Here is a 72089-nt window from a genome sequence, read left to right as displayed (position 1 = left end):
TGGCCAAGTCAAAGGGGGCTTTTCAAGTTATATTAATGTTCAGAGTGTCAACATCAGAGCACAGCTGGACCAGCCAGCCTGTAAAATGTATTTTAGAAAGCCATTAGTGCATGTTGCCTATGGGTAATGGCAGGCATGGAACAACCAATTGCACTGCAGTACTATGCCAAGGTATTCATTCCTGAGTAGCTGTAGCTACAGAAAGAATCTTATTGTCCGATTGTGATATCTGGTAATCATAGTACAAAGAGGGAAAAAAGGTCATTTAGGAATTTAATTGTATGTATGTGCTGTCTGCTCCTGCAAGAGGCATGACATCTTCAGATTCTGACAAAATGTTTATGGAAAACATAATCAATCACTGACCTCTGTTTGAGAATAGAGTTTTACCAAGTCTATCTGACAATTACAAGCTGGTCCATGTCCACAAATTATATGCTAAGATCTCTTCAAAACGTGTCCATCCAGATAGCCTCTGCCTTGTGAACCTTGGTGGCTTGCCCCACAAATCCCTCATTTAGCACCAAATGTCTTCACAGTACCTACATTTTCCTAGCAAATTTAAGTGTGGATCCAGTGAGCTAATATAAACACTGATCTGCATTATTTCTTCTGTTGCTTTTTTCCAGATACGTCCCTTCTGGGGAGCACATACATGATGTATTTGTCTCCACTGAAATTGACTCTTCACATGGATCTCCCTCTAATTGTCTAGGAGTATAAAGTTTGAAGACATTTGTCAGATCTATTAACAATGGCAATTACAGTGGTACGTTCCAGTAAATTTCAGTGGCATACTGTATGGCAAAGAATGCTGACTGGAGCTTAATCTATTCCATTGAACATACAGTACTGTGGGCTGTCACCAATTTTCCATAGTTAGGAAGAATTGTACTGTAGCATGATTTTGAATTGCCCGTCTTATAAATGAGCTATCCCACAACAGAATTGTGCTTTTTTATCAGATAGTAATCTTGTAAGTAGCCCCATTAGAACAGTAATTCTTAAAAAAAGCGAATGAGAACATTTTTATATTCCAAATTATGTAAGCAGCTGCTCATTTTTTCCAGTATGATAAGGTTTTGAGCCATTGATTGGATGTGACATTTACATTTTACAGATAATTCTTATACTCACATTATGTAGTTTGGGTTCAGAAGCAACCCATTGCAGTATGGGAAAGTGATATCTGAGTAAAACAATGTTCTCTTCTGCAAGATGATTTGCTTTCACTAAGGTCCAGTAAAAGGGAACACTGCCACTCAGAGGGGGTAAAATAAAAAGTCCTTGAGTTTTAAATTCCAGGACCAAAAATGACAAATGATTTCAATCAGCTATGGGCTCGCCATCGATACGTATTTTCCCAGACATTGCAACTCCATAACTGAAGCAGAAGAAAGACCTGAAGACAGAATGTCTTACCCGTATCTGCAATCCAGTTATCCAGACTACTGGTTCCAAAAAGTTCTCTGTTCAACTTTGCAAGTTGGCTGGTGATTTATTAAAAAAAAAGTTAAAAATATAGTTAGATAGAATAAGATTTAGTATTTGATAGCACAACTGATTGATTATAGTCAGCAATAATTTATTGTACATTTAAATATAATTAAAAGAGTACAATTTGCATGTTCATAACACAAAATAATGATAAATGCTTGAGGTGAAGGGTGTGAAAGACATGAGCTTATGTCTTTCTGAGTTTGAAGGGTTTGAGCTAGAGCTAGCATTAAAAGTTGAGAATTTTACCCAGATGTGATTATTATTCATTGTATGCTTGTCTCGAAATATCTCATGTATCTCATAACTACATACACCAATCACATACACCCATTTTTTTAAAAAAAAGAGTCAAACTAAATTTCAAGATATGGAATATGCTGCCTCCACGTCAATTCTTTTGACAAATCTGGTTTCAGTGCATATCTTTGGTGGAAACACAAATCAAATCCAGAAACAAAGCTCCAGTGGAGTCAGGGGATGTTGGGTGGATATTTTAGCCTTAAATTACCTGCAACTTGAGCAGAGGAACAAAGGAAACAGAAATAAAAGCTGCCAAAGCATAATATCCACAAGAATATTTTAATTGCAATCTGTGTCATTCACCTTTATAGTCTACAGGAAATATAACACAGTGTTTTCAAATACTCTGGCACTTACTTCAATGATGTGGGAGAGTGCCTTAGGTAAACTCAAGGGTTGGTGAATGGATCAGCATACTAAACACATTCAACTATTCTTTCTTGGTTTTAGGAATCTTGTTTTGGTTTGTTGGTTTGGAATATTTATTGTGGAAAAACTTTGAGATTAGTGGTTTCAAACAACCAAATCAACAAAAAACTGATGAATCTCTCTTGGTTGCCAGAGCAAGAACATTCTGTAAACTCTAAGTTTATCCATATTTCTATGTTTATTTAATATAAGATTATATTCTAACTTCCATGGCCTGACTCCATGAAAATCTATTCTAAAGCATCACACATATTTTTAAAAGCATATCAATTTCATGTGACAATCCACTGCTACTGAATATACACGGATTGGAATATAATTATAGTGGGGGGCTTTGAGACTGAGGAGTTTGAGACTTCAGCATGAGACCATATACAGTCATTTGCAAGATCTGCCACAGGGCCACTAAGCAAGGCTAGTATTGCCTCATCAGGTGGAAAAAGGTACTGCATCTGATGGGGTGGGAGGGTTAGGGAGAGGTGAGCCAAGGGGGTCCCTGGGCTCATCCAAGTCTCACACACCGTTTCATGTCAATTCTTAGGGTGCCACCCTTTTCCTGGGAAATGCCTTAGCTTTCACTTTAAAAAGTTGACATATCTAATAATTCAAATGATATAATTTGGCAGTGAACCGAAAATACATTGGAAAATGGAACAGAGCATCTGTTTTCAGTTAGAGAAAGTTAGAGTTTATCAGACCATACCCTGAATCAAATGTTTGAGATTTTGAACTTGTTTTTTCTTTAAACCTCTAGTTTAGTTATACGTAGCCAATGCACACTAAATCATGGTAATCTTCATGTCCTTTACCCTGTTGTTTGGCAAAATTTACTCAGTTCCCTTAGCTAGACTATATCCTTGTTGCCACAGAAGTTGGAGATGTAAATATTTATCTTCTATTTTAAAGATTCAAGATTGAAAATGTGGAAAACTTTTCCCCATTTGAAGAGTGATTAAAAAAATACTAGGCTATGTTATGTTAAAAGTTCACTGCAAATGATAGTACAATGTGATAAAAACAAACTTCCAGATACGTCTTTTGTTGAGATAATTGTTCAATACACCAACAATTGGCTTTATCTCAGTGGCCTTAGAAATAAAACTGTAAACAATTTTAATCTGTAATAAATAAAGAGTTTTGGAAAATAAAGAATAAAATTGTCAACAACTCTGAAACTAGAGACAAGATAAGACAGTCCATGGGGGGAAATGTAAACATCTCTCTCTTGTGTATGTAAAAAAAAAGTTCAGTTTGCTAAAAATAAAAGAAATGTAAATTAAAATTATACCAAGACACTAATTTTTACTGAGGAAATTATCAAAAAGTCCAAAAGTTTACTGATTATATGGCAAGGCTGAAGAAAAACAGGCACTCTTATATGTTGTTAGTGTGAATTGCAAAATAGTACAACTCTTACAAAGAAGTTGTAACACTTGAACTAAAAAAAATCTTATCCTAAAGATGCATTTGTAAAATTACAAAAATCATACACATGAGTTCAATATTTTCAGCACTTCTTGTAAGAGTATGATTTTATAAATAACATATTAATTGTCAGTTATTAGGGTACCAATTAAATACATTATGTAAAATCTCTAATAGTATACTAGGCAGCTGTAAAAATTTAAAGAGAAATATCAAAATGCACAAACATGGAGTGATCTCTGGAATTTAGTATTAAATGTGAAAACAAAGAGTTGTGAAACTTTTGTTTATAATACTAGTATTAAACAAGAAAATCTTCAGTCTTTATTTGAAATGTAAGGTGGCACAAAACATCATTTGAGGAAGGAACTGTTTTACTACCTTTTAAGATAGAAGGATTTATACATGATTTGTCTACTTAGGGTTTTGGTTGGTTGGAGGGTCAATGTGTGCAGTTTCATACAATTGAGGACAGAAAATTGGTGCATTTTTATGTGTCCAAATTAAGGTGAAAAGGCAGAAGTAATTCTGACATAAAGATGAGCATGTTATGCGGCTAGAAAGGATCAGGTTTTAGTTGGGTAAATAGAAAATGACCAGGAATGGAGAATTTTCCAGAGACCCTGACAATTCATAGGCATGCATTCATTTTTGTGCACTCAAATGTATCCTCATAAATACTTACAAAATCACAACCATACAGATATATCCACATATCACTTTTATTTATTGAAAAAAGAACAAAGGAATGAAAAGCAATAAATTAGAAAAAACATTACATGTAAAAACAAATGAATAAATTGTGTAATTATAATGTAAATGTATTTTAAATGAATCATTAAAATTAAAAATAAAATGAATGACCACAGAGAGAACATATTACAAGTGTCTTCAAAAGATTTATGATAATATTTTGACTGTGCATTCCTACTGGTATAAAATCTAAGTACTGAAAAACTACAATATTTGCCAGCAGACTGCTTTTTGTAATAATATTGCTTGTGTTTGTGCTTTATTTTTTATTCTGAGACTGTCGTAAATGTACTGTAAAATAAAACATATGAATAATTGTGTGAGTGTTATTGAGAAGAGATATTCCTCATTCTGTAGGGAAAGATACAAAATAAAAAGATATAAAATTGTGCAAAAACTCTGCCACATTGAATTCAAGTGGAAAGCATCAATGCTTGATACTTAATATAAATATTCCATTAATTATATTCTCCTTAATATAAACATTCCCTAGTAGCACTCATTGGAAATTGTTTAGAACTATGACCAAACCAGGAGCACTGAGCATTCTTAGCTCACAGGTTGAAGTTGTGCTGAAATTGAAGGTATTTATACCTGAAAGTAGCCAAGCCACCTTGGACAAATTACTGATTCTGGATGTAGGGTGGGATCCTGCATATGATGTCTTGATATTAAAGATGACAACATAGTTATAAAAGACCATGTGACTTTGATACTTGATTACTTTATCATATGTCAAGAAAATTAAGGAGTGGCCTAAGAAACCTCACATTATGCAATCTGCGACAATTTGAGCATCACAGTAATAATGACTGCAATTGAGCAAATACATATTAAATGTGTTTAAATCCATGAGTTCTTAATAAATCTCAAAATATTCTTATAGGTCATTCTCATCTTTGAAGAATGAAAGGAAACCTCAAAAAATGCTAGAAGAGAAACAATCATTCATCTTGCCTTTTATTCACTATCTTGGTACTTTAAGAGAAGAGTTAATTAATAGAAGTTTATTTTATAGAAATATCCTGCATAATGTAAGAAAATGAAAGATGGAATTAAACTATACACATTTTGAAACTCCTAATGAATGATTAGATCTAAGAAATGATTATCAATGTTCAATACAACAAAAAGAGTAATAGTGAGACATGTACCTTCTGATGAAAAAATACAGTATCCTCTATCCAACACAAAATTAAAATGGAATCTGTTTAAGCCTGGTGATTTTACTTCCAATTTGCTTTCCAGTATTAAAATGACATAGGGGCATGTGAAAAAGCATCACAAGGTTATAATGGGCAAAATTCAGACCATAAGTACTCTACATGATAAAGAATTTAGTGTCTTTAACAATATCAACATTTCAGGGGGAAAAAAAAAAAAAAAAAAGGTGAGAGCTGCACCTGAAGATTGAAAGAGATTTAAATGAAAACCAACACATTATTGTAATACATGGATCTTATCTGGGTCCCAATCAAAGCAAAAGGTAAAAACCAATCAATCACAAACCGGAATATATAGCACACATTGACTAGATACTCCATGAAATAAATAAATAATTAATTTTCATGTGATAATGGAACTCTGTGCTTTCAAAAAGCCCTTATCTTGGCCAGGCATGGTGGCTCATGCCTGTAATCCCAGAACTGTGGGAGGCCAAGGAGGGCAGATCACCTGAAATCAGAAGTTTGAAACCAGCCTGGTCATCATGGGGAGACCCCCGTCTCTACTAAAAATACAAAAATTAGCTGGGCGTGGTGGCACACGCCTGTAGTCCCAGCTACTCGGGAGGCTAAGGTGAGAATTGCTTGAATCTAGGAGGCAGAGGCTGCAGTGAGCCGAGATCGTGCCATGACACTGCAGCCTGGGAGACAAAGCAAGACTCCGTCTCAAAAACCAAAAAACAAAAACAAAACAAAACGAAACAAAAATATCCTTACCTTTCAGAAATGCATAATGCAATATTTATAGAAGAAATGCTATATCTCCTTGGTTGGGCTTGAAATAATACAGATGTAAGGGTGTGTAGATATACTGAAGCAACATTGGCCATGTAATGATGACTGTTAAAGTTGAGTGATGGCTCAGTCTCCCCTCTATTTTTGTATATGTTGAAATATTTCCATAACAATAATTTTAAAAATCCAAAAATAAATAAATTTGCTGTGTATATTATTTAATGAGGCACCTAAACTTGAAGACCTAATACAGAAAATAGAAGAAAATAACTACAAAATATCTCGTATGTGGACACAATTTTGGTGGCTGAATATTTACAATAGCTCATTAAATGACCACATGATACAGTCAGATGAGTTTCTTCTCTCTTCTTCCTTTACACAGACCAGCAACTCAAAGTTGCCTATTAAAGCTGAAGTTTTTTGTTTTTGTTGTTTGATTTTTGGGGGTTTCTTTGTGTTTTAAGAGTAAGCCAGTACCCATACATCGACTGTCATTCACACAGTGACTACTCCAGAATTTTCTATAAAACAGAGTTATGAGAAGCTTTCTGGTTAAAAGTATAAGTGAAAGCCTTGTGCATGCTAAGAGACCAATGATGAAATTGTATTTATTTAGCAAGTTTACTGTTTGAAAGGACTTATGAAAATGATGATGAAGTTCATAGGCTAGCTAAGATCTGTTCACTAACTCCATTTGCCATTCTTTGCACCAACCATTGCCCTTGCATCTATTTTAAACGACATTCACAAGACAAGGTTATTCTTGCATGGAAAAAGGAAATAAACACTGCTTTTTTTTTTCTTTCTCCACACTATTACTCAAATAAATATGCTTACTCTTAAGAGATGGGGTGCTGTGACTATCCTGTTTGTCTTACATACAACTTGTAGGTAATGGAATGCCAGTGAATTACCTCATTTTATTGTTTCTGGTTCATGGAAGGAGGGACAGAGCATTACCTAGAGCCAGATGGCCAATGTTCAGAACCTGGCTCTCTTTCTTACTTGCTGTAAGAAAGAAAATTTAATTACTTTCCTTTGGTTCTTCAGTTTCATTATCACAAAAATTAAAATAAAAATAGGATTTCTCATTTGAGGATTGCTGCAAGGACAACAATCCTCATTGTTTAATTAAATTAATAAAATTTAATTGCTTTTAATTTAGCAATTAAAAAGTTTTAACACATAAGAAGTATTTGATAACTGTTGTCATTTTCATCGTAAGTTGTTAGACGATAAGTTGTTAGAAGACTTTCAAGATTGTGATTATTTGAGATAAGGGAAAAATACATAGGACACTTGAAAACTCTCAGAGAAGAGCATAGCCTCACTGGGCTGAAGAAGTGTTGGACAGGGTGGCATGTGACTGCGTCTCTGCTCTTTCATGATATGATTATGCAATCCAGGCATTAATTAGATCTTGCCTCATTAAATCACAGATTTCTTTCTTTCTCTTTATATTACTACAAAACCAAGAGGGGGAAGGTGGACTATCGTGAACAATTAAAAATTGAACATTCTTATCTTTTAAGAATGAACACTTGGAAGTGTCATTTTATAACGTAGCAAAATAGTCATTGGATATTGCAAGATGCTGTGTCACCTAGAACACAGAATTGTTAAGATTTCTTAGAAAATGGAAAACGTCCATATATCTGTATATTAATTATAAATGAAATGCCTGGGAAAATTTATATCTAATTCTAAATGTGTTTTATTTGTAGTATAATGTGTCTAAATATCTGTCCATATCTCTGAATCTTAAATACTTAGGAAGAATATTTTATGATATCTCCCCGTTCTAATGTCCTAAATGTTAGTTTATAAATAGAACTGTAAGAGTCAATTAGAGTTGTTTCAATTAAAACATGGAAATCACTCTGCTGAACTCTACAGAGATCAGTATACATTGCCACAGGATATGTTATGTGTTTCTTATTATTTCAATATGAAATTACCTCAATTCCATGCTGTCGATTTGCTGACCATGGTTGTAATTAATCTTCTAATGATTAAAAAGAAAGACTTGTTTTGATGTCAAATAAATGAGGATAATAGCCTCTATGAATTTTGCAAAAACCAATTTATTAAATTGGTCCTTACCATCTTGGATAGCTTCCAGTAGTATAGATGAATGAAATCCAGCAATGGAGTATTTCCTTTGAAGATAAGATTTATACATGAAAAGGCTCTGGAAGGAATCCTAGCTTTTTTCCCACAGTGGCAGTAACTATAAAGTTAAATATTGTTTAAAATGGAATTGCAAAGAATGAGGCTAAGACTAAAAGAGATGAAGGACATATTTGATAATATTATTTTTAAACATAAGATAAGATATTTAACTCCCAGAAGTAACTTTAAAGAGAAATGTCTAACAGTTCTTAAAATTCACTTTTATAGAGTGTTGCCTTGTTACACATTCTATTGTAATGACTTTTTTATATTAGTATATAACAAAAGATTTAACATTATGTGATACTTTTCCATAAAGCACTAAAAAATACAAAAAGTGTGACAATAAAAGACAGTAATATTATGAAAGCAACCATTCATTACAACAATTATAAGCATGTTTCTGCAGAAATAGCTGTGATATTTTGTATAATTATTTATTAGTGACAAATGTGGGCCATAGAATAATTCCAAGCTCTCCACAATTGTGTTTTTGTTTCATTCTTCAGCCTCAACTCTCTCATGCCTTGTTCATACACTTCTACTTGAATAGTACCAGTTTCTTAAATCCTTTACAAGACACAGACTTTGTTCATGCTCATCTTTTCAGCTGAATGCACTCCTTTTTTCCTTACTCATGTATTGTATTGTCTATTGTGAAAACAACACAATTGACAAATTCCTTCCTTCCTTCCTTTCTTTCTTTCCCTTTCTTTCTTTCCCTTTCCCTCCCTCCCTTCCTTCCTTCCTTCCTTCCTTCCTTCCTTCCTTCCTTCCTTCCTTTCTTTTTCTCTTTCTTTCTTTCTTTTTTATTTTTTGAGACAAGGTCTCTCTCTGTTGCCCAGGCTGGAGTACAGTGGCACAATCATGGCTCACTGCAATCTCAACCTCCTGGGCTCAAGGGATCCTCCCAACTCAGCCTCCTGAGTAGCTGAGACTATAGGTGCATGCCAGCATGCCTGGCTAATTTATTATTTTTTGTAGAGATGGGGTCTAACTATGTTGCTCAGACTAACTTTAATTTTGAGATTCAACTCTAGAAAACATTGTATGCTACCAGATGATATACAATGTGAGGACAACATACAGGAAAGAATTGATCATGTTCTCCTTTAGGCTAGCACCATGCAACCACACAGATTTTATTTCAGCCTTTGTGAAACATTAACAAACTGATATTTAACAAATCTGCCTCCTCATTCTAAACCACCTTCCTTTCTTTCCATGTTGCCAGTATTGAGCCAACTGAATAATTGTCCAAGGTGTGCTACAGTTTAGGTAAAATTTTCTGTTAAACTATTGTATCCTTATTAATTGGCTATTTCTTTCAGGTCAACACACCTCAATTTGTTCAGGCTTATGTGATTTTGAAATAATTTAAGATATATCGGAACATTGCAAGCGAGAACTATTGATTTCCCCTGTGTCCACCTAATCTTGAGGATACATGTAACAGAAACTGTTGGAATATCATACCCTATAGAGCAGTGATCTTCAACAAAACTTCCTGCAGTGATGGAAAAGTGTATATCTGAGGTGCCCAATATGATAACCACTAGTTATATGTAGCTATAGAGCATTTGAAATAACAAATGTGACTGAGAAAGTAAATAGTTTTATTTAATTTTACTTAATTTAAATTTAAATAGCCATATAATGTATAATTAGTGGCTACCTATTAGCTCTACTCTGGAGTTAGGAGATAGTTAGAAATCAAGTATTTTCAATGCCACAACGGATGCTAGCTATGCATCTTTATACATTGCCATTTAATTAACTTCATAAACGAGTGTTTTTCCAGTCACATTGCTGTGCAATGGGAATTCAAAGATAATATGCATACACAGAATTCTAGACATTTTTACTTTCTAAGGAGCAGTTGTGATAATATTTACCTCAAAAGTCACACACATGTGAATAATAAACATTTACCCGTATCAGTTCACCCTGATCAAAATTAGATAGCTTTGCAGATGAATGAAAGAAGGGAACTGAGAAAAACACATTGGGCTTCACGAAGCAGAAAAACAAATATGAAAAATAAAGTAAAAACTTTGATAATAGAAGGAAAAGCTTCAAAATGAATTTAATAGGATCCAGTAGCAGAAAACAGATATGACTAGAATGATACACATTCTAAGAAATATTCTTTTAGATTTGCTCAAATTTATTTTAAAAATATTTCAGATTGTATAGATTTTGACATACTGATTTATTCAATTTTATTTCTTCTAGCCTATGCACCTGGTAAGAGTAAAAATTATGTCTTGCTTTTTCAGGGTGCCCTTTCACCTGGAATGCTGCTTGACCCATAGGAAGTCCTTAGGAAATATTAGATGAAAGCCGGGCTTAATCACTGTGTCCTGAGCACTGTAATATAAAAACATTAAATCCACATAAATAACATATTGATGAAACTATATGACTTACAATAAATATTGGCAGCATCATAGAAAGAGCAGATCATTAACATGGAGGCAACACCAATATAACTTTCATCAGCAGCAGGATATAACAGGAATAAAAGAAATATATTTCAAATGACAAAATATACTAGTAACCAATAGCAGCAGTTTGTTGCTATTGGAAAGCCAGAATTCAACAACCTGATTTTCTTTTTCTTTCTCAGGGGATAATCACTGTTTTCATGTGTGACTTTCCTCCAATGTGTATATATATACACATATATATATACACACACACACACAAATGAGTATGTCTGTCTGCATGTGTATGTGCTCATGCACAGTTCTATATGTTTTCATAAATTATTTTATTTTTTGTTTAGACAAGAAAGGAAGAGAAAACTCAGACGGTATTCCTGATGTAAAGAAAATGGTAAAAGGTGCTTAGGACTATCTCAATATTTCATTTTATTAAATATATTTTAAATAAGTAGGACTATATATAATCTATGAAGACTAAAGGAAAAGATATGGCTCCTTGTTATGTCATTAGCCACATATTTTTTCAATTGATTAGAATATTTTATAATTAAAAATGAAATAAAAATATATTTACTGTACAAAAACTAAATTTGTGGTGCTGTCATATATTTCTAAAACATAAAATGAATGTGGCATAAACTAGTTGTATATAGATTATTATCAATATACAACTTTTATTGCACAATAACCACTATTGAATCCCTAAGAAGACACAAGTTAATTTAAACAATTCTTTTTTGGTATGCTTTGTCACACAGAACACAAAATCTTAAAGATTTCTTTAAGGTGGATTCTTTTATAAAATGGAAAACTCCCATATATTTATGGATTAATGATTTATATATAATATGCCTGGGAAACTGTGAACATATTTCTAATAACTCCATATACAGTTTTCCACATATTTATTGTGACACTAGTTTTAAGTAAATGCCAATTTACGCTGTTTGAAAACCAACCATAAAGTGTTGAAAGTGTTATTTCTTTAGAAAATAACAATCCTTAGAAAATGTATTTAAACCTACTGTAGATATGTGTATCTATGTTACATTGAGTTTAGAAAGAGTAGCCATTAAATTAACATGTTTAATTTCTCATTAATTTACACTTGAGCAAAACATACCAAGTGTTTATTATAATTGTGTCCCCTGTTCATAAAATGTATACATTTTTATTTGATAGTTGCCTTTACCAGTTTTATAAATTTTCTTTTATTACCATTGTCAAAAGATGGCTTGTTGAATTTTTGCCCATGAAAGATTTTATTCCAGCATTGAGTCATATTAAAATATGAAAAAACTTGAGTTGGCAGGAAACACATGAAATCAGCAAAGTTAAGAGAACATAGTGGTATTGAGGGAATCTGGGAAAATACTGCTTATCTAGCATCAGAACCATTGCTGCCCAGAGGCAATTTTAATTAGGCCACAATTCATATAGCAGAAAGCAGTTTTGTAATTACCTTCAAATGACCAGATGATATAGAATTCTAAGGAGAGTTGGCTATTCCCAGTAATGAGCCAATTTGCAATTGACTGGAATTTTTATGTAAGGCATTTATTGGGCAAACAATATTTAAAAATATGTTACTTCAAATTCATATCCATGTAAATAGGTGAATTTTAGTAGCTTATTTCAGAAGATGTAGAATAAAAAGAATTTAAAAACAAAACCTACCAATTTTTAAAAACATTCTACTTAAAATTAACAGTACTATTTATAAAACTGATAAATATTTACAACCCTTAACTAAGTTTTAGATTGGACCATAAAAATTTTAATTAATTTAAGTATGAGAATTATATTAGTTAAAATCTGAAATATTTATTAATGATGAGTAAGGAAATAGAATTGTATTAGTCTGTTCTCATGCTGTTAATAAAGACAAATCTGAGGCTGAGTAATTTACAATGCAAAAGAGGTTTAAGGTACTCATAGTTCCACATGGCTTGGAAGGCCTCACAATCATGGCAGAAGGTAAAGGAGGAGAAAGACTTGTCTTACATGGAGGCAGGCAAGAGAGCATGCCCAGGGGAACTCCCTTTTATAAAACCATCAGATCTCGCGAAACTTATTCACTATCATGAGAACAGTATGGGAAAGACCCACTCCCATGATTTGATTACCTCCCACCAGGTCCCTCCCATGACACGTGGGAATTATGGGAGCTACAATTCAAGATGAGATTTGGGTGGGGACACAGTCAAACAATATCAGACATGCCTCATTTTCTGATTCAGCGTGCCTACAGAGAATTCTTCCTTATCAAATTGACTTAAAAATCATAACACTTTCTTAATCTTTATGTTTGCCTTTTTCAAAAGATAAGTGACTTTACTACATTAACATACTATCCCAAACCAGAGACATAGCTTCTCTAAACTATAGATAAATAAAATTACTATGACATAGGCAGAAAATATGATGGTGAGTTCTTGTAATTTATCTAAAAATATTTTCATTCCTCAAGATATAAGCATTATCAAGAGAGTAGAATTGATTGTCTGTGAATACAGAAAATGTTTGAAATATTATGGGAAATTAAGAATGTCTACATAAGTACATTTAACTTATAGTTGCAACTACTGTAGACTTTATAAAAATTAATCCTTACAGTTAACTGTTATGACCTTCACTTAACAGGTGAAGAAAAGATATAGAAAAATTGAATGATTTGCCAAGGTATACATAGATAGAAACATTGAAAACTAAATTTGACCCTAAGCGGTTTGCTTTCATAGCTGACATTCTTGACAACTGTGCCATGATTTCTATTTATACTTTGCTGCTTATATATATTTTATAATATATTTTGATTCAAGCAAATGTATAAGTATATTAAATATTCACATTGATATGTCAATACCTATAAGGAATTCAGAGAATCGCCATACCTCTCTTGTTCTGAGAATTTAAGTAAGTAGAAAACAGAACTAAAACATTGAAATATATACACATGTTTATGCTAATATATACTACTTTGGAACATGTGAGATATTTTAACGTGTATTTGAGCACACGTAACCATTACTAACTGATTATATATACGATGAATACATAATTATTGCAATATTTGAAATACAGAGAAAATACTGTTGGGAGGCAGTTATTTATGGATTTCTCTCATTTCTAACAGGTCTTATGATCAGACACTCTTTCTGCCATTGTTCTAGATTATCTGATGATTGGAGAGTCAATAGCATTAGGAAATAGATACATTGTCTCTCTAGAGAGGAAAGGACAGGTTTGTTTACAGCCTCAGTAAAATAAGATTATCTTTCTCCAGAAAATGGGCAGATATGATATCTGCCCTCTGTATATCATTTGGGTTTACTTCTAATAATATAAACCACTGCATAGGCAGACATCTATCTTGCTCACCTATGTGACCCCTTTCAGACCTGCGGGCAAGTGGAGCAGGCACACTTACATGGTTCATGCTACCTGTTTTACGATGTGTAATAAACTGCTTTGGCCTCCAACCCAAGAATCTTGTGTTTTGACAAAATCCATGAAATTTTGATAGGCTAACATTTTATCTTGCAAATAAAGTAAAATCTCAAACCCTTCACGGTTCTTTACAAATATGGCATTTAACAATAATTCAGGATCTAGACCTACCAACCAATCCAGAATCTTTAAAAAACCACTAATATATATTTTAACAGACCTGCGGGCAAGTGGAACAGGCACACATTTAACAAATGAAAGAGAAAAAGTAGAATAGATAGTTCAAAATTTTGTCTTAGAAAGAAATGCAAAATTGCAATTAGAGGTATTTAAAAATAATAACAATATACTTTACATAGTAAAAATTATGTAGATTAGACAAATTTGGATACACGAATTTGTTTATAAAGAAAGAAATGAATGAAAATAGTGGAATTAACTATTAATTCAAGAACTGAACAAAGGTAACTAACGAGCTCAAGGTAGACTATCAAATTACACCTCACAAACTAAAAGATTGTTTTTTAAGGCACACAATCCACTACTGAAAAATCTAATAAAGAAAATAAATGTCAGGAAAAAAGTCACATTCACAACATTAGAAATCAGAAGATGAATATAAAAATGGATAGAGCATCAATTCCAGTAAGTATGAGAGAAACAGTCACATATTCTGTGCTAATAAATTTGAAAATCTGGAAGGAACGGACACTTTCTCAGGAAAATGTGAATTAGAGATTACCATGTGAGAAAGAATAGCGCATCTGCATAACAAAACAAAACAAAAAAACGGCATTGAGACTATTAAGGGAATTTAATAGAAAATATCAAAAATATAATCTAAGATGTTTTAATGAGCTCATGAAAGTATGAGGTATTGATAGATTAATCTAAATTTGGCATTATGATTTATTAATAGGGTATACACAAAATGATTACATGCAAATGTGTAATTTCATCCTGAGATCAATATCAGTGATTGCTTTGTTAACTTTACTTCACTAGCTTGTTGTAATTGTTTTTCTATGTATTTGTTGTTTATTTGTTTATGGGCTGTTACTAATGTTGTGTGTGTAGAATACCTAAAAGAATTCTCCAAAACCAAGCAAAGATACCCAATCCCACTTACTCAAACATAAAGTTATCAATGCTAGATTTACATTGTCTTAATTCTTAATTCTTTTTGAAGAAAGCCATAGGGAAATTATCTGGAAAATAATAGACTGGGTAACTTATTTAGACTTCAGAAAGTTTCTTATAAGGTTAGAATAAAACCTATCTCCTTTTAAGCTTTTTATCCTTTTGATTTTTCTCATCTAACTTTATATAATCAGTCTCAAGGCCAACACTATCAAGATTCAGAATAAGTCAGTGTGAAAGATATTGATTTCTGGATTGTTTAAAATATCAATATTAAAATTAGACATTTTTACCAAATAATTTTTTCTTAGCAAGTATTTAATGAATGTTCTCTAGTATTTTTCTCTTATATATCTGTCACTATATCATGAACAAGTATCCATAGAAATACACAAATTTCAGTTCATAATTCTTTGAGTTTAGAAATAAATTATTATATATTTTATATTAATGATTATATCTTATTATATAATATAGCATGCTTGCCAGATATAAAGCTTAAAAATATATGCTATTTAAATAACACCTCCAAAATGGAGCATTAAATCATATCAAATCCTTATTTTGGGAAGTTAGATCTGGTTTGGAAAACATACATTATTTGAAGAAAAAAACCTGAGAACTCTATGAAGAAAGAAGTTGAAATAAGAATATTTTTGTAGACTGAGCTTTTTGCATTATTGAAAGTAATTTCATTGTTGCTCACTCTATATTTGCCTCTTGCTCCAAAATAATACTTCTCTGAGGAAATATTTACAAGTCAGCGTAAAGTATTTTATTCTTTAGAACAAATGTACCAACTTACCTAAGTCCATTTCAGACATTGAAAACAAAATTAACTGCATTTATCATAGGCCAACCCGCAATCGGGAAGCTGGATCCAAATATCTGTTACTTACATAATGCATCAGTCCAGAAACCAACAATTTTGCTTGCAGTTTACTAGTTCCTACCTATTAAGAGAAAAATAGAATAGAAAGAGGAGATAGGGAAGAGAGAGAAGAAAAATATAAAGAAGAAATGGAGGAGTATATTCTATGACCTGTGCTTCATCTGCATCAATGGCCCATATTGAAAATTTTTGTAGTATTTGACACCTAATATATGTCTCTTTGCACATGCAATGTCTCATCTGGTCCTGTTTTCATATTATTGAAATATACACTAAATCTCATTAATTATCACCATTAACTCAGCCATTATTTATAGGCAGCCACAACTTTCTTTTTACTGGGCAATTCCAATAGCCCCCTAACCATTCTCCCAGCTTCTGGTATTTCTCCTGTTGTCCATTCTATGTATAAAAATCGTAGTGAGCATTGCTCTATTCTTGAAATATTCCAAATGATTATTTTTCCTGTGTCTGGAAATTTGCGCTTCAGAATTTTACACTTCCTATTGTCTCTATTTTGCCCCTCTTCCCCCTCATATGTGATTGTATTTGTTTTTTCTCTCATCTGGCTTAAATGTCATCTAATTCCAGAAGATTTTTTTTCTGGCCACCCTAAATTATTATCTTTTCATTCTCTCAGAAAACAATATTTTAGATTATTGAGAACATATATCATTATTAGAAATTATTTTATTCTACTTTGTCACAAATGAAATATAAATTTACTATGAGAAATAAGTACTTTATGTATAATTATAATGAATAATTTTGAATATCTGAATTAGCAATTAAATGGATAAATGTATTTATTTACTCGATAATATTCATACAACATAAACAAATAAGAAAAAGATTTAAACCATTGTAAACAAGCTTTGATTATAAACTATTTTCTCTTAGTTTGGAAAGATACACAAATAAAAATCAAACATACAAAAACTTATGGAACAGATTTAGAAATAAAAAATGCATATCTCATATGGAGTGTTTGAACTGCCCTAGGTTAGATCATAACCATAAGAAAAAAGTTGTCAATCAAACATTATTTGGATTTTCATTATTTCATTCAGTAATCATGGCAGACCAATTAAATGTAGCATTTGGCCTCCAAGCATTGTATTTACCCATTTGTTCACTCATCTGCTCATCTATCAGTTTATTCATTCAATATTTACTCAATGTTATCATGTTCTAAGTTCTATACTTAAGAGAATGCAATTTCAGAAGAAGCAAACAATATGATAGAGCTCATGGAACATAAACAATAATTCTAATAAATGTATAATTCAATAATAATTTTATTGCAGAATTACATTCAATAAACATTAGTATAGTTTGGATGTTTGTCTCCTCCAAATCTTATGTTGAAATGTGATCCCCAATATTGGAGGTATGACTTGGTAGAAGGGTTTGGGTAATGGGGGAGGATCCCTCATGAATGGCTTAGTGCCCTTCCCGTGGTAGTGAGTAAGTTCTTTCTCTGAGTTCACATGAGATCTGATTGTTTAAAGAGTCTGGAACCTCACTCCACCTTGATCTCTCTCTCACCATGTGACACTGCCTGCACTCCCTTTGCCTTTTGCTAAGACTGTAAGCTTTCTGAAGACTCACCAGAAACGGATGCGGGTGCCATGCTTTCTGTACAGCTTGCAGAGCGATGAGTCATCCCTACTGCTCCAGTTCCTGCTGTGGATCAAATGGCTTCAAGTACAGCTCATCCCACTCTTCTGGAGGGTGTAAGCCATCAGCTTTGGTAGCTTCCAGGTGGCATTAAGTCTGCAGGTGCTCAGAATGCAAGCATGAAAGAGGCTTGGCAGCTTCTAACTAGATTTCAGAGGATGTATGAAAAAGCCTGGGTATTCAAGCAGAAGCCTAACAGAAACCCCTGCAGAAACATTATACTAGGGCAGTGCCAAGGGGAAATATGAGATTGGTCCCTCCCATGGAGTACCTACCACAGCACTGCCTAGAAGAGCTGTGATACTGGAACCACCACCCTTCGGATCCCCAAATAGTAGAGCCACTGGCAGCTTGCACTCTGATCTTGGCAAAGCTGCAGACACTCAACTGCAACTCATGAAAGCAGTCACAGAGGCTGCACCCTGGAAAGACACAGGGGAGGAGCTGAGGAAGGCTTTGGGAGGCCACTCCTTGCACCAGTGTGCCTGTGGAAGCAGGACATGGAGTCAAAAGACATTATTTTGGAACTTTAAAGCATAATGACTCCCCAGCTGGGTTTCAGACTTTCATGGGAACTGTTGCCCCTTTCTTTTGGCTGATTTCTCCCTTGCGGAATGCTAATGCATATCCAATGCTGTATCACTATTGTATCTTGGGAGTAAATAGTTTTTTTTTTTTTTTATCTCACAGGCTCATAGGTGGAACAAACTCATGTCCAGATGAGATTTTGGACTTGAGACTTTTTTGGGGGACCTGGAGCAAGTTAAGCCTTTGGAGGTCAATTGGAAAGATGATTGAATTTTGCAATGTGAGAAGAGGACATGAGACATTGGGGGACAGAGAGGGAATGACACTGTGTAGATACTTGTCCCTTCAAAATCTCGTGATGAAATTTAATCCCTAATGTTGGAGGTGGGGGCTTGTGGGAGGTGCGTGGGTCATGGGGGTGTATCCCCCCATAAATAACTTGGTGTCCTCCCCACATTAATGAGTGAGACCTTGCTGTGGGTTCATATGGGATCTGGCTATTTAAAAGAGTTTGGGACCTCTCCCCTCAACTCCTTCTCTTACCATGTGGCACTGTCTGCTCTTTTTGCCTTCTGCCTTGATTGTAAGCTTCCTGAGGCCTCACCGGAAGCAGAGGCTGACAGCTTGCTTCCTGTACAACCTGCAGAACTATATGCCAAAATAAACCTCTTTTCTTTATACATTACCCAGGCTCAGATATTTCTTAATAGCAATGCAAACTGACTAACACAAACATAAGATGTATTACAAGTAAGGCCTAGTAAGCAATAGGATTTAATATTTAGTAGTGTTTTATCACAAACCTCCACAGTATCATCGGTAGAGGACAGCAAGATGATGAGAAAGACTGAAATGAGGAAACTTCACTGGGGCTGTCTGATTTTTAAATGTTTGCAAAGCAATTCAAATGTCAAAGACATAATCTAAATGTATATCAGATGCAACAAAGAACAGAATAATCAGTATAGAAAGGCATATAAACAATGATTTAAAAGAAAATTCAAAAACTCTGTCACAGCATGCATGGGAACCAACTTCATTATGGAATATTATTTAGAGGAACCCCTTCTGATCTGAATGCAGTCATGCTTCACAGAGTAATATGTAAATGTACCTTTTAAAGTTCCCTGCCTCAATTATCTGGATAGAAGCACTATCTTCCTTAAAGAATAGGAAACTTTTGAAGTAGATGTTGAAGATTTATCATCACACTTGTGTCCTCTATAGTAATTACTATACTTGTCTGGGTAAATAATAAAAGTTACCAGATGTGTTGTGAAAGTTAGCAGTTTAGAATCAACTTTCTTGTAAAATAAATATGAAGTACTTGAGTTTTTATTAAACTGTACTTTATTTATTTAAGCTTATTGTTGTTGAATGTATTTATTGCAAAAGAAAAGTGCTAGCAATGAATGGAATAAAATGTATTTGTTTAAAAGTGTTTTATTTATACTGTGCACTAAATTTCTGCTACTCAAATTAACTTTGAAGAGCAGGAGCACAGGTATCAGCTGGGAGCGATCATTTCCATCAAGTTCTCAGGTGATGTCCATGTTGCTGGTCTGTGTACCACACTTTAGCCAGGTTTGAATGAATGATATACCCACTTTCTATATAGGCTAATCTGATAGCTTGCTCTGAGTTTTACTACAGTATTGTTCACTCCCAATTTTCTTATATTTTTGTCAAATTAGCCCAACTAGCAGACACTTCTTGTGGCTCAAATGGTACAAAGGAGAGCTCAGCCTATTATTCTGGAGGGAGCAAGCCATTAGCTTTGGTGGCTTCCAGATGGGATTAAGTCTGCAGGTGCTCAGAATGACTTTCCGTAGTCGCTTTTCATACCCCAAGACTTAGTCAATGTGCATGACAAAACTGGTTGTTTCACCAAGCGGCCAGCAGAGACAGCAACATGGATCATTTATTTCATCACACCCTAAGATCAGAAGGGGTGAAGGACTGACTGTGCCTGCTCTGTCCAAGTGAATTTATTTTTATCAAATAGCCCCCTACATACTCGTTCTGAAAGGGAGATACTAGTTTCTTCACATCGTAATGGGTCTGACAAAGACAGAGTTTAGCTGCAGTATTCTTTCAGATTTAATTTCTGAAGTATGTGAGAGATGTGTTCACAGTTTAAGTCTCTCACAAATTACTACATTAGACATTGGTAGAATCTAGAAAAAACAAACTTGAAGACTAACAAATCATTAGGTTAGTGCAAAAGTAATTGTGGCTCTTCCAATTAAAAGTAATTTTAGTCTTAAAATTTGTTTTTTCTAATGTATCATGTCTAATTTTAAAATTATTATTAATTTCTTTTTTTTATTTTATAGAGCCAGAGTCTCCCTATGTTGCCCAGGCTGGTATTGAACTTTGGAGCTCAAAGAATCCTCCCACTTTCACCTGTCAAATTGCTAGGATAACAGACATGAGCCACTGCACCCGGTCTAAAATTCTTATTTATAGTGTACTTCATCGAAACTTTTTAAAATGTAGGAGAAATGTTACATCAGATATGATACTGGGCACGTAAGAAAGCTGGAAAATACCAGTCACCCTGAAAATACGTGATTTTGAAGAAATAATGACTGAAAATTTTCTCTGATATCTAAAAGAACAAAAATTACTAAATACCCACATGGAAATACCATATTTGGTCACCCCAGACTAAGTGGAATTATCAAAAACCAGAAACAAGAGACAGGTTACCTGAAATTAAGTCGTAAGAGACCTCAACAGGACCCATAGAAAAAGGAAGACAGTGGAAGATTATCTTCAAATTTCTGAGGAAAAAAAAATGTCAACCCACTACTATTTATTTGCTTCTGCTAACCTTCAAGAGTAATAGCAAAATAGACATTGCATGCAAACAAAAGTGATAGACTACTATTAGCAAGCCTTCACTAAAAAAACCCAGGTAGTGAATTTTCCAAGGAGAAAAAATATGAACTTATAAAGATTGCACTGAATTGGTAACGGCAAAGCTGTAAACATAAAATGTATTTCACAAAATGACACCAAAAAAACCTGCAAGATCAGTGTTATGTGAATAAGTAGTGGAATTTATAGAGTTGAGAAGCCCTGAATTTGTTCTTTTTTTCTAAAAAACTATTTTGCAATCTATGGTTAGAAGAAATAGACACAGTATTGTCTATTTTTGCAAAGCAAGTAGACAATTTAAATTGTGAATAAATACAATTTGTAAAAGCTGTTTTACCATATGTAAAAGCTAGAACAGGGTTTGACACGCATTGACTAAATGGCTAGGCAAAAGTAAATATATGAATTTCTTGGATATGAGAGAAAAATGGTTGAATAGGAGTTTGGAATAAAAAAGAAAATTCTGAAATGTGTGCTAGTATGGCTATGATTTTAGTGAATTCTTATTTATTGTAAATTGGCTAAATGATAACAGTTACATAGACCAACATCCATTCTCCTTCTTTAGAAAAGTACGGAAGTACTGAAGTATTTTAGGGAAGATTTCCAGACAAAACAGTGATAAAAGCCTGATTTATTGGGCAAAGTATTTTCCCATGGCTAAAAATGTGGGCCATGATTCAATTAATTCTGAGTAAAAAAGAGAAGACATTTGTAGAAGTCTCTGGAAATATTTTTTTTTAATTGGATTGTATTTCTATTCATATTGTATTTTTGGAGGAATATAGAAGTCACTATTTTTGCTCCTTTATGACGCTGATTGAACGAAGATATAGAAGCGATTTGCAGGTATTTTGTAAAAGAGAACAAACCTTAGAATGATACTAATGCCAGAAAATGCAAAACAAAAAGTTGACATCGAGTTGCTGACACAAATATACATTGAAGCTAATATACTTCTAGAATTCAGTTTATATTAGCCAAATAATAATCTTTCTTGTTTAAGCCAGTTTGACTTGGCTTTGGGCCCTATTTGTTTGTATGCTTGTGATTTCCTTCAATGCATTGCATATGAGACAGTTAAGAGTGGAGCAGCCAGGAATCCGAGTAACCAGAGCTTTCGGAAACTTCTTACAGAGATATTGAAGTTAATTTAGATTAAATTAACCTACCTTACAAGAGGTATATATTTGCTACTAATTTCTGGAATTTCAGGTTTAGACAGTGTTATATATGTATAATATATGGTGAGTACAGACTTGTTGCCTCTAGTACATTATAAAAGAAACAGCACTGTTCACTAAATGTTCCTTTTGTTCTCCCCATTATTTTTCCATTCTTATAATTGTTTCCATTGTCAACACAACATTTGCACCAGACAAAGTTAACATGCCAGGAAGGCTTTATTTACAGTAGGGGAGAGAAGTCAGAACTGAGTCTGAGCATAAGTGCTCAGAGGAGAGTTCTTAAGAAGTAAGTGGGAGGATTTTAGGCCATTTGTGTTTGCGAATTGACTTTACCCAAAGGAAAAGTAAACTTTCTTGTACTTTCATGACAGAAGGCAAATTTACAACATGCAGTAGAGGGAGGTGTTCACCTAAATTAGGCATCTAATCTCACACGTAAATTAGGAGATAAGATCACTCTTTTCCATGATATTTACATTTCAAAAGGATGGTTCCCAGATCCTTGGGAAAAAATCATTTTGGGTTGTAAAAGTGGCTGTGAAAAAGATGTACATCTCAAAAGGGCAGACAAATAATTTACAATCACAAATTCCCTAAAATAAATCCTCTTAGGAAAGGAAGGTCAGGGGCTTAGATGCGGAGAGGAAAAAGCCTTTCTGATGCTCTGTGGGTTTGAGGAAGTGTTTAAAACTGTTTTAATGATCATCTAACCAGTAGTAACCAACAAAACGCGAAAAAGTCACCATCTAATCTTCTGGATTTCTCTTTTGGCTTCTACTGTAGTTGAGCCTTCTAGGACATGAATCCTTAATAGTTTTGGACTTCGAGTAATAATGTAGAGTATAGCTCAACCAAGGACTTGAGTTGGACATGAAGAATAAACAAAATAAGTGTTTATTTTAAGCCACTAATACTTTTGGTTTCTTTGATACTACAGCATTATCTGGCATTGCCTGCCTAATACAGGTCTTGCTTTCAGTAGAATGCCACCTCAATTAAGTCATTGTGTGACACAGCTTCTCTACAGGGAGTGGACGATACAATTAGGAAAAGCTGTAGATGTCACTCTTGAGCAGTAGTGGAATGGTTGGCAACAACTTATCTGTGAAATATCTTGTGAGACAGATTGCACGTCCAATTATTTTGTAGCTGTAGGGAAAGAGGTCAAAAAACAAAGTTCGCGTTTTGGGGTTTTATTGACTAAATTTTATCAAGCATTACCAGAAAGATGAGTGAAGAAAGGGATTGCTGAACAGCAGAAATAAAATGAAGTAAACACTTTCTGAAATTTTGGGCTTTGATGCTATGAAGCTCAAACAGTAAAAGCTATAATTGAGAGGCAACACTCTATCAAAACTCGACATTTTGGCCAAGATAAAAATGAGAGTGTAGCTTTCCCATTTATTGCTAAAAATTCTCAGAAGATTCAAGTGCCTCAGGGCAAAGATCAGATCACTCTCATAGAGAACAGTTAAACCACAAAACCAAATTAATTTATTTAGAGAATTTCAGGCTATAGTTTTTCCCCAGAAGCCAAAGAATTTGAGTTATCAACTTCAAATTTGAAGACAGAATAAAAGATCTGTGGGTAAGAAATTACATGTAGAAAAAAATAGATATGAAAGGAAAATAAAATATCGGGATCCCAAACTCACTACGCCAAAAGGAACAGTTAAGCTTGGAGACTGAGGCTTGCAGAAAACTGCCTTTCCTTTTGTTCCTAAACATACAGCTATAAGATAGAAGGCTACATATCTCCCCAGATAGCCTCCCTCACCCTGCCAATGAAAAATTAACAGCTTATCTTCATGAGGAAAGAGGAAACTAGAAATCCTCCCCCCATCGCCACCCCCGCCCCTTAGAGGAATACATATTTGTCATCTTCCTCTGCTCTATATTTTTCTTTTGTAAAGTGCAGATTTACTAAGCATGACATGAATAAGTAATTGTTCTTTTACCCCCTCCTTTTCACATGCAACATGTGGATTCAGTGAGTGCTAATCAAAACCTCAAAGGAATGTAATGGCCGGTCTCATTTGTTTACCTCCTCCCACCTTTTTTTTTCTTTCCTCCTTCCCCTCCTGCCCACCTTCCCCCTTTAAATATTGAAGTGCTCAAAACTCTTTCTGGAAAAAGCGTTGACCACAGATTCTACTTGGCTTGTAATTCTTTTTTTTTTCCTTTCTTTCTTTCTTTTATAATTAACCTGAACAGCTGGTCGTAAAGAGCTAGGTTTTGCAGCGACCACTGAGGACTTGCTGAGTGGGTAGTGATGGGTCGGGGGCTTCTCTCATGGGCACCGTACCAATATATTGCCAACCACTGGGGCCAATGCCATTTTCATGAGCCCCCATAAAGGTGGTCATTATATGATGGGATTGAAAAGAGGCAGGGGGAATGCACCAAGAATCTGTGGATAACCTGTCACTGAGTGGGAACAGTTTACAGACCAAGAGCATCTCTCTAGCCCTTGAAAGTATTGTCTTCCTTTTTTTTTGTAAGATACTAAAGCTCTTTCTTTCTTTCTTTCTTTCTTTTTTTTCTTACTATACTTTAAGTTCTAGGGTACATGTGCACAACGTGCAGGTTACATAGGCATACATGCGCCATGTCGGTTTGCTGCACCTATTAACTCGTCATTTACATTAGGTATTTCCCCTAATGCTATCCCTCCCCACTCCACCCACACTACAACAGGTCCAGGTGGGTGATATTCCCCTTCTTGTGTCCAAGTGTTCTCATTGTTCAATTCCCACCTACGAGTGAGAACATGCAGTGTTTGGTTTTCTGTCCTTGGGATAGCTTGCTCAGAATGATGGTTTCCAGCTTCATTCATGTCGCTACAAAGGACATGAACTCATTTTTTTTTTTAATGACTGCATAGTATTCCATGGTGTATATATGCCACATTTTCTTAATCCAGTCTATCATTGATGGACATTTGGGTTGGTTCATCAAAAAGTGGGCAAAGGATGTGAACAGACACTTCTCAAAAGAAGGCATTTATGCAGCCAAAAGACACATGAAAAAATGCTCATTATCACTGGTCATCAGAGAAATGTAAATCAAAACCACAATGAGATACCATCTCACACCAGTTAGAATGGTGATCATTAAAAAGTCAGGAAACAACAGATGCTAGAGAGAATGTAGAGAAATAGGAAGGCTTTTACACTATTGGTGGGAGTGTAAACTAGTTCAACCATTGTGGAAGACAGTGTGGCGATTCCTCAAGGATCTAGAACTAGAAATACCATTTGATCCAGTGATCCCATTACTAGGTATACACCCAAAGGATTATAAATCATTCTACTGTAAAGACACATGCACACGTATGTTTACTGCAGCACTATTCACAATGGCTTGTAACTCTTAATCCCTGATGCATTCACAACCAAAATAAGCCTCCAAACTGATTGACAACTCTCTCAGGAACTTTTTCAGTTTACACTACATGTACACATACAAACTATATCTTTATAAGAAATGTATATATAAATATTTACTAGCATATAGAATGGGCTGCCACCAAATAAATAAAAATGTTTACTTTTTTTTGAAATAGTTAAGCTGCTAAAACAAATTCAAACCTGAAATAATAATATTAATTATAATAGTAATAATGCCATTACAAGTAATGTCAAAACTGCAATTACTTTTGCAGCAATCTAATAGCAAAGAAATAAATAGCTGTTACTACTATAGACTTTGCCCCTTTCCCAAGAATCTTTTAATTGAAATGAATTTAGAAAGCTGAACAAGTCCAAAATAGGGAGATTCCTTCTAGCAAAACCAACCAACCAAACAAACAAACAAAATGAATACAGTAGTCTCCCTTTATCCCCAGTTTTGTTTTTTGTGGTTTCAATTACCCACGGGCAACTGTGGTTCAAAAATATTAAGTGAAAAATTCAAGAAATAAACAATTCATCACAGTGTAATAAAATCTCACACCACCCCACTTTATCTAACCTGGAAAGTAAATCATTCCTTTGTCTAGTGTATTTGCACTGTCTCAGTAACCATCTGGTTATCAGATGGAATGTTCTAGTATAACAACACTTGTGGTCAAGTAACCCTTATTTTATGTAATAAGGGTCTCAAAGTACAAGAGTAGTGATGCCGGCAATTCAGATATGCCAGAAAGGAGTCATAAAGTGCTTCCTTGAAGTGAAAAATGGAAATATGTTAACAATAAAAAAGACAATAAAATGGTATATTGAAGTTGCTAGTATCTATGGTAAGAATGAATCTTACACCTGTAAAACTGTGAAGAAGGAAAAACAAATTTGGAATATATAGCGTTTGGTACTATATGTGATGTTAGGTATCTATGGAAGCCTTAGAACTAACCTCTTGTGGATAAGAGGGAACGATTGTAAGGGAAAGAAGAATCTCTCTGAGTGCAGGACCAGGACAACAGAATGCAATGCACTGTGGCACAAGACCTGTACATCAGAATCAGAGCCTAATCAATGAATACCCACCAACACTATGATGGGTGCTGCTCACAATGCCTATCTAGGATCGCAGAAAGCTGTAGTCAAAGGACTGTTGAGAATCTTTCATATCTCCCTTTCTGATCAGGAGACTTCAGTGCAGATATCCAGTCTTTGTTTCACTATCTAATATCGGGAATTTGTAGAGGGAAGATAACTTGTCCTATAGTGCAATGTTTTTCAGGTTAATAAGAGCCACAGCCAGACTTGTCATTGAAATCCCTCACAGCACCCAGAGATTCTATGATTTGAGCTGGATGTAGTGAATGAATGAATTTTTAGGTTGTTTTCCTCAGGGATGACTGAGTATTATATGTTGTAATAAAGAAAAAAGGACACAAACAAACACAAAGAGGTGTTTGGCAACGAAAACATAAAATTATTGGTCACCCAATAACTCATTTGCCATTGTATATTAATCAGCCCTTTTCCATTTGAGTGTGGCCATAAGACAATTCCTCCCAATAAAATATAATGCTAGAGATTGTATGTTACTCTACAGTTTTATTGGCTCCTAACACAGTGTATTGTGAAGTCACATATTGAGATACTGTTATAATGAATTATAATGAATTAGATTCTTCATCCATCTGAGCCCCTGGGTCACTTTATGGAATAAAGGACCCTCTCAACCGCAGGCATATTTCCTAAACTGTACATGCATTTTGAGGGAGAAACTAATGTTTAAGTCACAAAGAGTTTGGGGATGAATTTTATCTAGACTAATATATACTGGAGTCATTGAGAAGAAACATACTGAAAGACAATTACTATTCTATGTTCCTATTCTATTTTGAAACCAATCCTTTTCTCTCAAGCATGTACAACTATAATCATGTACCTCATTTTCCTGAGAAAAAAAAAATTATTTCCACTTTTTTTCTTTTTCCTCATTCCTACTTAGCTCTTTAGAAATGCAGGTATAACCTCTACCTTCTCTTCACCAGACACTCTCTGAATTGCAAGCTTATATAACTATGTGTGTGCTTTGAAGTTCCAGGGACCAAATTTTACAATAAACCAGGTGCCTCTGGAATTTTTTCCCACCAGATTACCTCGAGCAGTTTACAACCTAACTCTGCCCCAGAAGGTGCCAGCCAGACTGCCCAATAGACAAGACACTGAAGTGAATCACAAAGACCCCAGACCTCCTCATCCCCTCCACTGCATGCCTTTTACACCAAGTCCCACAACCCCCTTTTTTTAAAGAGACAAAATCTCCCTGTGTTGTCCAGGCTGGTCTCAAACCCCTGGGCTCAAGCAATCCTCCTGCCTTGGCCTCCCAAAGTGCTGGAATTATAGAGCCACCACACCCAGGTCCAAGTCCCCTTTTATAAACCATTGCCTTCTCTCTAGAAATTGGACGTGATTGCTTTGAAAGGGAATCTGAACATTTCTTGATTACTAGGTTTGGTTGATAAAGTCACCGTCTTTCCACCAGACCTTGCTCTTGTTAAGCGAACTCTGCAAGTGGTGAGTAGCCGGACCTGCATTCAATTACACATGGACAATCAGTGTAGAAGAGCCAGTATCTGAAATCTAATACTAGTATCTGAAAACCATCCAAGATTTAGCAGGGATTGTGAACTAATTAAAATTGTGCATTTACTTCAGAATGGGAACTACTATCAGAATGATGTTGAGATATGAAAAATGATGATTGGTGTCTGTTAGCTTAAATATCATCACTTTAGCTAATATGTATATTTCATTGAAAACTGTGAATTATAAATTAGCATAAAACACCATCACTCTAATAATTTGAAAAATATTGAAAGATAAGGCACTTGAAAAATCCCATAACCCTAACAAAAATAAATATTTCTACACATTCCCTGCAGTCTTGTTTATAATTTTGTTTTATAAATAATGGATTTTTAAAATATTTTCATTTTAATAAAATATTTATGCTATTGGAGTAATATGTATACAATATTCTATGAAGTAAGTATAATGCAATTTACATAAATATTATAGTTGTGGTAGGCGAAAGGGTAGCATCCAAATATTCAGCAATATATACAAGTGTATGCTGAATATCACCAAACTAGAAACAGACCATGTGATTCATATTAATTACTTCCTCATGAAAGTGCAGCACCACATATTTGTGTGATTATTATAACATATTAAAGTACTTTCAAAAGAATAAACCTATTCATGTTATAGTTATTTATGATGGCACAACTATTTTAGTTGCGTTATTTGTAAACATCATATTGATATTCACCATAATGTCTCAGAAAGTCCTAATAATGTAAAATGAAATTCTACTTTTTGCTTCCCTGTCTCTCTCTTTGTGTCTTCCTCATTGTCACCTTTTTCCTCTTTCTTCCTTCTCTCTTTTCTTCCTTCTTTACATGTTACCTTTCTTCTTTTATTTCCTTTTTCCTCCCTTTCTGTCTTATTTTTTCATGAATACCAACAGCTTTCTATTTTATATGTATATACATATATATATAAACAAATAAAGTCTATTTGCTGCCTTGCTAGTTAGTCCTGATCCTAACCATATTGTAATCCTGAATAATATAATAGTAGTGTCTATAAGAAGAAAAGGCCAGACATATTTTTTTAATGTAACACTCTTAACTATAACAAAATTCATTGGGTTTTTTTGTTTTATTTTGTTTTGATTTTTCCCTTTGTGTCTTATCTAGGGTTCCTTCTAAAACAAGGTTTGGGTTTGGAAAGCTTATTTGGGGAAGCAATCACATGTATCAGAAGTGGAGGACTGGGAAGAGTGATACAGGCAGGTAGGGTCGGGGAGCTCTCCATGGGTGAGCTACTACAATTATGGTTACAGCTCTCAGTTACCAAGACCCATGCTTGAGGAGGAACTCCTTAAAAGCTGTAGAGAAAGTGTTCCAGAAGAGTCCACTGAATAATTCTGGCTGTCATCGTCTATCAGTCAAGAACCATTTCTGAGAGTCACAGCATACTCCCCATAATATTTATGCAGAAAGGTCAAATATATTTAAATATAGTTTCTATTAATATTCTTAATGAACTCATGAGAAAATTTCAAATGATGTATATGGCTGTGATATAAACCTTTAAACAAGATGAATAGTGTTTTAAGTTAGACTGATTTTAGTCAATGAAAATTTTATTTTTACAAAATACTTCAGAAATTTTCCACTTGAAAATGTAAGAGAAATCAGTGCAACATTTCTTTCTTCAATGATTCAAGTGCTTCACTAAAATGACCATAGATTTCTTTTTCAGAGAGGGAAGCATTTGGAAATCAATTTAAATTAACCTGCTCACAACTTTTAACTGACATATTTATTGGCTTGCAGTTTCACTGCTGATACAGCAAACCAAAATAGACCAGATCATAGATTTGGTGTAAGTCACTCTTATCTCACATTATTTTAAGTAATTCTGTTTGGTTTAATATCAAAATTAGAAACATATAATTGTGCTGTTTAATGTTGCATAATGATTAGAATTAGAAGACCAGTTGGAGAATTACATGTATTGTATTTTGCCATTCATTAAATAATTCAAACACAACATGTATGTACATTTTCTAGGTATTTAAAATAAAGAAAATGTGGAACAATAGTTATTGGAGAAATTGATAACAAAAGGAATGCTTATCAGTTGAATGTGATTGAAAATAGTTATTAAATAGTATGTATAAAATTTATTAAAAACCATGCAATACTATAAAACTCAGCTCCAAAACTACAAGACTCAATTTTCAAATGATTACTACATAATAAATTATTAATAATGCTCAAGTCGTCTGCAAACAGGGACAATCTGAATTCCTCTTTTCCTAATTGAATACCCTTAATTTCTTTCTCCTGACTGATTGCCCTGGCCAGAACTTCCAACACTATGTTGAAGAGGAGTGGTGAGAAAGGGCATCCCTGTCTTGTGCCAGTTTTCAAAGGGAATGCTTCCAGTATTTGCCCATTCAGTATGATATTGGCTGTGTGTCTGTCATAAATAGCTCTTATTATTTTCATATACGTCCCATCAATACCTAGTTTATTGAGAGTTTTATCATGAAATGCTGTTGAATTTTGTCGAAGGCCTAGATGACATGATTGTATATTTAGAAAACCCCATCATCTCAACCCAAAATCTCCTTAAGCTGATAAGCAACTTCAACAAAGTCTCAGGATAGAAAATCAATGTGCAAAAACCACAAGCATTCCTATACAACAATGACAGACAAACAGAGAGCCAAATCATGAGTGAACTCCCGTTCACAATTGCTTCAAAGAGAATAAAATACCCAGGAATCCAACTTACAAGGGATGTGAAGGACCTCTTCAAGGAGAACTACAAACCACTGCTCAACGAAATAAAAGAGGACACAAACAAATGGAATAATATTCCATGCTCATGGATAGGAAGAATCAGTATCGTGAAAATGGCCATACTCCCCATGGTAATTTATAAGTTCAACACCATCCCCATCAAGCTACCAATGACTTTCTTCACAGAATTGGAAAAAAATACTTGTAAGTTCATATGGAACCAAAAAAAGAGCCCACATTGCCAAGGCAATCCTAAGCCAAAAGAACAAAGCTGGAGGCATCACGCTACTTGACTTCAAACTATACTACAAGGCTACAGTAACCAAAACAGCATGGTACTGGTACCAAAACAGAGATATAGACCAATGGAACAGAACAGAGCCCTCAGAAATAATACCACACATTTACAACCATCTGATCTTTGACAAACCCGACAAAAACAAGAAACGGGGAAACGATTTCCTATTTAATACATGGTGCTGGGAAAACTGGCTAGCCATCTGTAGAAAGCTGAAACTGAATCCCTTCCTTACACCTTATGTAAAAATTAATTCAAGATGGATTAAAGACTTAAATGTTAGACCTAAAATCATAAAAACCCTAGAAGAAAACCTAGGCAATACCATTCAGGTCATAGGTATGGGCAAGGACTTCATGACTAAAACACCAAAAGCAATGGCAACAAAAGCCAAAATTGACAAATGGGATCTAATTAAACTAAAAAGCTTCTGCACAGCAAAAGAAACTACCATCAGAGTGAAGAGGCAACCTAGAGAATGGGAGAAAATTTTTACAATTACCCATCTGACAAAGGGCTAATATCCAGAACCTACAAAGAACTTAAACAAATTTACAAGAAAAAAAAATCAAAGAACCCCATCAAAAAGTGGGCAAAGGATATGAACAGACACTTCTCAAAAGAAGCCGTTTATGCAGCCAACAGACACATGAAAAAATGCTCATTATCACTGGTCATCAGAGAAATGCAAATCAAAACCACAATGAGATACCATCTCACACCAGTTAGAATGGCAATCATTAAAAAGTAAGGAAACAACAGGTGCTGGAGAGGATGTGGAGAAATAGGAACACTTTTACACTGTCGGTGGGAGTGTAAAGTAGTTCTACCATTGTGGAAGACAGTGTGGTAATTCCTCAAGGATGTAGAACTAGAAATACCATTTGACCCAGCCATCCCATTACTGGGTATAAACCCAAAGGATTATAAATCATGCTGCTATAAAGACACATGCACATGTATGTTTATTCTGGCACTATTCTCAGTAGCAAAGACTTTGAACAAACCCAAATATCCATCAATGATAGACTGGATTAAGAAAATGTGGCACATATACACCATGAATACTATGCAACCATAAAAAAGGATGAGTTCATGTCCTTTGTAGGGACATGGATGAAGCTGGAAACCATCATTCTGAGCAAACTGTCACAAGGACAGAAAACCAAACACCGCATGCTCTCACTTATAGGTGGAAATTGAGCAATGAGAACACTTGGACAAAGGGTGGGGAACATCACACACCAGGACCTGTCGTGGGGTGGAGGGAGAGGGGAGGGATAGCATTATTAGAAATACCGAATGTAAATGACGAGTTAATGGGTGCAGTACACCAACATGGCACATGTATACATATGTAACAAACCTGCATGCTCTGCACATGTACTCTAGAACTTAAAGTATAACAACAATAATAAAAAAAACACACAATGGAATTCTGGTCAAAGGATACAAAATTTCAGTTAGGAGGAATAAGTTCAAGAGACCTATTTTACCACATGGTGACTATAGTTAATGATAATGTATTGTATTCATAAAATGTGCTAAGAGAGTAGATTTTAAGTGTTCTCACCTCAAAAAATGATAAAAACATGAGGTAATGCATGTTAGTTATCTTGATTTAGACTTCCACAACGTATACATATTTCTAAACAAGATGTACACAATAAATGTACACAATTTGTATTTGCCAATTAAAAAAATAAAATTTTTTTGAAAAAAAAAAAAATAATCCTCAAACTTGCATTATTAACAATAACACAGATCTTTCCCACATGACACTTCCTTTATAGATCCATGTGTTTTCTTAAGCAGAAAATATTAAATATCCTGAATTATGAATTTTAAATAATGCCCCCAAACCAGATAAAAATTGTTTATAAAGCAAAACTACAAAATATGGCTCTTGAAGATATTTAAGGATGAGTTGTTTTATTTTTATTTTATTTTCATTTATTTATTTGTTTATTTTTTTGAGATGGAGTCTTGCTTTTTCTCCCAGGCTAGAGTGCAGTGGCATGGTCTCGGTTCACTGCAACCACTGCCTTTCAGGCTCAAGCAATTCTTCTGCCTCAGCCTCCTGCATAGCTGGAACTACAGGTGCATGCCACCATGCCTGGTTAATTTTGTATTTTTGGTAGAGACAGGGTTTCACCCTCTTGGCCAGGCTGGTCTAGAACTCCTGACCTCAGCCTCCCAAAGTGCTGGAATTACAGGTGTGAGCCACTGTGCCTAACCAAGGATGAGTTTTGTATGGATAAAGGACTGTGTAGAAAGTAATCATGAATACCTAACGTCCATTAAGCTGTTAGAATATTTGTGCAAAGTATTTAATAGGAAAAGAAGCTTGTTTTACATGTATTCAATACACTTTGAATAACATGTTTAACTTATGGAAATATAAAAGAGAGAAAAGTAATAGTTTTTCTTCACATAATGAACACACAGGTATTATTTCCATTTATGGGATCCTAAATTCAAATTCTATTCAAAGGTTTCTTGGAAAGATGCTACATTTAAGCTAAAGGATTTAAAAATAATAAAGAGTCAATACATATTATTCGCATTAAATGTAGTAAAGTAAGATGTAGTTCACTAGCAGAGAGAGGACCTGGCTTAGCCTAGGTAGGGGAAACACTAAAAAGTTGACACTCACAGTTACTAATATGATTTATCATCTCCTGGAAGTTTAGCGAATTCATTTTGTAAGAGACTAAAATTTCCATTATCAGCAGTTGACATAATAGTCTACCTTTAAACTTTAGATAAATCAATTGGAAAGCTATTATATCTAAAAATAAGATTCACTTAAGAGCCAATTTACAAAGTAAAGCACAAAAATCAATATTTAAGTGTTATGCATTCTTCAGATACCTGTTTAAATATTATCCTCAAGAAGAAAATTTAAACAAGTTCACACCTTCTACTTTTCCTTCTGTAAGAGTTGAAGAAAGAAGAAAGAAACATGAAGAGCAGCTTAACAGTCAGAGACAGGTTTATTTTAAAGAATAAATCTGAGAGGGGCTTCTGCTGAGTTAGTTCAGGAGCACTCTCTCTTACAGACTAAGAGCATTTAAGGGTTCAGGGTGGGATTGCTTATCGCTGGCTCAGAGTATCTGTGTCTCTGTCTTGCTTATCTAGGTAAGAGAGTTGTGTGTCTGTTCCCAAACATCTTTCTGTAGCTGCAGGCATAACCCCTGAGTCTGCTTTTAGCTTCCCCATCTTAGTGCACCTAAAGGGAAAACAACGTGCTTATTTGGGTCCACGGTTTTACTGGAGCCCATTGTATGAGGATGAAGTTTGGTGGTTACCCAAGAGACTTTACTCCTCCTTCCATGCCCGAGCTGTCTTATCTGTGTTATACTGTCTGCTCTTTCAGGCTGCTTGCTGTTAGAAGAGAAGTGATTTCCCTGAAATGTGTGAGGTTAGAAAGGGAGCTGGAACTTCAAATTGTGATGTTTGTCCAAGATGATGGTGTTCCTGCCCTGTCACCTTCAACATTCTTTATTAGTATGACAATAGTGTAATTATGTATTTAAGAGTTTTATAAAAATTGTAAATGTATTACTTCCAACAAAATTAAAAAAAAAATAGAAAATGTGACTAAGTTTTTTTCTTAATTTACTTGGAAGAATAAATCGGTGCACATTGAAACATTTCTGTAAGGAAAAGTGAGAAGGAAATATTTACATCTATCAATTAAATGTATTGTCAAATTACTTGCAATAGTCTGATAGTGGCTCAGGAATAGAAAAAAAAAACAGCAAAATGTGTCAGTGAGCAAATGAGTTACAAAATACTACCAGCTTTTCGCAAACTCATGGAATTCATAAACAAATGTTTATGCTTATGTTGACTATCTTTGCTTAGAGGTTCCAAGAAGAGAGACTTATTTGACTAGGGTAGAAATATGAGCTATTATATATAATTGTACAAATAGCTTGTACTAAGCCTATGGCTTCTCATATAATCATCAAATTTTGTAGTCCATTTTTCTGTAGGGGAGATTTGGGGGAATAGTCTGAAACTCTTTTAATCTTTACCAGTTTTGATTCTTCTTGCTCTTGTAAGGAAATTAAATGAAGAATAGCATATTTTAAAACATATGATTATTAATTAGTTACACAAATGGATGAACACCTTTGCTTTCACTATAAAGTTATAGGTGGCAGCTAGGGAATGATCAGAGAGCTTGAGTTTGTATGTTTAAAGATTATTTCAATCACTATAAGACTTTTTCGCTCATAAGTTTTTCTAGGTTAATATTTTGTGTTTCACGATGTAACTAAAGATATAGACTGAAAATTTTTGGTTTTATTCCGCCATTGATAACATTACACATTTGGACTCTAAATTTCTAAACAGGAAAAATTTTAAAAAACATTGTATTACTCTGTATTCATGCTGCTAATAAAGACGTATCCGAGACTGGGTAATTTACAAAAGACAGAAGTTTATTGGACTTACAGTTCCACGTGGCTGGGGAGGTCTCACAATCATGGTGGAAGGTAAGGAGGAGCAAGGCACATCTTACATGAATGGCAGCAGCCAAAAAGAGCAAGATCTCCTCTTTATAAAACCATCAGATCTCATGAGACTTACTCACTATCCCAAGAACAGCATGGGAAAGACTTGCCCCCATGATTCAATTACCTTCCATTTGGTGTCTCTCACAATACATGGGAATTCAAGATGAGGCCTGGGTAGGAACACAGCCAAACCCTACCAAATGTCATTAGAGATATTTACACTTACAGAAACTAATAAAGGTTTGAAACATGTAAGATAAATATAAACTGAAAAATGTCAGTTTGTCTCACCATGAGTCATTTTATGTATTTACATCTCAAATCTTGTCTTAGTAAATATTCCTACCTTTCTTATTATGAAAACTTTTTTTTTTTTTTTTTTTTTTTTTGAGACGGAGTCTCGTGCTGTCGCCCAGGCTGGAGTGCAGTGGCCAGATCTCAGCTCACTGCAAGCTCCACCTCCCGGGTTTGCGCCATTCTCCTGCCTCAGCCTCCCAAGTAGCTGGGACTACAGGCGCCCGCCACCTAGCCCGGCTATTTTTTTGTATTTTTTAGTAGAGACAGGGTTTCACTGTGTTAGCCAGGATGGTCTCGATCTCCTGACCTCGTGATCCGCCCATCTCGGCCTGGCAAAGTGCTGGGATTACAGGCTTGAGCCACCGCGCCCGGCCGTGAAAGCTTTTAAGTTGCCACACTTCTTTGAATTTTATCACAGCTTCAAAGAACACCTTAGTTTTATTTTTAAGCCTTTTACTTCTACTGAGGTGATTAATTGGAGACCTGCAGAATTTTATTTTATCCAACATTTTATTTGCAAGTACTGATATAGATAGATAAATAGGAAAGACAGATTAAAAACTGATAGAGAAAATGCATGGATTTTATGCATTTTAGAAATTAAGCATATTTAGTGTTTATAATTTTTTAGTTTTAGAGTATATCTTATATTTATTTTCCAATGGGGCAATTTGTTTAAATTTTATCAAAAATATTTCCTATCATCAATTTATAAGGGATAAATTAGCACCTTATTTCCTCTTCCTAATATAATAATGCTGATTTTCAGATTTTTCAGCATTATATTTATAAACAGCACATCTATATTTATACAGAATTAATCATTTCAAAGTGCAGATAATGTGGGCAGAATCAAGAAAGATATAAGAATCCTGTGTGGACAAAGAATAAATTCCTAACCCTCTTCCTACAACAAAAATTATGCATTCATTCAGTAGCTATTGTGAAAGCATTTGTCCAACAATATAAAAAATAAATAAATATGTACTTTTTACTTTATACCATGCATCTGCAGTATATTTATCATGTGTTAAATTGTAAATGTAAAAGATACCCTTAAAATTATAGTTCAAGTATATTCTAAACTTAAATGCAATTGAGGTAAAAATCAAGACTCAGAAATAAATTTTACTGCATACCATCTTTACATTCTGTATATGTCATTTGTCACAAATAGAAAAAACAATTAACCAGTGATCAAGGGTAAGCAAACTATGACCTGCAAGTCAAATCCAGCCTATAAACTAAGAGTTTGTTTATGCTATGCCCATAAACCAAGAATGGTTTTTATTTGTATATTTTATTTACAATACATGGAAAAGAGGGAGCATAACTCTTCACTCCTTAACTGTGAGCTATGTATAGAGACTACCTTTAAACAAAATAGTACAGAAAGAGGTTGAAGGGGGAGAGATTAACTTGGTAATGGAGAAACCTGACAAATACTACTTCAGCCAGTTGATCAAGGTCAACATCAAAAATTATAAATCCTGTTGATAATAATGTGTATCCTGGATATGATATAATAAAAATGGCACTTTACCTCTTTAATCTTTCACCTCAAAACCCAAATCTCCACTCTAATCATGAGAAAAAAATAGACAAATTTCTCTAGAGGAGCATATTCCAGAAAACCTCAATGCTTTCAAAGTGAGAAAAACAAAGGAAGTCTGAGAAATCATCCTCAATAAATTGAAAATGCCCACTAACACCACATAGAACTTTCTATTTATGTGTTGCTTTGGGAAAGGCTAGGGATTGTAGCAGCAAAGTGTTAGAAATGCTTACATATCCCAAGTCTCAGGCCATCTTTTAATAAAGCATTTTTATCATTTTGCTTTCTTTCCTTTGACACATTTTTTTTCTGGCAAATATCCAAAAACTGATTAGAAGGTTAGCTTATATGATTTATAATGAAAGATTATTTATTTATTTTCCAAACATTGACAAAGTTTGGCTGAAATAAATAAAATAAAATAATTAAATGGAAATGATGAAAACTAATATTTCTAGATTAATACATTTTCAATATCTCTGATGGAGTCATTGTCAAGTTTTCACAATTTTGAGGGTATTAATTGTATTGATCATCACCTAAAACTAAATTTTAAAAATATTTGTAATGGACATTTCCTAAAATTAATCATTTATTTAGAAAATTTCTATGGATTTGCCACAACATACTGTAGTAATCTGAAGTACCTATTGATTTTCCATTTATGCACCATACAACATATGACTATTCTTCTCATTAGCTTTGTTTTATTTTTAAATCTGCCATCTTCACTTGCTTGTAAGAACATACACTTTCCGGGGTTGGAACGCTAGACCTGGTGACGTGGGTTCATGAGCAGGATCTTCCAATCTGTGGGTTGCGCAGTTCCATGGAAAAAGCACAGTTTCCCCAGCTGGGTCGCACGCTCACTCACCACCTCCCTTGGCTGGAGGGAGAGGGTTCACCTGCCCTGTGTGGCTCTCAGGTGAGCCACCACAAATAAGGCATGTATCATTATATGCCTCTAAAATAACTCTTGTTATGAACCTAATTGCCATCACTTTGAGAATTGTAATATCATCATATTTATCTTCTCATTTTACAAAGTTCCTTAGTAGCTTATGTCCCAAGTACAAATTTGTATATATTTTCTAGTTTCATTTACTCTTGATTTCTGTGCTGTTTAAATTATCTAAATGTAATTTTCAAGTTGTCTTTATTCTAATTATCCTCAATGAATACTGGAAATCTAGTGTAGTAAGAACTTGATGCATGCACACAATAGATATTATTATTACTGATTATTAGATCTTCATTAGAGTGTTTTTATTCATTAATTTTGTGCATCATGTGACATCTATTAATTAGCATACTGATTCTTATTGCGTGGACTTTCGATATAATGTGCAAAGAACATTTCTTGCAATAACACAATCTCTTTATACAGTAACTAGTCAATAGATAATTACTAAATTGTATAGATTAGGCTGCTGTCTTTGTTTGTGCCACTAAAACAAAATACCTGAGGAAAATTTATGAACAGCAGAAATTTATTTCTCACAGTTCTGGAGGCCAGGAAGTCCAAGATCAAGGCATTGTCAGGTTGGCATCTGGTGAAGGACTGCTCCACATACCTGACATATTTCTAGGTGTCCTCACCTAGGTGTAAAGGACAGGAAGGTCAAATAGGGATGAATACTGACTTCTTAAGTGGGAGAAGAATGGAAGACCTAAAAGGGCATAAATTAATTCTCTCTGTCCCTTTTATAAGGCACTAATCCATTCACGAGGGTGTAGACCTCATGGCTTAGTCATTTCCCTACCAGCCCCACAACTTAATACCACCACACTGGAGATTAAATTTTAACTCATAAATTTTGAAAGATATTCAGACCATAGCATTCTGCTTCTTTCTCTGAAAATTCATGTGTTTCTCATAAGAAAAATACATAAATTCCATCCCAACAGCCCCCAAAATCTTACCTTTTTCCTGCATCAACTCAAAAGCCTAAAGTCTAGCGTCTCGTGTAAATCAGATATGGGTGAGACTCAAGATATGAATCATCCTGAGGCAAATTGCTTTCCATCTGTGAATATGTGAAATCAAACAAGGTATGTGCTCCCAAAATACCACGTTGAGAGAGGAATAGGCTAGATAGTCCCATTCCAAAATAAATAAATAGGCAAAAAAAGGTGGATAAAAAGTCCCAAGTTTATCCAAAACCAAACGAATCAAACAAAATTAGATCTTAAAACTCAGTAACAATCGTTTTTTGGAACTCTATGTCCTGCCTTTCTAATATACTTGTGTAGGGGTTGGACCCTCAAGGCCTTGGACAATTTCTCACCTGTGGCTTTGCTGGGTGGACCCCATGGTTCACCTCTCATGCTGTTATAGCTTGGATATTTGTCCTGTTCACATTGCATGTTGAAATTTGATTCCCATTGTTGGAGGTGGAGCCTAGTGGGAGGCGTTTGGGCCATTGTGGGGCAGATTTCTCATGAACATCTTGGTGCTGTTGTAGAGGTGAGAAGTGACTTCTTGATCTTTTAGCCCAAGCAAGAACTGGCTGTTTGAAAGAGTGTGTCACCCTCCCCACACCATTGCATGTACATAAAATGCCTGTTCCTCCTTTGTCTTCTGCCATGGTTGAGGTTCTTATCAGACACAAATGCTAGTGCCATGCTTCTCATACAGCCTGCAGAATCATGAACCAAATAACTCTCCCCTTTTAAAAAATAAATTAGCCAGCCTCTGGTATTCCTTTATAGAAATGCAAAACAGACTAAGATATCTGCATTGTAGTTGCATTCCTGTATGCAACACTGCATGCTAGTATTTCTGGGGTCTCAGAAGTAGCCCCATTTCCGTGGTTCCACTACACATTGTCCTAATGGTGGCTCACAGTGGCTGTGAGCCCATGGTTTCACTAAGGATTGCCCTAGCAGAAACTGTCTGCAACAGCCCAAACCAAACTCTCTGCAACAGCCCAAACCCTGTGGCAGTTATTTGGCTCAGCAGTGAAGCTCTCCAGAGCATCCTTTGAAATCTAGGTGGAAGTAACCATTCCTCCACCACTTGTACACTCTACTTTCTTCATAGTAAGGACCACATCATGCCAACAAGGTGTACTGCTTGTGCCTTCCAAAGCAATAGTCTGCATTGTACCTGGGGTGGCAAAAAGCTTTGCACTGGAAAGAGGAGAATAAAGACTTGATGTGGCCCTGGGCAGTGAGTCCTATATCCAAAGAGCACACTGGGCCCTTACTTAAAACTTTTCTGCCTTCAAGGCCCTATTTATCTGGGCCTGGGTTGGGAATGACAGCCTGAAAGATTTCCAAAATGCCTTTAGGGTTATTATTTCACTGTCTTAATAAAAAGCTTCTGGCTTTCTTCTATTCATTCTAATCTCCCTATCATAAATTTGTTTGTCCACACCCTGATTTCTCTCCCAAACAGGACTTCTCATTCTTTAGATGTCTAGGCTGAGAGTTTTCTAATTCTTTAAGTTTTGCTTCCCTTTTAATTATAAACTTTTCTTTAATTCATTTATATATTTTTATATTTTACTATAAGCAGTCAAGAGAAGCATACAGTGTCTAGAACACATTGCTTAGAAATTCTTTCCACAAGCTGGGTACGGTGGTTCACAGTTGTAATCCCAGCCCTTTGGGAGGCCAAGGTGGGTAGATCACTTGAGTCCAGAAGCTCAAGACCAGTCTGGGCAACACTGCAAAACCCTGTCTCTAAAAAAAAAAAAAAAAAAAAAAATAGCTGAGCGTGGTGGTGTGTGCCTATCATTCCAATTACACAGGGGCTGAGGCATAAGGATTACTTGAGTCCCGCAGTTCCAGGCTGTAGGGAGTTGTGATCATGCCACTGTACTCCAGACTAAGTGACAGAGACAGACCCTACCTCAAAAAAAAAAAAAAAAAAAAAAAAAGAAAAAGAAAAAGAAAAAGAAAAAAATTATTTTGCCAAATATCCTTGTCCATTACTCTTAAATTTCACTTTCTATAAAATATCAGGGAACAGACATAATTCAGCCAGGTTTATTGCCACTTTTTAGCAATGTAAACCAAAAAGTATCTGAGACAAGTCTCAATCAATTTAGAAATTTATTTAGCCAAGGCTAAGAATATGCCTGTGATACAGCCTCACGGGGTCCTGGCAGCATGTGTCCAAGATAATGAGGCTACAGCTTGGTTTCAGACATTTTAGGTAGACATGAGACATTAATCAACACATGTGAGATGTACATTGGTTGGGTTCAGAAAGGTGGGACAACTTGAAGTAGGAGGCTTCCAGGTCATAGATAGATTCAAAGATGTTCTGATTGACAATTTGTTGAAAGAGTTTATCTAAAGACATGGAATCAATAGGAGCGAGTGTCTGGGTTAAGATAAGGGGTTGTGGAGACCAACATTCTTGTTATGCAGATGAAACCTCCTGGTAGCAGGCTTCAGAGAGAATAGGTTGTAAATATTTCTTAATAGACTTAAAGAGTCTGTTTTATCAGTCCTTATTTAGGGGTAGGGTTCGGGAAGGGTCTCAGTCTGTCATCTAGGCTGGTGTGCAGTGGTACCATTATGGCTTACTGCAGCCTTGAACTCCTGAGCTCCGGTGATCCACTCACCTCAGCCTCCCCAGTAGTTGAAACTACAGGTGTGTGCCACCATGCCCTGCCAAATTTTTCTGTATTTTTTGTAGAGACAGGGTTTCACCATGTTGCCTAGGTTGATCTTGAACTCTGAGACAAGCAGTCCACCCACATCAGTTTCCCAAAGTGAGCCATCATGCCTGGCTATTCTATCAGTCTTAAGGCCACTGTTTTAATGTTAATGTTGGTCAGCTGTCCCTAAATTCCAAAGGGTGGAGGGTATAATGAGGCATGTCTTACCCTCACTTTTCACCATGTCCTGAACTAGTTTTTCAGGTTAACTTTGGAATGACTTTGACTGAGAGAAAGGGTCCATTTAGTTGGTTGATAGTCTTAGAATATTTTTGAATTATAAGCAAGGATGCCACTTCCTTGGGTTTGCATTAGTATACTCCTCATTTTTGCCTAAGACTTCATCAAATGAGCTTTACTGTCTGTATTTCTATGAGCTTTGTGATTATGACCACTTACAGAATCTCTAAGATGAATGTGACTTTTCCTATAGGATTTCTCTGCATCTGAGTCCCCACCAGAATTATCTGTAACAGTTTGTTCATGGTAATCTAGGCGTTTTCCAGAATTTGCTTCAAAAGTGTTCCAGCCTCTATCACCCAGTTCCAAAGCTGGTTCCACATTTTTAAGTATTTGTTATAGCAATACCTATTCCTCCAGTATAATTTCCTATCTATGACTATTTGTGCTCCTATAACAACATACCTGAGAATGGGCAATGTATAAACAACAGAAATTTATTTCTTATAGTTTGGAAGATTGGGCCATCTGAGGTCAAGTCATCTGCAGGTTTAGTATCTGCTGGAAGCTACCATCTAGGTGCTTTGCATGGTGGGAGGGATAAAAAGGGCAAAAGGAGACAAACACTGTGTCCTCACATGGCAGAAGAGAGGAAGAACAAATAGCAACTGAGTTATTCCCTCCAGTCCTCATATAAAGCACTGTTTCATTCAGGAAGACGGAATCCTCATGAAGTACTTACTTCCCTGAAGGCCACACCTCTCAATACCACCACATGGAGGTTCAGTTACAAGTCATGAATTTTGCAGGTTCTAAATTGTATCTTTCAGCTTCTTAGAATCCATTTTATTTACAGCGATGGCGGGAATTTAGCACATTCATTTCATAAAATTTTGTTTGTTTATTTTGTCATACAGAAGTCTTGCTGGACTATGAATAGAGATTTTTTTTTCATGTATAAGTACATCATGTCTACATTACTCTGTTTTCCATGACATGCATTTGGAGCATTAAGCTCTCTGAAACAACTGCCACGAACTAAAATCTTAGATTAGTAAAAGCTATTTTGTCACTGATAATAAAGCATATCTAAAACAAATCCAGGAGAATGATAAATTATCTGCCTTATACCTTTATTAAAATACAGTTATTTTACTTAGACTTCTTGGGCCATATAAATGTCAAGTTAAATAATTCTGAAACTCCCAGAGTTATTTTTAACTCACTTAGTACCAGGTTGTACATAACCAGAAACTATTGGAAACAAAAATTGAAAAAACGGTTGCTTGGAGAAAAAAATGGAAAAATAACAATGTAAAATTCAAAACTATCTTCCTGTTTATATTTATTTTTCCCCCTCATTTTTGATATTTCAACATTTTGATCTAGTCACACAAAATCATGGCAAATAAAATTTCATTCCTCTTCAATAAATCTTATTAAGTAAAACCGATACAGTTTCATGCAAGCTCACAGTAATACACTTGGATATGCATTGATGGTTTGGCGTTTCTGATGGAAATTTGTTTTAAGTAAGTTGCAATAATCCAATTTTCTTTTGACAAGTTACTGCTAAATGTCACTCAGGGATATTTTTAAATATTTTTTTTCAACTGCAGGAATAAAATTTTAAAGTAAAAAAAAGGAAAGCATATATTATTATGTCAACACTATTTGTTCTAAGTTTGAGAAAACTGTTGCACAGAGGGGAAAAGTAACATGCTTAGTCACATAGCTAAATGGAAATTGAAATTGAAAAACATTTTTTGATGTGACTAAATTTCAACATGTATTATTTTGCAGCAAGTAAGCCATATAAAGAGGAATTTGGTAGTGGAGGTAAGCCTTTTAAATACAGAGAGGTGTTAGGGTTTAGAGACAATCCATTTTTGTTCCTGAGTCTCATTAAGTCCAAGTATTTTATCAAACGATCCTACGTATTCATCAATACAAGATTAAAGAAAACTATGATCCTCCAGGGAATGACCCAATGAGCAATAGCATTGAGTTTTTCTATTTAATCATTAGAAAAGGCTCTGAGTTTATTTCCTACAGAAGTTAAAGTGTCAACATTAAAGGGTGGAGCTGTCCAATATTGCTGTAAATTGTTTTCTGAAAGATTTTAGAGAATTTCTCCAAGATCATTTAATTCCTAGTACGCTTAGATGATATTTAAGAAGCAAAAGAACTTTGAGCATGACCTGGGGGCAGCATTTCAGACCTGAATGCCTCGGAAGTTTAGAAAACTACCTGGATAGACCATGGTGTTTTAGCCTGAGCCCCCTTACCTAAAGAGAGTATTAGTAAATTCTCATCATCTTGAATGTTGGAATGGTCTGATATAAGGTATTTCATTTTTAGAATAGTGACTGTAGATACGTGTTTTTGATATGTTTTAAAAATGGATAAAAAGATCGTATAATTATGTGACTATAAAAGACCTGCACAGTTAAAAATGAAGCACACAGTTGAGTTACTATAATGTAAAATACCTCAGTTTCCTGTGACCTCCTCAGCTGTTTTAAAGGCACTATCTCTCTGTACCGTCATGTCTTCCTGCCAACTTCCAAGTTGAGTTAGATCTTATACTGGTCATGGGCTATTTGTATCCAATTTATTTTCATTGGTCAAATTGTTAAACAGATTATTGCCAGATAGCCCTGTCAAGTACTGTGCGAGAAGCCAGTGGCAGTGATTACCACAGATGTCGCTTTCTAGTGCCAAGCATTATTAGTATTTGTGTGTGTGTGTGTGAATGTTTGTTTTTGCAATGCAATCATTTTATGAAGCCTGTTAAAATACATCTCCATTTTCTCCTGACAGACAGAAACTGGTCTATGCTGTAAGTGCTTACACTGCTGTATGGACTACAAATAAGACATTATTTCCATAATGAGATCATAGAATAGATACTCTATCATTTACTCATCTCCTGTATCCCCTATCTTTCTTATTTATCTGTAAACCAACATTCATAATTTAAAGAAAATAATGGTTTTTAGGATTTTCCCTCTTCATTTCTTCATTTTTTAAAAGGGTGATATGGTATTATTTTACATCTCTTATTTATATCATCAAAGACAAAATTAGAAATTGTCTGTAAATAAGGATACATTACTTATTAGTAGGCATGTCAAAAACAGAATCATTGTCAAATGTGTCAGACCATGCTGTGAGCAAAACCATATCAACCAATTATCTGAAGATATTTTCCTATTAAACCTTCAAGAGTACAGGATGGAAACTGTGGGATTCTGAAATAAATCATTTTAAGTGAATCTTAAAATTGATAATTAGGAAAAACATACTCAGAAGAAAAAAATAGTATAAAATTTTTAATAGTTATTCTATGTTACTGTAGAAAAAATATTTTAATTAAAATTAAGTGGCAAGGAAGTTTAATAACTTACATTAAAGGGACAAACAGACATATTGGTAAACTATGTTGCTAATTTTTAATCACGCACACTTTATTTAACTTTCTTAAATTATTATTTTGGTGGAGTTTAATAGTAATATAGAAAGGACTCCAGTTCAATTAAAATTATGCTTCTTACATGTTCTCCCACAGATAACTTGTTTTGATAGTGTCATTTAAAAATATTTACACTTAATTTAGCAACAATAATATCTGAACAAAATATTAGGTATGAAATATTAAATAACTGGGATTGCCGGTAACACAATCTATAAGGAAAATATAATATCTATCCATTCCTTTACTTTGAGCCTATGGGTGGCTTTACACATGACATTGTTCTCTTTAAGACAGGGGAAGTTTGGGTCTTGTTTTTTTGTTCATTTGTTCTTTTAATCCAATTTGCCACTCTATGTGTTTTATGTAGATAATTTAGGCTATTTATGTTCAAAGTTAATATTGACATGTTGGTGAATATTTTGACAAACAAAATGTGTGTTTTTGTTCCTTTCATAGTGTTATTAGCTGCTTGTTTTGAAGTTTCAATTGTGTAATTGCTTTATAGGATCTGTGAGCTTTGTACTTACATGTGCTTTTATGGTAGCAAGTATAGTTCTGCTGTTCCCATGTTTAGAACTCCTTTGAGTATTTCTTGTAGGATTTGTATGGTAATGACAAATTCCCTTAGTGTTTGCTTGACTTGGAAAGATTTTTGTTTCTTCCTCATTTATGAAACATATTTTATCAGGATGTGAAACTCTTTGCTGAAATATTTTTTTCTTAAATAAGGCTAAAAATAGGCCCCTGAATTCTTTTGGATTGTAAGGTTTCTGATGAGAAATCTTCAGTTATTTTGATGTGATTTTCTTTATAGGTGATTTGGCCCTTTTCTCTAGTTGCCTTTAAAGGTTTTTGTTGTTGTTGTTATTTGTTAGTTTTTGTACACTGACCTTAGATAGTCTGATGACTATATTCCCTGACTATAGTCATCTTGTATAGTATCTCAAAAATCTTTTTGGAATTTCTCATATCTATATGTTGACCACTCGGAAAATTTTCCTTAATTATTCTCTCAATTATATTTCCCAAGTTTCTTACTTTTTTATTCTCTCAGAACTGCCAATAAATTATAGGTTTGGTCACAGTACATAATCCCTTTTTTCTCAAAAGTTGTGTTTGTTTTTAAATATTCTTTATTTCTCTCTGACTGGATTAAGTCAAAAGACCATTCTTTAGATTCTAAAATTATTTATTTTGCTTTGTGGAGTTTGTTAGTAAAGTTTCCAACTATATTTTGGAATTTATTTAGTAAATTTTTAAATTCCAGATATTCTTTTTTAAATGCATCTATCTTATATCTTTTATTCTGAATCATTTATCTGGTTTCCTTGTGTTGGATTTCACTTTCCCTTGGATCTCACTGAGTTTTCTTACAATCCATAGTTTGAATTATTTATTTGTTATTTTAGACTTTTCAATTTAGTTCAGATCCATTGCTAGAGAGCTAGTGCAATGCATTGAAGGTGGGAAGACACTCTGGCTTTTCGTATTGCTCCAGTTGTGATGAGTCCTTCTCATTATGTGAAGGAGCAGTCACTTCTCTCTCTCTCTTTTTTTTTTAATTTGCCAACATCTCTATGGGACTTCTTAATTGTGTGTGTGTGTGTGTGTGTGTGTGTGTGTGTGATGTGAGATGTAGTCTCATTCTGTCACCCAGGCTGGAGTGCAGTGGCACGATCTCGGCTCACTGCAACTTCTGCCTCTTGAGTTCAAGCTATTCTCCTGCCTGAGTCTCCTGAAGAGCTGGGATTGCAGGTGCCTGTCACCATTCCTCGCTTATTTTTGTATTTTTAGTAGAGATAGGGTTTCACCATGTTGTCCAGGCTGGTCTCCAACTCCTGACCTCGGGTGATCTGCCCACCTCGGCCTCCCAAAGTGCTGGGATTATAGGCATGAGCCACTGTGCCCAGCCTAGGACTTCTTAATTTTTTAATGCTTTATTACCTTGGGGGTATGACTGTGGTTTATACTGTGTATGATTGTTTGGCTTTGCTTCGGGGTGCTTTCAGGAGGTCATGTCTCTGTGTGGTTTCCTTGATTGTGGATAGCTACAGTGTGGTGGCTTTATCAGATGTTGTTGTTTTAGTAATATATTAGCCTTAAGAGTCGACATACTATCTTCTGCAGAGTTCAAAGCTGAGAATACAGAGGTCATGGGAAGCTGATCTTGTAGACTGGCACTAACCCCTTTCTGGTAGCAGGTTTGTAATTGGTGGTGCAGTTCAGCCTAAAGTCCAGTAAACAGTGCTCAAGAGCTTAAGAGCTAGCTCACCCTCAGGTAGGCTGATATCCAGTGGAAGCCCCCATCCTGATGGAGGGGCTGTGAAGAGATTCTGTTGGAGTGTACTGAACTTTTAGGGAAACAGAGGGTGCATCAGCTTCTCATCCTGAGCTGGCAGGAATGGGATCAGCTTTCCTATCAAACCTCTGTTGTAGGGCTCATGACCTTCAGTTCATAAACACTTCATCCTTTGGTTCCCAGTTGCAGTGCAGCTGCAGGCTGTGGATACACTTCTCTGACGGTTACCACCAAATTGTGCTCAGGGCAAAGCCTCTTCTCCCAGTCCAGAGCAGGGAACTCTGTGACTTGTCCACATTCTGTTGCCAGGACACTGACACTCTGTGTAGTGAGAGGCAGTTGGGCCCCATCCTTTGGGTAAGACCAAGCAGTGTGGAAACCTTTTTAGTCATGATAGAGCTACGGTAAATATCCCAAAACACACTTTCTCGAAGTGCACACACGCTGATGCCCAACTGGAAGAACCACCACTGTGTTTGCAATACTGTGCAGAGGGTGGGAGAGAATCCCCTTTTCATGTCTTCTGGGTATCAATTTTGACCTCTTCAGGGAGTGGCACCACGCCCACATTTCCTTTGTCCCGAGGGATCTTTGGTGGACTGTGCCCCTCTCTTCCTTAGGGATAGTCCACATCAAGTGTTAAATTTCCAGGTGTCCCACAGCTCTGTGAGGACCCATCGATCAGTGTCCTGTGCTTGCCAAAGTCAGAGTGGGTTGTGGGGTGTGTTTGCAGGGGATCTAGTGGTGTGGTAACTCAAGGACAAAGAATCCCCAGGCAGGGCAATGACCCATAATGGCTGCACAACTAGTATGACATCTGCCATATCTGTTTGGGTCTGGGTGGAGTGAGGGTAATCTGTGTGAGCTGGTCCCCCAGTTCTCTGTCCCTGAGAAGTTCCCAAATCATCACAAACAGCATTGCCCTGCATAACGAGGGCAGAGAGGCTCCCAACAGTTGGCAGTCATTAGATTGTCAGAGAGGTGAGGGGAGCAGAGAAGCACTCCCATCTACCTTTTCTGTGATATTTAAGTTTCTCAGGGGTTAATTTTTGCAGGACTATTGCTGCTTTCCTTTTCTGCACCCCAGCTTCTTCCCATGGATGCTCCAATAGGCCCGGCTCTCTTCCTTCAGTTTTCCATTCAGAACGAATACATTCACCAGTAACTCTGATCTTCCTTCTGAGGTGAACTGGCCTCCGATATTTTTAATCAACCATCAACCTCTTCTGGCACTCTCCTCTGGCTCACTCAACTTCTGCTATGCTGGCCTGCTTGCTGCTTCTCCAATTTATTGATCTGTTCAAAAAATCAGGTTTTGGTTCTGGTCATTTTCTCCATTATTTTCCTTTTTTCAATTACATTTATTTCTGTCTCTCTTTTATTTGATTATTTATCTTCATTTGGGGTGAAATTGCTCTCCTCCCTCCTGTTTGCTAAGTTGTAAGCACAGATTATTGATTTTAATATGCATATTTAATCTTAAATATTTTTCTCTAAGCATAATTTCTATTGCAATTCAAAAATGTTGATAAATTATATATTCATTTATTTTAAAATATTTTTCAATATCTACTGAGACATTTTTGATGTGCTATTTAGAAATGTTTGTTTAATCATTAAATATTTTAAGATTTTGCAGCTATGTTTCTGTTATTGCTTTCTAGTTTAACAACATTATTATCGGATAATATTAGTTGTATAATTCTACTTTTTACTTTATCTAACTGTATCTTATGACCCAGAATGTGTCTCTTTTGGTTGAAGTGTCATGTGAGCTGAAAAAGAATGTATATCCTAATATATACATTAGATGAAGTATTACAAAAATGTCATTTATCAAGTTAGTAGTGCTGTTCAGGTTAGGTATATCATTATTGATTTATTATTGATTTCTGTCTGCTGGATGGGTAAATTACTAATGGGAAGATGTTGAAGTGAAATAGTAGGGTTGTTCCCAATATCTGCCACATATTCATTTAATTTTAAAAATTTTAGTGTTTTATATGGTCTTATTATAATTGTTGACCTATATGCCCATGGAAAATAAGAAACTCAATATTAACTAGAGAACATTGTTTATTTATAATGCTTTTGCATTTATTCTAACATATATCCATCATTTACAATGTCTGCAACATTTGTCTCCCATGCATTCATATGTTTTTACAATCCATGGTTGGATTGTTTTGTAATAATCTTCATTCCATCATGGAATTCCCTAATCAATTAAATTTTGTTTCATTTTACATACATTAAACTTCACTTTTGTGCTATAAAATCCATGAGTTTTGACAAAAGCGCAATGTCATGTATCCACCATTACCACATCGTACAGGAAAGCTTCACCACTCTAAAGTATCCCCTGTGCTTTAACTATTCAAGGTTCTCCCAGTCTCCCTGCATTAGTTTGCTAGGTGACATAACAAAATACCACAGACTGAGTGGCTTCAACAACCAAAATTTACTTTCTCACAGTTTTGGAGGATAAAAGTTTGCAATCATGGTGTCAGCAGACTTGTTTTCCTCTTGGACTTTTTATTGGCTTGCAATTGGCCATTCATTTGCTGCCTGTTCACATGGTGGTCTCTCTGAGAACACATATCCTGATGCCTCTATCTATGTCCTAATCTTCCCTTGGGATAAGGACACCAGTCTGATTGGATTAGAGCCCACCTCTAAATTATTTAATAACTCTGGTTACCTAATAATTTAATTACTCTTTAAAGGCTCTGTCTTAAATGTAGTCACATTCTGAAGCACTGTGGATTTAGGTCTTCAACATATGAATTGTAGAGAATACCAGTAAGCCCATAACACCCTCAAGCTCATGGTAACCACTCACCTTTTTATCTTTGCTATAGTTTTACCTCTTCCAGAATGTTCTATAATTTGAATCATACATAGGCAGCTTTTACAGACTTTTTTCTTTTTCTTAACAGTAAGAGTTTTCATTTATAGCTTCTTATTGTTTTAGCAATAGGAATTTTTTGGTATTGGTGAATAATACTCAATTTTGTGGCTGTATCTCAGCTTGTTAATCTTTAATCACCTATTCAAGGTTGCTTCTAGTTTTTGATGAATATGAATAAAAATGTGTGATTGCTTGTTGTAAACTTCCTTTCTAATATCTATACCTTAATGAAATTATCATGCTCCATGTACAAGAAAAATAATTCCTTAATTTTGCAAGCAAAGTATCTATATAGAGTACATGATGATGTAACATGCACTTTGTAAGTGATGACTATTTTTGTTATTAGTGAACAATACCTGTTTTTCCTCTTAACGTTGAGCTGTGAGCAGTGGTTGATTTATTCCCAAGCATTATTTTCCAATTTAAAAAAAATGATTTTAAAGTGAACTCAGAACTTCCTTTACTTTTATATTCAGTGAAGATAAAATCTTCTTTGAAATTTCTCTTGATATTACAAAACACAGCTTTTCAAAAATATTCTAATATGGCGTTTTTGGAAGTCTATTGCTATGCTCCTCCATCCTAGATCTATTGTTTCCTCCCACAACACTGCTGTTATATCAGAGCTACTTTTCCTGGTTTGATCCTCCAATTCCTGCATTCAATGTACTACCTTTCATAGTTAATTCCCACATTTTAAGTAGGTATCTGTTCAAGTGATATTCCTATGGGAACACATTTATTGTCCAGAAATATCCATATTTGATTTTACAAATAATTAATAACTTGGTTGAATACATGATTCTAAATTCAAAATGAAATTGTCTATCTAAACTTTAAGGTGTTGCTTCATTGCAGTTTAGAAATCTAAGCCCAAAGTTAATATCATGTTTATTAATTTTTAAGTTACATCTTTTTCTTTCTTGAAAATGTTTTCATTGATGACATTAAATTTCACAAAGATACAGACTTCTGTGAATGTATAATCAGTTTATCTATGTGTGTATTTAAAAAAAATTTGTTTTGGCTACTTGAGCCATCTGATCTCAGGAAAAAAATAACCTTATGACAATACCACAGAAGGTTTTTGTTTTGTTTTATTTTGTTTTATTTTAAGATTTTCCAGATAGATTTGGCTTTCTTATTCAACCATACGTGTTATTGTAGTATACTTTTGTTTCTTATAGCAAGGATAACATCTTCCATTTTGTTAGCACTTTCATAAATTTCCAAAAGCTGTGGGTGAAACTCTCATGCTGTTAAACATTCACATCTAAAACTAGCCTAAACAACCAAATAGATATGCCTCAATAACTTCTCGCCTTTAACTATTCACTGCTCCTATCAAATTATAATTTAAAAACTATGTTTGTGCAATAAATATCTGCTCAAATTATTTTAACTATTTTTTACCTTTAGGGCTTTTATAATGAAGATATATAACTCAAAAATGATTAAAATGTATCATATATCATAAAATTTGTATTATTTAATATATAAAATACACAGGTAGTATTATTTACATTATACCTTATGACCCAACTTATGTGTGTTGGTTTTGTGTATGCATAAAATTATTATAATTATACTATTTAATAAATTATTTGAAGAGTACAACCATTAATTTTAATATATTTGGACATTTCATTTGTGAATAAAATTTTAATAAACATGAGATGAGAATGAGAATTTTAGGAAAATGGAATTTACTCATTAAGTTATAAGAATAGCATCAGTCGTGTATAACATGGTATATAAAGTATACAATTTAGAGTTAGAAATATGCCAAATAGTTTACAAAGACTGGACTATGCATCCACTATGCTTTGCAATAATAATGATTAAATGTTGCTCAGTGCATTTAGTAGATATTTCATTTTATGTATTACAACATATTAGTCCTATCATTTAAATCATGACTAGAAATCACTTTGAGACACTTTATTTTCTTTTCTCTTATATTGAACCATTTCTGTACTTCATTTTCCATCATCAATTTTCATTCACTGAGCACTCTCCATCTTTGTTCTTTATTGTTGCAGGAAATGTACATGGCAGGTGAATAAATTGAAAATGGCTCTATGATATTCTGATCAATATTTCCAGATTCCATCAGCGATAGAAGATGCAAGTATGTAGAAATGCTAAATTGGCTTTCAAAAATCTGGAAAAGGTTAACTTAAAAGATGTTTCTGCAGGTTCAAAAACAAAACAAAATAATTCTCTGGGTCCCAGAGCAGACAGGATTACTGCATTATTTGGCAGCACCCATGTGAAGTGACAAAGCTCTACAATAAAGATGGTATTATTACTCTACAAGGTAAAAAAATTCTGATTCAGATTTTCCAAGTATGATAAAAAATTTCAGTGTTTCATACATGTTATAAGATCAGTAGAACTTTGCCATTACTGAAGCAGACAGAAATAAAGAAACAGTATTTCCCACCTCATCAAGCCCTACTGAAGCTTTCACACTTTAAAGGCATAGATCCTTACTTTACACTGCCATCTCAAAAGCCACATCTTTGAATGTTATCTGCAATGGGATAGGTGAATTGCATGTTTCAAACTGATATTACTTTATGAGTAATTTATTTCATATAGGATAACTCTAGCAGCATCATTTGGCAAAATACAAATTCAAGTAATTTTTTTCATAAATTCATTGGATAAAGCACAGGTAGCATTTGGAATCAGAAGACATCATCTCGAATCTTGCCTCCATTGCTATTAACATCAGTGCCTTATACAAATGATTTACCATCTCAAAATAAGTTTCACTACTCACAAAAATTGTGATGATGATACCAAAGTCTCTTATCTCTTTAAGAATCAAATAATTTAATGAATAGCGTATAAATTTTATTGAGTTATTATAATCAGAAAGCTATACAAAATTGTAGAAAATTTCAATAGAGATTCCAGAGTTACGAGAGATATTTTTCTTTGAAGTCACTAGGGAAAAGAAAACTATGTTCATAGATGTAAATTATTTACTAAAAATATTTAATTACTAACATGGTATATTAAGTTTAAATCTTTGCAGCATTTATCTAAATATCCTTGCAAAATTAATTTAACAGTAATTAGTAAAATTGCAAAATGTCTGTTCACTTTTCACAAAAAAATTTAAACATCTTTGATAGGCAAACCCCAAGGCTACAGTATAGTACAAAAACATTTTACATTAGTTTGTGAATTCACTTAACTGTAATACTATGCATATTAGCATTGAATATCTTAAATTTAAAAGAAATCAGATTATTATAAGTAATATTGTTAAGAAATATATCTTGACCTACATCTTTGGTGGACATATCTAAATGTAAGGGTGTTACAATAAAATAGTTTAGTAAATATTGTACAATAGTGCAATTAAATAAAAATTTACAAAAAATAGTTAATTAAAGAAGCAATAATTTAAGAATATAGCTATCATATGCTGCATAATATACAACTTTATACAGCGTCAGAAGTATATCCTAAATAAAAGTTTTCTTGAGTCATCAATATTATTTGTCTTTGAAACATAACTTTTTCTTTTTAATTCAGCAGTTGGCAGTATTGTGAACATATTGATCTGTAATCAACTGCCGACACAGTTATTTGGCTTAGGCTGTATATTTACTGAACAGAAACACAGCATTATGACAGGCATATATAAAACAGTTTTCTACAACACACAAAAACTCATTGCAAACACTTTATCTAAGTGACAATTTTATCACACTTTTTTTTCTTCAATTTGTTCTGGAAAGAGGATGTATGTTAGCCACTGTAAAAATAACATATTGCTATGAAGCATCCCCTAAAACAAAATTGACTTTGTATTTCCTCATTTATAATAAGGATCTTAGCAAATGTTAAATCCCTATGAAAATACTCATTTAATATAGCTTGATTGTAGAGGATTAGCATTTGGAGTATTAATTTATCAGCAATATCTAAAAATGCTAGGGCAACTTTTTATAGATTAGGGATTTATTAGTTTAATAAATATTGTAAAGAATGTTAAAAGTATTGCAATTAAAATACTTTATGATGCATTTCATACAGGAAGCTAAATAGTCTTCAGTATTTTAGCATGCTACTGAGGAAATATAATAAAAATCATCAAGATGTATAATTTCATTGTTTTAAGACATTTTTCTTTTCTTACCCAACATCTTACTCATAATGTGGTTATTTTCTCAGATTTACAACGAGAAAGCTGAAAATCACATACCTATCGTGTGCCTTGCAAATATTATGCTTGGTGCTACGACTTAAAAAATATGAAGAAAACTTTCATGTAACTAGAGTATGATGACTGTTATGATAAACGTATGCAGAAGAGACAATATTGGTATAAATAAGATATAACTGGTTTTATTTTTCTCTTGATCACAAAAAGCTTCCAAGAAAAAAAGATGTAGGTTTTGTGTTTGACTACCATTTATAGGATTCAGAAGGTTACATACCATAATGTAAGAAAGCAACATATGCAATTACTTAATAAATGATATATTAATTTTACAGTTTCCTGGTCTTTGTTTTTTTACTGTTAACTGTGTTTGCAACTCAGACAAGTATGCTATTGTAAAATGTTCTATAATGCAATTATATACATTGTAATAAGACTGTTGCTCTACTTTATTCTATAAAAGTATTTCCTGCAAATGACACTATGTACTGTTTAGTTTTTAGCATGTGATGAATGAGAAGTATAAAAATTTTTCCAGGAAAAAACACTGAATGTTGGATGATTACGTATCTAAAAAATCCTGACCAGTTGACAAGAATATATGGGAACTCCTCAGAAACCAGAAGCAAAAATTAATCACAAGTTCAGAGATATGAGTAGTCACCAAACCTGGGGTAACTGCAGATCCCTATTGTCCTTGAAACTGCACTTAATGTGCTACACAGATGGCACGGAAAGTGGCACGTGGGGTAACAGACAAAGACTAATATTCAAGTAAATAACACACAATCCAACCATTCTAAAGTTAGCATATTCCACGGATAAATGAAGAAAGAAAAATACTCCGCCAGAAGTCCACATGAAAGGAGAAAAAGAAAAAATAACAATGTCTTTGTACATTTCTAATTATAAACTTGTATTTGCATTACTTGAGTGACTTAAAAAGTTTTCAAGCTAAATTGTAGTTTAAATGGATTTTCAATTTATATTTACTACCTGTAATTTGCAATGATAAATGCAAGTAATTGTTTGATAAATAATATATTCCCAGGCTTTTCTTAGGCAGTACCAAATAACACATTAAATAGTTTTTAAAAATTAAAAAAACTTAAAAGCTGCTATGTTAAAAAATCAGAACATTTAGAGCAGAATCGACCTGCCAAATACTGCAGATGATGAAATGATTTTTGATACTGCATATAAAACACAAATATACAATATGTTCAAAAATAAAAGAGAATATCAGAAATATGATAGTACAACACACTATAAAAAAGACAAGGAAAACGTTTCACAATATCAAATATATTTCTAGACATAAAAAACATAAGAAAGAGAATTAGTCACTAAGTATATGAGATAAACTGGAGATTCACTACAAATGGAAATAAAATCAGTAACCCTGACCATAAAACAAGAAATCAAACATAATGATGCAAAATGTGAAAAATAAAGTATTAAAAAGAGAGTAGAAAACCCAGAGATTAGAGAAAGAGGATTTAAATATCTAATCAGATATTTGGAAGGAGCAGTATAGAGAAGTGTGACGAGGTGGTATTCAAAAATATAATAGGGTAAGTATGTTTTAAGAACTGTTGAGGCCAGGCACCGTGGCTCGCCTGTAATCCCAGCACTTAGGGAGGCCGAGGCGGGTGGATCACGATGTCAGGAGATCAAGACTATCCTGGCTAACGTGGTGAAACCCCGTCTCGACTAAAAATACAAAAAATTAGCCGGGCGTGGTGGCAGGCGCCTGTAGTCCCAGCTACTCGGGAGGCTGAGGCAGGAGAATGGCCTAAACCCGGGAGGCAGAGCTTGCAGTGAGCCGAGATGGTGCCACTGCACTCCAGCCTGGGCAACTGAGAAAGACTCTGTCTCAAAAAAAAAAAAAAAAAAAAAAAGAATTGTTGAAAAACACAAATCAGGAAGTCCAAATAATTCCAAGTAAAATACAATTAAGAAACAATACTCCTAAATCTAATAAATATTAGAAGATAACATAAATGCATGAAATTATGCTAATAGGTAGTATAATATAGATAATTTACAACTGAAAATATATCTCACAGGAGAATTTATGAAGGAAAGTTACGTACAATTCTTGCTCACCCTCATCAAAATATATTATTGAAATTCACAAGATGTCTGAATAATTAAATAATTGGCAGTACTTCTCATACCCAAACTATTTGCAAAAGGGATATAGTGCAAATCTGTTCTTCATCTTGTTTAATATGGCATGCAAAATGAGAACCTTTATTATTACCTGTACCAATTCAAGTAGTTAATTTAAAACATTATAAGATACATAGAGGGGAAGTGGCAATAAGAAAATTTCAACTAATAAATCAGCCAGAACTAATTATTAGAAATCTCCTGGAAAAGCCTATAACTGTCACCTTCAGTCCACTGCTGGGACTTTGATACAGCTTCAAGGAACACACAATTTGAAAGGAATTTATTGACTTCTTATTGAATTTGCATTTAAACTTCTATTACAGCAGAATTTACACTGTATTAAGAGTTGAAATAACCTTCATATTTTGGTTTAGGACAAATTCTGGTCCCACACAGATGAAGATGTAAAGATTTCTCTCATTTAGTAGAAATTATATATTCAAGATTTATGACTTACATGACTACTGGAGCATCAGGGACTATATGAATTGGTGGCTGCCCTGGCTTTTGGCTAGGTCTATGTTAGATTCCTGTTAGAATTTACTTAACCCTATAGCCAAGGAGCTCCTTCCCATGACCAGTTCTTGGAAGATACCAAATAGCATAGTTTATCAATGGTAGATCGAAGGTAACTGATGTTCAGTCTGAAAAACAATTGCATTGCATCTAGGTGATGGTTGCTCTTGAGGAAAAGATACAATCACACAAAGAGCATAATTAAAATTGCAGTGTCTTGAGGTATGAGAGGAACTAGAATATAACATAATGGCATGGATTTTTAATGATTCTTGGGCAGTAATCACTAAATTAACTATATATTCTGGAAAATGAGGCTTAGATCACTAAAAGATAAAATGTGATACATAACTTTATGGAATTGGAGAGACAGCATCAAATAAGTCATGTCTATGGCCATTAAAAATACCTTTAAACTCAGGAAGGGGACAAGTGACAACAAATGGATGATTTTCTGAACTATTTGAAGGTTGTCCCACAGGCACACAAGACTAATGACTATGTAGGCATTCAATAAATGCACTCATGAGTAGAAAACCAAAAAGTATTTCCCAGTTTCTGTCAGAGACTCACAATGTTACTAACAACTGTTCTGTTTACTAATAAGACCATTAAAGGCTAAAAGCAAAGGATCTTGGGCAGTTGCGCAAGGCCCTGGGCTCATTTCAATTTAGATTAGTATATTGGCTTATAGAAGCAAAAACTTTAACCCTATTAGAGGTCTATAGAAGAAATATTATTTTAATTTGGACTTTGTGTTTATATGTAATTTGATCAAGGAATCATTTAACTGCAAGTGGTAAAACAATGGGCCAAGAATCATCATAGACAATGGACTTATCATACACATCGTCATACAGAAAATAATGGAATGATTAAAAATTAAACGAAGCAATAGAAACATCTGCTTACTAAATTGAGGAGTGTTAAGGAACTAAAGAGATGGTTTGCATAACTCATAAATCTGTCAGCAAAATGAAAATGGGCAATTCTACCCTATCATCCATCCCTAGTCACATGGAGGAAGGCTGAATATACACAAGTTCATAAGATTGTCTCAATCACTTTGCAGGAGATAGGCAGAAACTGTTCTTCCCAGCCTAGCCACGGGGGAAGGAATAACCCACCTGAACTTTCTATGAGGAATTTGAATAATAATATTTGAGGTATTGTTGTGGTGTCCTACTTAAACGTTAATTTTTCTTTTGGACCTCATAAATGAAATGCAGGTCCTGGCACTACAAAATCATATAAAATAGAGAAAAAAAGTAGAAAAATAGTTTATTTAAGTTTCTGTACCATTCCCCCATTTCTCCCACAAAATCATGTACACAAAAAATTACCCAATGATATCCCTTTATTTCTACGCATATTAATTGTAAATACACATTCTTTTGGGTACATGGGGTTAAAAATACACTATGTGCTTATGGTTGCTGAAATCATCTACCAGCTCATAATTCATTTGGGCATGTGTTTTTTTTCCTCAGCAGTTCAATATATCACTTAGACATTTAGTTTTATTTGGTTTTAAAGTTAGTGTTTGCTACATAACATACCCTTCCAAAACCTAAAATATCAATCATTATTTAATTCATGGTGTTAAGAGTGGACAATCGGCTGGGATAAACTGGTAGTTCTGCCTGTTTTAGCCAGATGTGTGAAACTATATTAAGTTTCAAAACCATGCTAGTACTCTTACTGATGTGTTATTTGAATAAAAGTCTTAATTTTAATAAAATCCAGGTGATTTTCCTTACAGATAAGAACATTTTTTGGTCCTATTTAAGACATTTTTTGCCCATGTTCAAGTTAAAAGGTTATTATACTATATGTTTAAAACATTCTATACTTTGATTTTCACATTGATATCTGCAATTTACTTAGTTTTACTTTTGTGTATGACATGAGATTGAGATTGACTTTTTTTTTTAAGATAAGACAAGGTAATTTAAATATTGTGAAGTAATATGTCTATGAATGGAAAAAGTTAATCATGAAATTGATCTATTATTCAGTTCAATTTCAATCAAATTTCCAGTAGAATTTGTAGATGTGTTTTCCTTTGTTTATGTGTATGTGAATAAAAGTATATGTGAGCAGTAAATACCAAGTTCATTATAAAATTATGTAAACATACTAAGTTCCAAGAATATCCAAAAATAGGCAAATCAATCAAAAATGAGATGAAGAAAACAAAAAGAACATACTCTGACATATAAAAAGATTACAAATCTTTAATGATAAAGACAAAAAGACAATATCAAAAGGATTTCAAATATATATACACCTTTTATTAAAAAACAGAGTAAAAGTGATAAAAGGATATTCTTAGTGAAAAAAATCTGTCAGTTAGTAACACATAGATTTGTATTCATTAGTATTTATTCATCCATTCAAGATAAATTTTCTTTATAAACAGGCAGAAAATATATCTTAAAGATTAATAATGTCTGTATCAACATGTATAGACAGATATTAGTGCATTATCCTTGAAATTTGGATTAATATATGACCAAATGCAGTGATATAGATAATAAGCAAATTATAGTGTTTAAAAGAGTGGGGAAAAAAAAGGTTTATTTGGAGAAATCTGGAGCAAAAGGATAGATACAACCACAGATAAGGACACTAAGGACACTCCTCATGTTCTTCTTTCTGCATATATTGTCCATGTGTTCTACTACACGAAACAATTAGGAAATCAGAGGGTAAAGCAGGCTGCGGCATATTATTCTATTTTATATGGTAGAGAATGGTGGAGAATGAATCTAATATTAAACAGACAGATGGAACCTATCTATGAAACCAAGAGTTGCTCTATGAAAAGATCAACAAAATTGATAAACTATTAGCTAGATTAACTGAGAGAAAAACAGAGAAAAATCAAATAACTGATATCAGAAATGAAAGAGGGAAGCTTACAGCCAATTTTACAGAAATTAAAACAATTATAGGAGAATAATACTATATACTATTATATACCAATAAATTTAATAACCTAGTTGAAATAGGTAAACTTCTTAGAAATACACAGCCTATAAAGAAAGAATCATGAAATGGAAAATCTTAACAGACATAACAATCCAAAAACTTAAGAAAATGATTCCACATATAGCAACATTAATAATAAGAAAATACTAAGGCAGAAACTTAAAAATGGAGGACCATGCATACATGGTCAAATGATTTTTGACAAAGGGGTCAAGTTCATTCCAAGGACAGACTTTTCAACAAATGGTGTTAAAAAAGAACCGGATATCCACATGCAAAATAATGAAGTTGCCCCATTACCTTATAGCATATGCAAAATTTAACTCAAAATAGATCAAAGACCTAAATGTAGGAATGAAACTTATTAAACTATTGAAAGAAAACATAGAAGAAAAGTTCATGACATTGAATTTTGCAATTATTTCTTGCATGTGATGGGAAAAACACAGGCAACAATGTAAAATAGATGAATTGGACTGCATCAAAATTAAAAACTTCTGTGCATCAAAGGACACAAGAGGGTGAAAAGGCAATATATAGAATGAAAGAAAATATTTGCACATCATATATTTGATAGCAAGTTAATATCCAGTATATATAAACAACGCCTACAAATAAATAACAAAAAACAACCAATTTCAAAAATAGGCTAAAGTGTCAAATAGACATTTCTTCAAAGAAGACATATAAATGGCCAAGAAACACATGAGAAGATGATCAATGTCATTATCAGTAGGGAAATGCAAATAAGAGCCAGGGTGAGATATCTCCTTACACCTATTAGAATGACTACTATCCAAAAAACACAAAGAAACAAGTAAAAAACAGAAAACAACAAGTGTTGACAAGGCTATGGCGAAATTAGAAAACTTGTGCACCACTAGCGGGAATGTAAATGGCGCAGTGCTACGGAAAACAGTGCAGTAGCTCCTCAGAAAAATTTTAAAAATAGAATTACCATATTATTCAGCATTTTACTTCCAGACACATCAAAAATAATTAGAAGCAAGGTCTCTATTAGATATTTGTACACCCATGTTCTTAAAAGCATTATTCCAATAAGCAAAAGATGGAAGCAAACCATAAGTTCACTACAGGAGAATGGATAAGTAAAATATGGTATATACATAAAAATAAAATGTTATTCAGCCTTCAAAAGCAAAGAAGTTTCTAAACATACTGTAATATAAATGAATATTGAATACATTCTCTTAGTTTTGAAAAGCCAGGCACAAAAAGGTGAACTTTATGTTATTCCATTTATATGGTATGTAAAGTAGTCAAACTTTACAGAAATAGTAATCTGAATAATGGTTATCAGGAGCTGAGGAGAAGAAGAAATAAAATGTTTAATGACTACAGAGTTTCATTTTTGCCACATAAAAAAGTTCTGCCAATTGGTTGCAAAGTTTATATTATGCATATTTTAACACAATTAAATTCTTAAAACAACAGAAAATATAAAATTATGTCATCTTTACATTTACACTCAATTTCTAAGGATACCATGAGTTTGGTTTCATATTAGCTTTTTTCTGACGTGTGGCAAACTCTCTTCTGAACATATCATTGATAAAAATTTATACATACTATTTAACATTTTGAAAAACAATTATTCATTTTATATCCTCCTTTGGTTGGTTACCACTTTATATATGACAAAATGCAATAGCTTTTACACAAAAGTAGACTAATTTAAAATATCCATTTTAATGACTGAAGATATAAATACTATTTTTTCTATGTATGTATCTAAACAACCTTAAAGAACAACTAATATCTTTGTGGTGTAATTATCACAAGCCACATAGGAATGTTAGAGACATATCAATAATATAAACAGAAACATTTCAAGAAAACAGAAAATATTGTGACTATAAAAAAATAGATTTGTACTAATAATTATTTAACAGAAAGTTACTCTTACTCAGTTTTCCAAAATTAAAACAATCTTACATTTCTAGGAAAACAAACTGATCCACATATGTTTCTTTTAAGAATATTTCTTGATAGAGTTTTCTAAAATTTAGTTCACATATTCCCATATATGTTTGTAGTGTCATTGACAGTTTGTACTCTTTTCTTAAATTATTTTTCCCACCTATTTTGTAGGAAAGTTTATGAAAATTTTAGATATCTCTTTTTAGAATGTATGATTATGTCTATAAAGCACCTGTCTTATCTTTTTTAAATTAAAAATTGTAAACTTCCAGTTTCATTTATTTATGGTTATTATTGAACTGTTAGAACTAATTGAAAACTTCAGTAAAGTTGCAGGACACAAAGTCAAAATTCAAAATTGGTAGTGTTTCTATACACTAAAAACAAGCTATTTAAAAGTAAATCAATACAACAGTCTCATTTACAAAGCTAAAAAAATACTTAGGAGTACATTAAACCAAGGAGGTAAGATCTGAAAACCATAAAACATTGATGAAAGAAATCGAAGACATAAGTAAATGGATTAATATGCGGTATTCATGGATGGAAGAAATGATATTGTTAAAAATATCCATTCTACCGAAGGCAATCTATAGATTTATTTTTTCAATTTATTTTTTAGACAAATATTCTAAATAATTATTTTCTTGAATTTTACTATCATATTTTTATCTTAATTTTAATATTAGTCATTTCTTTATCACTATCTTTTCAATTGAATAAACATTTAAACATAGTTTTTCTTGACATTCACCACAGTTACCCTAAAAACACTCTCTTGCTACATTCAATTACAAAAATATGAGGAAAATTAGCAAACTGTAATACATAAAAGGCAGAGTAAGAATTGTAATTTGTAAACATTTAATAAGAATATATACTATAAATATACCTTTGGATGTTTCCTTGGTTAATATGAAAATTTATAGGCAAATTTTTAAAAATATTCATGTATTTTTAAATTTTAAAAGAGAAAACTTTATCCCCTTCTCAAAAAATTTAGAAGCAATGATCTGAACAGCAGATGAACCTAGCTGATGGTTATTTGATGCAGACCAAATTAAGTTTCTAAAGTTGTTTATTATTTTACCAGTACATTTACACTTTATGGCTTTCTTCTCATTTATCTTCTGATGCTACTTCTTTGGACTAAATATTTTCTTCTTTATATAAATACTTTTACAGTATTACCCTATTTTACTTAAGTCTCCAGCCATTTATAATTATTCTTCCCTTAAATCCCCATCACAGCCTACCATACAAAACAGATGATTAATTTTACTCATATTTCACCTAAATAGGTATACACAGATTAAGGCATCACCAAATCAAAAGATTGTATTGGTAGGTAGAGTGTGTTATTCTCTGTAAAACTGTTTTATGGCTTACTTAAGGGTATGATAATTAACAGGTGGTCAATGCACCTTTGTATTTAGATACATTTTATCCTTTCAGTACTTAGCTGTTCGGTACTTATGGTATTGTGCTTATAAGTTAACAATACCAATTTGCCATAATTGGTAACAGAGCAGAGCTCATGTCAAATGTTTTTACCATAAAAAACAAAAACTTTTTAATACCTTTCACCTATTATCTTTAGAAAACTTTTAATAGAATTTTGAATTTTCATTTTATGTTTCTTAAAGACTATATCATAAGAGTAATTTTGTTCTGTGACAAGAACCTATTCACAACCACATTATCAAAGGTACCCTAAAATCAATGATAACAATTAAAGACAAATACTTAAACATTCCAAAATACAGTGTAAAAGTCTATTATGATAGTTGTTTAAACAAAAAGGAAGAAAAATAGTAATTGATTCATAAGCAACAAATTTAATCTCAGAAATACTGTCAAATAATTCTTATTCTTGTCATTTGCTTTGAATGTGAAATATTTTTACTACTGTTGGGTTTATCTGACCTTCTAAAGTACCCTACAGCAAACATAGGCACCATTATTATATAAAGAATGCTGTGAAAGCAATAGACAATAAATCATACATCTTTATAGTAGAATTTCATAGTTTCTCATTCTCAAAATAAACCCTCTATCTCTGCAATAAAATAATGTCATTTTATATCAGAAAAAAATGTACTTTTCAGAATTACTAAAAACCATAACTGTGTCAAACAATGCAGTTTAGGCATATGCTGATATATTATCTGTTCTTGAGCTCATGTTCTAGTACAATCTTTAAAAAGCACTTGTATTTTATTAATAAGTAATGTGAGATTTGCTCTTTTATATGCATGTGATTAGATTAAAATTAATACAAATATATTGTGATCATTGATAAAACATGAAGAGGAAGTCATTGAAATATTTCTTGAGATAAATGATGTTCACTCAGTTATTATTTTATGTTTTCCCCTTTTCATTTGACTGAGAAAAAATTATTAGAAAACTTAATATCTACTGTTTCTTAAGAACAGAGTAAGAGAAGTGATATTAGCAAGATGAGGAGTGGGACGTGCCCAGCCCTTGTGCACCCACAGAAACACAAACTTGGCAACCATATATGTACAAGGATTCCTTTGTGGGAACTCAATGATTCAGATAAATGTTTGCCGCAACCCCAGTGGATCCAAAGACAGAGGAAAGTCACTTTGAGAAGACAGGTCCACATCCCTGATCAACATCCTGGCTGCAGACTGGGAAGCAACCCTACTCCTCTGTCTTCTCTGCTTTAGCCCTCCTCAATCAGTCTCTATCTTCCATGCATCTGGGAGGAGCCACATCCATCTGTGCTTCCTGGGGATGGGCCTGCCTACAGTTGACCTGACAAAATAAAATCAGTGCTGGCAGCAGTTTGGGGAAAGGGAGCTCTTGTATGTTGTTTTGTAGGAACGCAAATTGGTACAGCCCTATAGAAAACAATATGGAGTTTCCTCAAGAAATTAAAAATAGAACCATCTGTGATTCAGCAATCTCATTTCTAAGTATATGGCAAAAGAAAATAAAATCAGTATCTTGGAGAGATATCTGTGTTTCCTTGTTCATTGCAGTATTATTCACCATAGCCAAAATATGGACACAACCTAAATGTTTATCTACAGACGAAGAAATAGAATATGAGATATATATTTATATCAAATATTATTCAGCCTTGTAAAAGGCAGCTTGGTGTGGTGGCATGCAACTGTAGTACCAGCTAATCAGGAGGTGAAGGCAGGAGGATCACATGAGCCCAGGAGTTAGAGGAGGCTACAGTGAGCTATGATTGCACTTCTGCACTGTAGCCTGGATGACACAGTGTAAGCCCAACTCTCAAAAAATAAAAGGAAATGTTGCCATTTGAGGTAATATAAATGAACTTTTAGTATAGTATGTTAATTGAAATAAGCCACCAGGTACGTAAATTCAAACACTTCATGCTCTCACTGATACATGAAATCTAAACAAGTTGAACTCATAGAAGTAAAGACTGGAATGATGGTTTCCACGGGCTGTAGGGAGGGAGAAATGGGAAGGTGTTGATCAAGGGCTATAAAATTTCCATTTTGTCAGGTGAATAAGTCCTAGAAATCTAATTTACAGCAATGTGACTATAGTTGGCAATACTATATTGTATACTTGAAATTTGATAAGAGGGTAGACCTTGAGTGTTCTCACCACACACACAAAAAAGTTAACTATGTGAGGTGATGGATATGTAAATTAGTTTGGTTGCTGCACTTATTTTATACATATTATTGTATGTGTATATCAAAACATCAAGTTAAACATCTTAAATATATGCCAATTTCATCAATTTTACCTCACTAAAGATGAAAAACACTTTTAAAAGAACAAAATATTTGAATTTTTGTGTCTATAAAGTTTCCAAAGCACTTTGGTTTTGTTTATTTGTTAACAATGACAAATTGACAGAAATAATCTCCATATGTTTGCCAGATTAATGGCCCTAGATCATCACTTGATAACCATAGTTGTTATGAATGAGTAGATTATTTGTTTGGAACCATGCTTATGTGGTTATATCTGTATAGTTGCACTAATCACAATGATTGCTACCAGTTAAAACATTAAATAAGAATGTATTCGATTTTCTTACAGGTTGACAATTAAATGATTGAATATATAGCAACAGCTATGTTTATAGACCATCTCTTATTAAGAGGACTCTCAAATACACTAAAGGATATTTACAATTCTATCTATAGATGCAATTCTATCTCAGCAACTGTTGAAAATCTTCAGAATTGTCTATGCTATTAATTTTCACATTCCTTCTGTTCTTGTCCCTTGAGTTCATTACAATCTTTCAACCATAAAACACAAATAAATAATGTTTATTAAAGTCATCCACAACTTCTACATACCCAGTTTCTCAACCTCTTCTATTTTTTTCTCCACCTTGAAAAAATGTTGTTAAGCTGGACATAGTGGCTTACACCTGCAATCCCCATATTTTGGGAGACCAAGGCAGGAAGATTGCTTGAGGCTGGGAGTTTGAAAATATCCTGGGCAAAAAAGTGGGATGCTGTCTCTACAAATAATAATAATAATAAAAGGAAAAATTAGCTGGGCGTGGTGGTACACACCTGTAGTCCCAACTACTTAGGAGGCTGAAGTGGGAGGAGCACTTGAGTTCAGGTGTTTGAGGTTACAGTGACAAAGTCTGTACCACTGTACTCCAGCATGAGCAACAGAATGAGACCTTGTCTGTAGAAAAAAAAAAAAAAAAGAAAAGAAAGTAAACAAAAGTTCATTGCTTGTCTTTAGGGCACCGTGTCTGATCTCCATGTTAATTCATGCCCATTCCATCTCACTTCCCTTTTCAGGGTGTTCTTTTTTTTCATGACCTTTAAATATTTCTAGAATTCAAGGATCAATACTTGTATCTCTTCAATTATTTGTCCACATTAGCTTTGTAGGTGCTCTCATTTATAGGCTTAACTAAGGCTCCAATATGCGCTTTTAATCCAAACTTAAACTAAGAACTGCAGAGTGGATGTCTAATAGATACCTCAAACATAGTATGTTTAAATTCATACATTTGCTTCCTCTACTAATCTGTTTCTTTATGATTATTCATTCTCATTTTAGTATCTGTAAATGGGAATTGAAACAAATGTTTATTAATGGTCAATATTTAATACCAATATTATGAACCCCCCTACCCGGTCTCTCCCTCCCTCCCTCTGAAAATTAAAAGTGGAAAGAAGATAGGAGAAAAAAAGGATTGCCGGAAAAAGTGTAACGTTAATACTATAACAAATGATGATGTCAATGGAACTATTTCAGAAAATTTATGTCAAAAAATCCTGACTGCAGCTTAAACTTGTCAATGATGATGATGATGACAACAGCTAAGGACAAGTAAACGAAGAAAAACAACATCTACTAAACACCTACTATATACCAGACATCTATTTAAGCATTGTAATACATTAGTTTATAGAATATTTGAAGCAGTTAAATGAAAAAGCTGGACACAATGAGACAAGGTGTTTTTTCAAACCAGTTAGACTGTCCTAAAATACACAGAGTGAAGTAAAATTAAGAAACAAAATACAATATACAGGAACTACCAACTCAAGTATTTTGCATTGTGGCTTTACATTTTGGCCAAAGAAGAAGTAGAGGTTTTTTTTCCCCCAGTGAAAGATTATTCCTTGAAACAGCCTTGGTTAAGTTTTGGTCTTCCGGGTATCATGATTTGTACTCTCTTCTAAAAGCAGAAAGCATACATTGTTAAAGGATACTTTTCACTTACTGTTATTATTCTAAGTCGACTAATTATAATTAATCATTCAACAAAATTCCCATATGTAGAAAGTTCATGAAAAATCTTTGCTAATATAAGGTCTGAAAATTATAAAAGGATTAATAGCCCCCCCTAGAAACTTTGTAGTTGAGGAGGGCAAAAGGAGCATCAGTTTGTCTTGAAAGCACACACACAGTAAATCTGTGAATATGAATTTTTTATAATAGCTTATTCAGAGACTATGCCTACACTGTTCTTATTGGATTACAAAAATAGCTACCCAATTACCTACTATATCCTTGAAAATAAAGATTGATGTTTCATGTCTATACAGCATTTCAGTGCTCAGTCCATGTGACTATGTTAAGCAGGTAGCACACGATCAATTCTTCACAACAACAGGCTTGTATAATGAATAAAATGCATAAGCAGCTTGTAAGTACCCCGATCCTCTAGTTCCAGCAGTGTATTTAAGGGTATTACACAGTGATTTTCATGGGAGTCTACAGTAGACATTCTGTTACCCACTTAGGAATACAGAATTTTTACTGAGGAAAAAACTCTACAAATAATCCATAATTTGTGTAAATGGACAGTACATAGACACTAGAAGAGAATGCTAGAAAGGACAATGACTCAAGTTAGAGAGAGCTCCAGACAAAGCTAACAAATATATGAAGTCCCAATTTAACTAATATAAAAGTATCCAGCACTTTATGGAAGGTATGTGAGGTTACTATCCTTGTAGAAAAAATAGATAATTATTATGAAAGGCCTGCTTGAAGGAAATTACCCACAAGCTTTAGAGAAACTGAAGAGGCCTGAAACAAATAGAGGGCAACACCTATACAATGTGTGTGAAGCAAAAACAGTGTAATATGCAGACAAAAAGATAGCAGAACTTGGAAAAAGAAGGAATAATACTAGGCATATTTTCATTGTTTTACTGAGAATTAATTATGCAAGTTCAATAGAAATAAAGATCTGGAACTGGAAAACAAATCCTAATCAATAGTATTTCCAAGAATGTACATGAATATGGTAACATTGTAAATTGTAAATTTCCTATTTGAGCATTAACTTGGAAAAATGATTATGCATTAGGATGTAAATAAAATTATCTTTGATACTAATGTTTTTATAGAGCTAGATAGATGATGATATGGTTTGGCTGTGTCCCACCCTAATCTCATCTTGAATTGTAGCTCCCATAATTCCCACATAATGTGGGAGAGACCCGGTAGGAGATAAGTAAATTCTTGGGGAGTTTCTGTGCTTATGGTAGTGAATAAGTCTTATGAGATCTGATAGTTTTATAAGGGGGAACCCCTTTCACTTGGCTCCCATTCTTTTTTGTCTGTCACCATGTAAGATGTACCTTTCACCCTCTGCCATGACTGTGAGACCTCCCCAGCCATATGGAACTGTGAGTCCATTAAACTTCTTTTTCTTTATAAATTGCCCAGTCTCAAGTATGTCTTTATCAGCAGCATGAACATGGACTAATACAGTAAATTGGTACCAGTAGAGTGGGGTGCTGCTGTGAAGATACCCAAAAATGTTGGAGCGATTTTGGAAATGGGTAACAGGGCAGAGGGTGGAACAGTTTGGAGGGCTCAAAAGAAGACAGGAATATGTGGGAAAGTTTGGAACTTCCTAAAGACTTGTTGAATGGCTTTGACCAAAATGCTGATAATGATATGGACAATGAAATTCAGGCTGAGGTGGTCTCATATGGAGATGAGAAACTTGTGAACTGGAATAAAGGTGACTCTTGCTATGTTTTAGCAAAGAGATTGGCAGCATTTCACCCCTGCCCTAAAGATTTATGGAACTTTGAACCTGAGGGAGATGATTTAGGGTGTCTGGCAGAATAAATTTTTAAGCAGCAAAGCATTCAAGAAGTGATTTGGATGTTGCTAAAAGCATTCAATTTTAAAAGTGAAACAGAATATGAAAGTTCAGAAAATTTGCAGTCTGATGATGCCATAGAAAATAAAAACCCATTTTCTGAGGAAATATTCAGGCCTGCTACAGAAATTTGTACAAGTAATGAGGAGCTAAATGTTAATTGCCAAGACAATGGTGAAAAGGCCTTCAGGCATGTCAGAGACCTTTGTGGCAGTCTCTCTCATCACAGGCCCAGAGGCTTAGAAGGAAAAATGGTTTAGTGGGTTGGGCCCAGGGTCCCCATGCAGCATGCAGCCTAGGGACTTGTTGCCTTGCATCCCAGCTCCTCTAGCCATGGCTAAAAGGGGCCAAGGTACAGCTCAGGCCATGGATTCAGAGGATGCAAGCCCCAAGGCTTGACAGCTTCTACATGGTGTTGAGCCTGGAGCTAAACAAAATCAATAATTCATATTTGGAAACCTCTGCTTAGAGTTCAAAGGATTTATGGAAATGTGTGGATGTCCAGGCAGAGGTATTACAGGGGCAGAGTCCTCATGGACAGAACCTCTGCTAGGGCAGTGCAGATGGGAAATTTGGGGATGAAGCTTCCTCACAGAGTCCCCACTAGGGCACTGTCTAATGGAGCTGTGAGAAGAGGGCCACTACCCTCCAGACACTAGAATGATAGATCAACTGACAGGTGGCACTGTGGAAAAGCTGCCCACATTCAATACCAGCCTATGAAAGCAGCCTAGAGGGGTGCTGTACCCTGCAAAGCCATAGGGGGAGAGCTATCAAATACCACATAGGAATCCATGTCTTGCACCAGTGTGATGTAGGTGTGAAACATGGAGTCAAAGGAGATCATTTTGGAGCTTTAAGATTTGACTCCCCTGCTGGATTTTACAGTTGCATGGGGCCTGTA

The sequence above is a fragment of the Papio anubis genome, chromosome 15, assembly GCF_008728515.1.
Source record: "Papio anubis isolate 15944 chromosome 15, Panubis1.0, whole genome shotgun sequence".
In the NCBI taxonomy this organism is placed as follows: domain Eukaryota; kingdom Metazoa; phylum Chordata; class Mammalia; order Primates; family Cercopithecidae; genus Papio; species Papio anubis.
The sequence above is the reverse complement of the archived record's forward strand: the minus strand, read 5'-3'. Positions refer to the sequence as shown.